This window comes from Sinohyriopsis cumingii, chromosome 14, assembly GCF_028554795.1.
Source record: "Sinohyriopsis cumingii isolate HCF-2022 chromosome 14, ASM2855479v2, whole genome shotgun sequence".
In the NCBI taxonomy this organism is placed as follows: domain Eukaryota; kingdom Metazoa; phylum Mollusca; class Bivalvia; order Unionida; family Unionidae; genus Sinohyriopsis; species Sinohyriopsis cumingii.
The window spans coordinates 102,121,020-102,193,108 of record NC_142974.1 but is presented as its reverse complement, the minus strand read 5'-3'; the positions used below and the strand labels follow the sequence as shown (position 1 = coordinate 102,193,108).

The window sequence follows — 72,089 nt, the reverse complement described above, 5'->3', positions numbered from 1 at the left end:
GTCAGCTGCGGTATTTCGTGGTGTCAGCACGTTGATGTACTGAATGTGATCAGCATTATCGGCGGCGTCCTTCGCAAACATCATAGATGGGCCCGCCGATCTTGTATAATCATCTGAATACCTCGCCAACCCAATTATCGTCGTTGCAACATCAACCTCGCGTTCTATTGATTCAATTTCTCGCCCGTCAATAAGATATCTGGCGCTCTCAAATAACGCCATGATACCGTTGTTGACGAAGCCAACTCGAACACGATGGTCATCTGCGTATGGTGCATTATCGGCGGCATTTGTCACGAGTTCTCCCTCAATTTCGATAAACGCTTCACACGGCAGAAAGTATTTACTGGTATCTTGGACCTGAAGTTCAATTCGCGATCGTAGGTCGGGTTGCGCTGCATAATAAGAATAATATTGATAATCACGGACAGAATCATCCCTGCGCACTGGGGCGTCCATATCAAACGCGGGATCAGCGGTTCGCGCAAACATTTTATTATTTATCATGTTGATGTTTTCAATTGCGATTTTTTCGTCGTAGACCACTTCCCGCTATCGCGTTCATGAGCGCGTTGGTTGCCGCATCGGCGGATGGCGAAGTCGTCGCCAACGACTCTAATTTTTCTTCCACGGCGTTATTTATTACTTTACTGACATTTGCAGGCATCACTGTCGTTGATGGCATTACTGGTGGTTTCTGTTTTCTTTTTGAAAATCTCTTGGATTTCACCAATGACATTAGTTTGTCCCGCGCGGCTGAAAGCGCCTTTCCGGCAACATCTCCAATAGCGCTGATTCCCTTATCACGAATAACATCAATAGCCTTCATTCCTAATTGTTTGGCTAACGGCGCTACTTTTGGAGCCATTCTTGTAAATAACCCCGCAATGGTGCTACCGAGACCATCTCCATAGTACGCGCGGTAAACAGGCAATCGCGAGTTTACCACGTAGACGAGTACTGGTTTATCGTGGTTGTAGTGTATGATCATTCTTATTAAAAACACCAGTTTTCCAATTAGTGATTGACCCCCCCCCACCGCCGTGGAGGAAAACCGGAATAAATTTTATCAAAATTTCCTTGGGTTTTTTCCCTCGATAAAAATCCGGTTTTTTTCTGGTTTTTTCTTGATTTCTAGTCATTTTTGGTCGTTTTTTGTTGCCTACAGTCGTTTTTTTTCGATTTTTCAGCAAAAACATCGATTTTCTCTAAATGATTTCCTTGGGTTTTTACCCTCAAAAAATGGCCAAAAACAGTCAAAAAATGGCAAAAAACAGTCAAAAAATGGCCAAAAACAGTCAAAAAACGGTCAAAAACAGTCAAAAAATTAACAAAAACGATAATTTTATAATTTTATAATTTTTTTAATCATCCACGAGCTCGTCTATGAGCGTTCGATATGCATTAATGTCCATAATACCGCCTGCAAATAAACGCTTGCAAATATCAGCGGCCTCATTGATTATTTCCGTAGAGTTATTTCCGGCTCGTTTTCCTCCGATTAGTACTTCCAGCCGTGATATATCACTGAGAACACTATTAGGACAGGTAACGCCGTAGGATTCTTTACCAACAGAGTATCCTTTTCCTTTTTTTGGTGTTATACTCTTAACTTCCTTGTGGAATGCGTCGTAATCGGATTTACTACGATGTGGTAATGCATCTTTATGTTTACTTGCTAAATACACTATTCTTGCCCAGTCCTTTAACGACTTTATATTTTTCTCGTAACCGCTATTGATATGCTTCTTATCTCGTATGTTCTTAGCAAAATTGTTGGCAGTAAAATTAATTAATTCTTCCCTGTTGCTGAAGCCTCTAATTTGATCTATTGTGCTCTTCTTGAGTACAATACGGGGTATATTCCCCTCTTTTTCTTCCGGTATTTCTTCTTCTGGTATTTCTTCTTCTGGTATTTCTTCTTCTGGTTCTTTCGCAGTAGCGCCTAGTTCTTCCTCGTCGGCCATTGTAACATAAGGTTCTTGTGGTTCGGTTATAGCGAGTGGTGGTGGCCTCCGTGTTGTAGCAGCCGCTATTTTTGCAGGGAGTGTTTCTAAAGACCTTTTTGTTTGTTCGGTCTGAGCTGCTATCTTTTCAAGCGCACCAAGAACGGGTACAGTTGCCGCCGTAACATCTTTGGTCGCTTTAGTTACCGGGGCAAACAGTTGTTCGCTTCCAACAGTAAAATCAGTTTGCATTTGTTGCCGCGTTTGAAGTTGTTCTCGGACCCTGTCTCGTAACGGTATGAACTTTTTAAGCGCTGCTAGTCGCTCTCTGGCTAGCCGAGTAGTAAGTGATTCGCCTACCATTATTGCAATTGCGAAGCAATTTCTAATTTCTCGCCGGAGTTTTCGTCTATAATCCTTCTAATGTTTTTGATTTTACTAGAAATCTCCCGGCGTCGTTCATAAACACGTCCGAGTTTTTTTCGTATTATTTCAACGGCAGTAAATAGTCCAATGAATGCATTTGCGTCATTGTGGTACAAGTTTTCATTAATCATATGTTGTAATCGTTTTATAAAAAAGTACTCGCGGGCCAGGGTAAAACGCCCCCGTTTCGACTGTTCGTTAATAATTTCATAATCGGATAATATTTTTTCACTGTCGAGACCATCAGATAATTCAATTCCTTGATTTTTTAATTTTGAAATCTCGGCTAATATATTATTGATGTCTTCGATATTCATTATTCTTATAAAACATCTTGTTTTTAAATAAAAAAAATGAAAACCCCGTGTATCAATTCCGAGGTGTTCATACTTTGTTTTCTTCCGGAACAGACAATTTATTGTCAGCGCCGGTGGCCTTGTCAGCGCCTATGGCGCTGGTGACTTCGTATCTACATATGAAAATCGAATTCTATACCCGGTCTTTTTTGAGATTGCTGTTTGATATACTCGTTCTGCAACAAATCGTATTGAGGTGATACAAATGTCAAAATATTTTCCTGCTTCATTCATCGACTGAAATATTTTTTCCTCGTGAGTTGTTGTATCAAATGACCTTACGGGTTTTGCTTTCTTTGGGTATTTACCGGTTTGGCCTTTTTTACTATTTTCACTCTGAGAGACAGTTTGCAGGTTTGTAAGAGAATTATCAGTCTTATTACTATTAATATGATCAATCACAAGTCCATTCTCGATTAATCCGTGGAAACATTCATAGATGATTCTGTGACAGAGATATTTTTTCCCTCCAGCAGTAAACATCAAATACCCGTGATTATTTACGGTGCCAACTGGTTTCTTCAGTCTACGATTTCTAACAATGCCGTCGCGAGACGCCTCGTAATTGACGAGCACAGGATGCGGCTGAAATTCTTGGTCCATTTGTATAATAATACTACTTGTCTAATTTATTATTTGGTTTAATTATAAATCTTTCAACGTAGTCTTGAGGGGTTTTGATGACGAAGTCTGCGGTGGGGTCAATGACGGCGTTTTTAATTCGCTTGTCATAATAGCGTTTTAGTTCCCTGTATCGCTTTCCGCCACAATTAATACACAACTGCGATTTTCCTCTTACACCGACGTGGCAAACCAAGCACGGGAGGGGGCCAAGAGAACCATTACGAACGCTTTGTAAATGATATCCGCAGAATTCACCTCTACATGATTTATTGCACGGGGTTATCGACCCAATCATCAACCATTTGCAGTGATTCATTATACTATATTCTTTCATTTAAATACTTGTTTTAATTATATGGATGAGTTCGAGAGATTAGCAGCAATTAAGCCCCGGAAAAATATTAAGTTCAATCTCGATAGAGTCCTCAAGGACACACCAAAAGCGTTAATAAACGATAAAACCCTGTTGAATAAAATACGCGATTGTATCAATGAATTCAAGCGTGATGGTGCATTTCATAGTTGGTCAACATTTCGAATTGATGGTGTTGTTGATGCTACCATGAACGACAACCGCGCAGCAACGATAATATCACAACTTGACGGTAAAAGATATTTCTTCAGAGTAAAATTTATTGTCCGGGTGGAATCAGGCGATTGGATCATGCGTGATAAATTTGAACCAGTTCTCAGCGACAAGAAAACAGTCATTGTCAGCCGCGACTCCAAGCCGGGGTTGTTAACCGGAATTGACAGACCATACTATGAACGAGCGTATCCTGAAACAGCAGTTGTTTATGGAATATACCCGTTAAATAAGAAACCTGATATCGGAAAACTGAAACCGATGAAACAGTCAACCGGGATAAATTGTGTAGCAGAACGAATAATAGAGCATTTTACAAATGCGTGTCGAGGAAACAAATTGACTGATTTACGACGTAGCAAAATCAACCAGTGGGAACTAACCGTAAAAGAGCGTGGAGCAACCATCAGCGACATAGCGAGATTAGAAACATTGCTGAGATTTCCAATAACCGTTACAACGATAACCGGTGAAGTATTATACGAATCGAAGTATAAATCGAAGGGAGCCCCAATCAAAATTATTGATCATAACGAACACGCATGGACGCCCGTGATCACAATATTTCCACGGGATAGAACAGTAAAGTATATACCCGAAGAATTCCTGGGAGAACAATTCTCCCGGGATGGTTTTCTCGCGGAGAGGAAACTATTTGATGCTATTGCCTACTTGTGTAAAAACGACCCTGTATCAGTGTGGTTACTTCGCAGCGCTGAAAACGATGCGGATACCTTTGATCAGTTTGTAAGACCAAACGGCGAATTATATCGCACTGAAGCATTTCACAACAGGATGAAAAAAACCGCCATAGAATTTGAGGAGCATGATGAACAACTGCTAACAAATTGTTTTACGATTCCATCGGTTGTAGCTCATGTTGCAGCAAGGAAAAATGCGTGGAGACCAACGCGCAAGGAATTTTTACCAGATGTACAATCCAGTTGTTTGGAATACTATCACGGTGGACTATGGAACACTGAATACAACCGCGACGCTATGATCTCGGTTGATATGGTTGCCTGTTATCCAGCGAGTTTTCTCGGGTATGGATCCGCCGCTGAGTATTTCAAACGATTTGGACACCCCAGACATGAAATGACTCGTGTTGCTATTAATGGACCACTGCCTGATTTTGATTTAACCGGATTCGCTCGCATAGTATCATTTGAATTCGCGGCAGGACTCCATCGCTGTTGCTATATTTGGATCGGTAGACACATGTCTGAAAAGAAGTGGCTGCCAATAGCGCTGCTACGGTATATGATTGATTGTAGCATGCTAGTTTCGTTGATTGTCAGTGACGCGATTATATCATACCGGGCACAGACTGAAGTCTGGTTACCAGAACCGGAGCGTCTAGATAGCATAATTGACGAATCCAGAAAAAACATTGATGCCGACGAGGAATATATCATCGAATGGTCCAGGAGGATATTTAACCAACGAAACCGCGAGGCAAAAGATCTCGGTAGAAGAATAATTGGTAAGTTCACACAAGGTGGAAAAAACCACGACTACAAACGATATTGCTCACGGCTGATTATAGATGACGCAGAATATGATTTCGTAATCAAGGACACAGTGGCAAAAAATAGATACGTGAACTGCAAAACAGCTTTCTTGTCCAATGGAACGAGGTTGGGTACAGTTGTTACCTACAGCGATGGAGACAGCCCGGCATACCCGCATTTGAGGGCGTCTATGCTGGGTTATGCCGCTATCAATTTATTCTCGATGATAAATAGATTCCCCGATACCGCGGTTAGAGTAGCCGTTGATTCGTTTTATGTTGACGTAGCGTATAAGGGAAACGTAGCCGAGTTTACTAGTCCGGACGAGAGTTGGGGTACATGGAGAATTAAAAATGAAATACGACGCGATTATTCCCCGTCAGCAGATGTCACCGTTGAGAACAATTACCTACGCGGTAATAATTTATCAGAATGGTCTAATGCACCATCGTGTTCTGATCCAATTTGTAGACACAAAACAGTTTATTTAAGCGGCTGTGGCGGGTCAGGAAAGACGACTCGGGCAATTGAATTATTTCGAACGCGGGCAAGTATAATCGTGCTTACACCGACCCATAGACTAGCGCGAGAGATAAAACAACGAAATGTTGACGCCGTTACTTATCACAGCTTTTTTCGATACAGCGGCGGTGAGTGGACTCCTGATCGAATGGGTGAAAAATTTATTCCTGGGGTTATCATTTGGGATGAGATATGTACTGTTTCGTTAGATACTTTACAAATGTTTCTTGAGTGGTTGCTGCGCGCGAATACAGCAGTAATCATGTGTGGGGACCATGGCCAACCACCACCATTTGTCGGCGAGGGTCCACATGATTGGTTAAGGGGTTTTGTGGACTATTATGAAGAAACCGATACTGATTACCGAGCACTTGATGAACAACTGCGCGAGGTTAAAAAACTAATCAGATTACAGCCGGATAGAGTTCAGTGTGAAATAATCCGCGAGGTAATTCCGGAAACGCCGTTGAATGAATTCTGGGAAACATGGAGACCAAACGATTTGATTGTAGCGAGTAGAAAGATAGTCAGAGACACACTTCAGCGGAGGTTGTTTGCGTTGCATAAGGAAAAGTTTCCAACGCGCCCAGTGCCGTTGTGTTATAGACCCGCTGACACACGGCGGCAGAACATTGAAGTTGAAATTCCAGCCCCGACAGCGTCGGGGACAAAAAAACAAATTCTCGTGCTGAATGATATCGTGCTCGTTGATATCGGTGTCGTCGAGGACGCGCTACGTGCTGATAAATCCCCGTGGACGCTAGGATACGCAACAACAATACATTCCTCGCAGGGACTAACCATCACGGACACAATTGTTTGGATAGTTGATAATCGCATCGAATGGTCGAATCTAGTCTATCTTGCAGTGTCCCGAGTACGAAGGATAAATCAGCTTCGAAGAATTGTTGTTGACGAAGAAACAAAGGATAAACAAAACACTCGCGAGACGAAAGGTGAAATGATTCGCATTTTCGCACCAAAGACCAGTACTGATTACAGATAATTGCCCTCTCAGATCGTGACATTTTGAAGATAAGGCCATAGTGTGCCATATGTCACTTTTGTGTTTTTGTTGTCACTGAAGTACATTTCAAGTAGATGGTTCTTAAGTCAAACAAAGTAATAAACTACTATCACGTGACGCGATATTTAAATTGTACATGCATTGCAGACGTCAACAAAACGACCTACGGATTACAGTTTTGTTGACTATGTAGACATGACAAATGTGCATACTTCGGTGCCATATTGTAGGAACATGTTATTATGACAACACATAACCGTTCCGGTGGCCGAGTGGCTAGAGCGTCCGCCTCGGATACGGGAAGTCGTGGGTTCGATCCCAGGCCGAGTCATACCAAAGACTTACAAAAATGGTACTAACAGCTGCCTCGCTTGGTGCTCAGCATTAAGAAGTTATTGTTAGGACTGGTCGGACTGGTATCAGGAAAATGTGACTGGGTGGGACATCATGCTACATCACTATAAACTGTCACTCTGCAGACATCGTAGCGATATGACTGAACAATTATTAAAGCTGCGTTAAAAATCCAAATCACACACACACACACACACACACACACACACACACACACATACACACACACACACACATACCAATTTGTTATCATATCTAAATACTCATGTTTTGATGACGTAAATTACGTACTTTTGATGACAAATGCAATACACATAAATTGTTAGACCGATAGTGGCCTAATACTTCCATTCAAGTCTATATTATTTCTATAATCCTTGGTCAGCTTATTATGTATGTATGTAATTATGTATACATGTAGGTAGGTAGGTATGGGCTTGAACGTCATGCTAGCGCAATAATTGGTATATCTAGGTCAATATTAAGAAACGTACAAATCGGTAATTCTTCAAAGACCCACAATTAAAAATAGATGATTCATTTGTTTGCAGTATGAAATACCACATAAAATGAAAGGGTGCTTGTTTTAATGTAATTTTTGTTGTTGTTGTTGCGCATTGTACCAGTATAGTGAGTGGTGTCGTTGTATATTTCAGACTTCCCCTACAAATGCTGCCAAAGCAAAAAAGCGTTAGTTACTGCACATTAGTTACTGCGATAGTATAGGCTTGGGGTTGGCCAAACACATTAGTTACTGTACGATAATATAGGCATGGGGTTGGCCAAACACATCAGTATAGTATAGGCGTGGGGCTGGCCAAACACATTAGTTACTGTACGATAGTATAGACCTAGGGTTGGCCAATTACATTAGTTAATTATACAGTAGTATAGGTGGAGGTTGGCAACGAACTGATATTGACTAAAATCTTTTCTTCTGAAAATTTCTATTAACTTCATGGAGATATGTCTAATGCTATTTTCGACTTGAGTTTTGAAACCAGGAATGAAAAAGAATCTTACTGGATACACCGCCTTAGAACATGGAAACCAAGCGGTTTAAAGCAATATGACTAGAAAAAGACAACCATACACAAATAAAATTATCTTATTCAGCCGACACATTTTCGTTTAAATAATTTTCTAAATTTGCTTTATAACCTATAATTACTACTATAACCGTGAAATATCCGGGATATAATGTGCGCTTACATTAATTTGCATGAAAAAACATATTTTTTATGGCTCATCGATTTCTAGGTCAATAAATATATCTTCCAGCATCCGCAACTAGTTGAAATAAACCTGTTGAAACAGAAAAAATTTAAAGATTTAATTCCTGTAGAAACAACCATGTAAAGTTTTGTATTTGCCTTTGGAAAAGAATCATTAGGAGTCGAATGCTCTCAGGTTGGTCAGATACTAGTTATGCACTGTTCGTTGTCAGTTTATTGCATATATATATATATATATATATATATATATATATATATATATATATATATATATATATATATATATATAGTGACAAGGGATAATCCTCGACATTAAATTTCCACAAATTTGCATGTCATCGTGAAACGCAAAATTAAGTAGAAAGCTCTTGAGCGACTGACGTGAGAGCACTTAAACTGTGCAGACGGGTTTTATAACTGATTTTCAGACATAATGCTAACTTCAAGCCGTTTCGAATATTTGTAAGCAGAAACGGCTCCAAAATGAAATCAATAAACTCTCTGCCAAGGGCAGAAGTTACACTTCAAACTTGCACATTCCCCGGCTCAAGCACGTTATTGATATGAAGACAAGTGCCAGACGACCCTATCGAAGAAAAATTAACCAATAATTAATTAGACAGCTTGTCTAGATATAGTCTTCTTTATATGTTGTCATGGAGGCGTTGATATACTTTTATTTCTAGTAACTAGAGCCATAATATTTTATTGAAAGTCTTGGTGGCTAATGCAACTGATGACAGAATACGAATTGATGTAAACTAATTATCAAAGATGTAAATTACGTCCATGAATTGGCATACAAAATTTTGAAAATTGGAATAAAAGCGGAGACTGATATTGGATAGATGAACCAACTAAAGACGTGTTAATGTATTGGAAATATTAACGCCTAAGAAATATTTTTTTCAACAAAAAAAATACGTGACATAATGTTTTCATTCTTGTAAGTAAATTGAGGAATTCTGTTAAAACTCTCTAAAATAAATGTCCATCTTGTATGTAATATACATTCAGTAATGTAACATGTTTTATTATGAACCCTTCACCTGATTACACTTTAATGGCGATATTCAATTTACTAGCCATGTTGACTATTATAATTATCAAGACGTGCTATACATGAAAAAGTACTTCATAACATTACTTGCGTTGCGTTTGCTAAAGTACTTCATAATGTGATTTGTGATTTTTTTAGGTTACAGTTCTTCGGAACATAACTTGTGAATTAATAGTTTAGAAGTTTCAACTTGAAACAAAACAAAACAAATCAAAACAAATAAAAAAGAAACATGCAAGGAGAACTTTTATCAAAAACATAATTCTCAGATGCCCCTTTCATCAAACATATCATTCTTAGATGCCCCTGACTGAACACTCTTCTTTACATTCATTACTCCTGATGTACATTCAAAGGATAAAACTGTCGGAAATACAAATAATTAAAAAACAAAGTCGAACTATTTTATTGGATTCATAAAAACTGTTGGAAAATTGCAAATTCACTTGTAACAGTATGGTTATGCCTTCCTGAGATCAAGGAGACGACACTCCAATCAATCTTGCTCTTTTAAAGATTTTTTTCAGTTTGCTACAAAAGATACGATTGGCTAGTATATTTTTTAAATACATATTTGGAATATTTACTGGCCAAGGGACCCAGAGCAGGATGGGTGAAGAGCGAGGGAGTTAAACCAAGCCTATCTATCTGAGGTTACCCAAATATTTGAGGATATTTTAAAGATGTCTAGTTACATCTTCAGACCTAAGGAACCTAAACGTTTTCTACAGCTGCAGGTTTCAGCTGTGTACTAAATCCAAAGCTAGAAATATAACGTTTCTTATATCCATATAGTGACCTAGCGATTAGAAATTTGAAAGGGATATTATCCGACTTCCATCTCATTGATACCTTCCGCAAATTACATTCTTCGTTAACAATGTACGCATGTTACAAAGTTACTAACGAACCATCCCTTACTAGCGACTAGGATAGACCATATTTATGCATCAAAGAAGGTAGAAAAATCCTTTTGTATTTTAAATTTCTCCACGTCAGGCTACGATGCCGTTGGTACAGCAGCAATTCCTTCCTAAACCATACCACCTTACAAACTCTTATCACCGAACTGTGCAAGAGAGAATTCCGTTATTATGATTTTACTCTGGAATTTTGAGATAAGCTACAATTTAAAATTAAAGAAGAACTAATTAGATATTCGTGGGAACTTTGAAACATTGCATACTCATAAATAAAACTGTTGAAGAAAGAGCATTACTTTTAGAGGTATAAATGTGACACAGGCAATAGACCGAAATGTTTAGAAAAACCTCACGAATTATCTTTCAGAATGAAGGAAATGCAAAAAGAACATTATCAGGGATCAATCATTAGAAGCAAAGCCAAAATTTAGATAATAATTACAAATCCTACCAAATTCTTTGTTCTAAAGGGAAAAAAAACCATGGCGACAAAAAGTGTATCAATGAAACTGAATACAACAATATTCCATACATGTCCAGTTTTTAAATATTGCTATGTTTCAAGATATTTTGCTCAGAAATAGGCACGAATGAACTCGTTCATGAACATTATTCAAGATGATGATAAACTCCTCACAGGGCCCATCATAAAAGATGATATTTGGAAATCTATTTACAACATGGAAAACAATAAATCACCAAGATCTGACGGAATGTCTAACGAGTTTTACACAGACTCTTGGACGTTTTCGGTGATGCACTGGAACTTTACAACATGATATTTTGGAGTGAATACCTTATTCGATTCTCAAAAAACCCAAACTCGCCCATATACTCTTATCTGTAAAAACCATCAATATTCGACAAATGTAGAATACTGGGGACCTGTCTCCCTCTTTAATCTAGATTATGAAATCATCACCAAAGGACTAAGCAATGTGATAGCAAAAATTAGCCACATAGATCAAACAGGTAGAGTCAAAGGTATTTTTGAGAAAGATCACTTAATTCAAAACATTTGCAACTACGCAGAACAAAATGAATTATCGTGTTCCTTTTCTGCCTTGATCAAGAACATGATTAGGATAGTGTTTCATTCTGAATTTATCAAAAAGAGTTTCTGTATTTTATCCTTTCGTCCGTATTTGTTAATTATCAACCATTCCCAATTTTAAGAGGAGTTCGACAAGGTTGTAGTCTCTCTTCCCTGCCATATATTATAGTGTAAGAACCCTTTGCGGTCAGAATCCTGGCTGAGAGTGATGTAATAGGCAAACAGGTTGAACGAGCAAACGAAATCTGCCAGATCTCGCTCTGATATTACAGATTTCTATTGTACAAACGAATTCATTGTATGATACTTATTTTGATCAAAAACAGATAAAAAAACACCAAAACAAAAAGAAATCAGGAGCTAGCATGAATTTTAGTAAATCAAACGGAATGTTTATTTTTAAAAGACTTCACAAACTAACTTTTGGCGAAATGCCTTCCTAGATCATATTTCAGTTATACCTGAAGAAATTTGTTTTAGAACCAAAGATAAATAATTATATGATACTGATTGATTTTGCTTGTGGAATAATCTACACAATCAATTTATCGACCTAATCACCAAGGATGTCTTGTTCCAAGTCTCACGTGATATTTTACCTGTATATTATAAGATGTTCCTGACAAGAATTTCTCAGTCAAATTCATGCACTTTATGAGATGAAATCGAAACTATTGACCATTTATTTTTTTGAATGCAAATTAATATATACGTTGCAATATACTGCGATCAAAATAGATCAAGAAACTTTCAGGAAATTCGTTTGATATAGTCTACACTTTATTGACATTTGGCATTCTTTCTATAGAGGCTTCTTTCTCGGAACATGAGTTCGAGAATCTTTGTCTCTTTTAGCAGCGGGGTATAAATATGTAATCTGGTTCAGACACGTTCGAGCCTATTATCGTAATGGAATAGTAACTGCGAATAACTTATTATCCTTTTTTCCCCTTCAGACCAAAACGTTGAATCAGAGTAAACTTATAATCTCACTGAATTCCTCGATGGTCTTTTGCTGGTATAGTCTTCTCTTTATATAACTCTGAATTAGTTATAGACCTTGATTCCTGATGGATTTTCAATTTTGTTTTTGCAAAATTGTACCTAAACACCTGTCACCCATATTGAAATAATAGTGCTTGGTAGATTTACTTCCCTGGCGATCAACTCGCCTTAATCTCACCATCCGAGCCCGTACCATAACCAAAACCTAGGGTAAATAAGAATTCTAAAGCAACTAAACTCGACATCTGAAGAGCATAAAACAATCATTAATTGGGGTTTAATGTTTACCTAACACCCGTTTGCAAGAAATCCTCTCTCCGTTTAATGCCTGTATCGGATTGTACATCTAATTAGTTATGAATAAATAATTATTTAAATACTACCTTTGTTAACGAAACTCGACATTTCCTATTGGTTATTCTACTTCGGCTGACAGGGATGTTGTACACTGAGTAAAGCACAGATGCTAATTTAATAAACCGAGCTTTGAGCCAATTAAAGGCTTGCCCCTTTATTCTGTGTGCTAGACACCACACGTACAACTTTATAATTGTGTGTATTCATTTATGAAGTTCTATGCCTCACATTTCTAATTTGTTATACACACCCATATTGAACACCATGTTATTACATTTCTAATTTGTTATACACACCCATATTGAACACCATGTTATTACATTTCTAATTTGTTATACACACCCATATTGAACACCATGTTATTACATTTTTTCAAATGTATGTATTCCTAAATTCATCTGTGAAAATATTGTACATACCACTTGTCCAATTCGTTATTCTTTTCTGCTCTTCCTCTGAAACTGTCATGCACACCATATTCAATAATTTTTTTGCCTCCTTTTAAAATGCGTGTATTCTTACATTCATCTGTGAAAGTAGTGTCAATGCACTTATACACTACTTTATGATCTGTTCTTTTACTTAAACCGCACTTACTTATTTATATTCATTTGTGAAGTTGTAGATCTCACGCTGCTAATTTGTCGTACACCCCCACATTAAACACCATTGTAACTCCGTTAAATTTTTGTATTTATATATTCAGAAATACTGTATATCCAACATTTTCTGGTGTATAAGGCACAAATACATCATATTTTGTTGTTAGACTTTACAGATAAATTGTAGTCACAATGTTTCTAAGTGCACGCCTAAGAATGTGATAATTGTGATACATGTAAATATTTAATAAACATCAATGAAAAATTAGAAAAGAAACATACAAGAAACATATAATGGTACAAAAGTAGATCATGATCGATTATGGATTAGCTATAAAACTTTCATAATCATCCGTCAATGATGAATTTAAATGTCAACAACTATTTATAGAGCAGTTAGGGGTACACAGAACGTGTAATGATATAATATCACCGCTCCGGTGGCCTAGTGGTATGAGCGTCCGCCTCGGATGAGGGAGGTCGTGGGTTCGATCCACGGCCGAGTCATACCAAAGACTTACAAAAATGGTACTAACAGCTACCTCGCTTGGCGCTCAGTATTAAGAGGTTAGTGTTAGGACCGGTCGGCCTGGTGTCAAGATAATATGACTGGAACATCATGCTTCATGTCTGTGGCAGGATGCACCAGTGCTAGACATCACTATAAACTGCCACACTGCAGACATCGGAGCGATATGACGGAAATATTGTAAAAGCTATGTTAGAAATCCAAATCACACACACACACACACACACACACACACACACACACACACACACATACAAGCATACACACTGACCGGCATATCGATCCGCCCATATAAAATGATAAAATGTTTAGCTCGGATGAGGGAGGTCGTGGGTTCGATCCCCGCCGAGTCATACCAAATACTTACAAAAATGGTACTAACAGCTACGGTCGGCCTGCTGTCAGGTTAATGTGACTGGGTGGGACATTATGCTACATGTCTGCGGCATGATGCCCCAGTGCTAGACATCACTATAAACTGCCGCACTGCAGACATCGTAGCAATATGACTGAAAAATTGTTAAAGCTACGTTAAAAAATACAAATGACACACATACGCATTTGTATGGGAAAATATAAACGAGTTTTTCGGATGGAAATGCTGCACGACCTTGGGAGTGCAGTATATTCATTTAACAAAACGAGTTCATATTTTCCCATACAAATGCAGTAACCATTTTATTATATGCTCATTTTTTTGTATTTTACCCATGGTTTAATTATATAAACAAAAATACACTTCAAGAAACAAAGTAACTGAATTTAAGCCGTATTCGAAACTAAATACACAAACGCAGATTCATCATTACACAAAAACAACATTATTAATGCGTACATAACTCCGCGTGCTAGACATAACTTTTGATAGAAAATGGCGTTTTGGTCTACTTAAAAGTGAATTGGAGTCATATTGCTAATGAATGTGCATTGAAACAACTTTTCCACTTGATCTGGAATGAATAGATGTGGTTTTTGGTCGACTGTACGATATTTCGTGATTAAGGATTGGATTTTTCAATGCCATTTATACATGATGTGCATCGTATTTCAGCAGCGAATGAGCAATGTGTTGACATCTGCAAGTGTGTTTATATTCTGTCATTGACTGTTTGAAATCTTAATGTGGGAAATAGATGAAGTCTTTTAATTGCAATTATCGAAACGTCGTTATGGAATTTAATGTTTATTTCATTTTGAGTGCAGTAAGGAGGATGTAATTGCACTTGGAATATAGTCGAAATTCCAATACAATTTCGAAATGTGTAATCAAGCTTGAGAACCAATGGCATGGCTCATGTAATTCGGCTTTGCAGAACTAAGAAGGTATATTTTGAGGAAATTCAGGATGTAAAACTGTAAGTATATTTTTTGCCATTCTTATTACCAGCTAAAGAAGACAGTTTATGCCGTATCACTTGCATGTTATTTGTAGGGATCCAGCAATTTTATGAATCTGGCATCTATCGCTAGCCTAAATCCGAAATATTGTATCGTCATGCGAGTGTGTCTGCTACATATGAGGGCATATAACACCGACTGAGTAACATCATTTTAGTGATGTGTGCTTAGTCGTGAGGAAATAGTGGCTCGTGTGTGTAGGCAAGGCGATGGGTGCCGTCTACCCGCGGACCTGGATTCGAATCTCCGGAATTAAAAATTCTCTACCCTGTATGATATATAAAAGATGTGTCCGCATCATTATCACCAAACAGTAAGAATTATTGTAAGAAAGTAGTTTTCAGCAAAGTATTTATATTATTATGTCATATTCGCACTATGTCTGTATATGAACTATATAACATGGCAGCCGGTCTCTTTGAATATACGTTTAGCAGTATAGTACAGAACACGCAGGCATTGCATCTTGTGAATCCAGATTTGATCTTGCGAAGTGTAAGTGGACACCTGTCAAAATTTAGTGGTTGTATTAAATAAAGCTTTTCTGTTACGTTTAAAAATATCTATGCCAATAGGTGATCATTTATATTCCAGAATCTACCTCTTAACAGGACGTATTGAATGGTTCGATTTACTGAATACATGAAAACATCTGCTTGAAAGTGGTATGCATGATTGCAAGAGTTTGTAGTTTGTAGCCCAGCACAAGTACAATATGTTTGTTAATACTTTTGCAGCAACAATAACAAAATACATTCATCAAGGCGAGTGAGTACAATTAACAGTCAAAATAATCTGCGGTGATCTTGTTATCGTCTCGAAGGGTGGACGAAGGGTCTGTACAACACGGAGAAGGAAACTTCTTCCTGCGTCCTAGCAACAGCAGACATATTCAGTACGAAAGCCTCATGTACAGATCACAAACCTATAATGGAATCCACTCATCAAAATATTTTTATACGAGAACGCCCACACGAACGCCATCTACAACATTAGAGCTTAATGAAGTCAATTCAAGATGTTGGCGTGTTTCCAATGGTACAATTTGGTATCAATTAAATTTATGGAGTTTTAGCACAACTTTGACTTTGTCTAAATCAATTACAATCAGCGTCAGTGTGCTGATAAACCGTCAATTGGACATGACAGGAATCACATGCATCAGTTCGAAGCTATTAACGTATTGATTTCTGATTCTTTCTTCGAGGTCTGTCTCACAATTATGGCTATATTCTGCTTGAAAGCATATAAAAAATAAGCTCTAATGTTCTTTTGAACAGAAAATAAATAAACAGCAGTGGCAGCTCGTGGAGTTGGAAATCGGAGGATTGCCCCCGGGAATTAGGCGAAGTGTGTGTGTGTGTGTGTGTGGAGCCGTCGGAATTCTTGTTTTAGCTGAATTTTTTCAGCTATATTTCACCACACTTTAGCGTTACGGGGACAATTTTTAACGAAACTTATATTTGGGGTTGGGGTGGCAAGTGACATAAAAAATATTATCTGTGGCAAAGTAGGGCTTCAATACAGAACATTGCCCTAGGGCTCCTCAAAATTCTAACACCGCCACTGTAGAAAAAGATATTTGATGAATTGATTATTTTTGGACACATAAGTGACACCCAAGAAAATGCTCAAAGAAAATAAAAACTTACATGTGCCTAATAACGGTGATTTTTATAATAGAGACAACGTCATTATCCGACAAGAAGCCTAAAGTTTAGAGCGTAAGGAAAATATGAAAAATAGTATAGGATTTGTATGGAGAGTTCAGGATTGGGAAAATTGGGGGCCGGGAGAATTAAAAAAGAAATATACTTGTATGTATTCTTGGATAGTTTTAAGTGTATTTACCATCGCTTCCGGGTCAACCTCATCGCAAGTTTTGCGTTTCTGAGGGGCATAATTCAGTTAATTCTTTCTTAAATCCATATCAAATTTTATCGCTATATTTGTAAAGAGGATTGCTAACGTCATTTGAAAATATAATCGAAGATTTATAGTTATATTTTTTATTGAATTTAATAATTTCTTGAAATGACCATATCAAAACACAGATGTTCCTTAACAAATATTTTAAAACGTAGTCTTACAATTGGAAAGAAACATCGATGTCTACATTTTATCATTTGCATTTTCAGCGTATATCTGAAAGGAGGTAAGATTGTTCATTTCAAGTTCCATGGATTTTCATTCGGTCAGTGAATAGCTTTTAGCAACCAATCAGTCTTAAAGTGTCACGTGGGGATTAGGCGGGGATGTCATGACTTGCGTGTGAGTTTGAATTAAGTGAGGAAAAGTTGCAGTCACCCTCATTCTGCCGTTCAGACCTGTCTGAGATCAGTGCCGTGAGAACTGTTCTGCGTGAGGTGGATGCTACCAGGTCCTACTGCGCTCTAGCTGATGCAGTTCGTTGCCCACAGAGCTGTTGCCATCTGCCTTCATAGCCGGAGGTGCAGTAACTTGGTTGAGCATATCTGCACTTCCGCTTGCTTCACCAAAGAGGACTTTCCATAGGGAACCAGATGAACTGGCAGCAGTTCCAATTAGTACCGTATGCTATTCTATACGGTAGCAGTCATAGCCTGACTGACCTGGATTTTCTACCTTAAAACCGTCAATAACTAGGGATTACAATACTCTATCTTAATCCACCGTTATGGACGGCTTTTACATCAATAAACATAATTTAGAAAGGGTGATTTAAAGCTAGTAGTTCACGCACGCATAACGGTATTTTAGGGGGGAAAGAAAATTTTCTTTGTAATGTATGTTTGCATGATTTACATGTAATTCAGTACTTTTTGCAGCTTTTAGTTCATGCATTTCTTTGTTCTTGTAACCCACTGTTTACTCATGTTTTGTTAGGTTCTTTTATGTAATACCCTCTGCTTCGGGACCTCCGGAGTGACTATTACTACCTCGTGTGAGCCTGAGAGCATTGGCATCGCTCCATTCTGTCCACACCTCCATCACGAACTGAGATAACGTATACCAGCACTGGATAAATTAATACTGTCCGAAGACTGCCAAGATCTTTAATGGTTAGTCCGAGTTTCCTCTGATCCTTGCGCCATTTTTTTGATATTTGGAGATTTATGTTGGGGTGTAGGGTCAGAGTTCATTCTCTATCGAAAAGTTGGAATTCGCCGACATAGATAGGTGTCGGCATGGGGTAGCCGCTTACTAGCTGGCCCAGCATACTTGACCTTTCATCGAGATATATCTGCACGAAATCGATAGGAATATCATTTATTTTCTCAGAAATTGCGATCATAGCATTAGTTATGTCTTTAATCTGCAGACAGACGAGACGAAAGTACATTTTTTTCTTCTTCTGAAATTTGAACTGAATCTGTCCATTTGCATTCCAAGTCACGTGACTACACAACTCTCGCAACCTACATGTCAGTGACAACAGGGGGTGATACAGTCAGTTGATATCAAGAATAAACTATAGCGTTGCTGTAGGAAAACAAATCGAAAATATAAATTAAAGTCACGTAATTTTATTTAAAATTAAAAAATAAATAAAAAAATTCTCAAAATATTTATTGTGAAAACAATGACCGAAAATCTGTAAATGTTGTCGCAGTTTGAAGAAAACCAGATTCGCTACACAGAGATCACATGTCAATGTGGTAGTTACAAGACACCAACAAAAACATCGCTGACACGTGTTCGGTACTTTAAAATGGTTTTCTCCGCCCTGCTACGATACCGACATGTTTCTGGTCGTTGTTTTTAGAAGAAATATGTTGAGAATCAAGTGTGCATTATATTTATTTACAAACATTAAGTGACATATATAATATGTCCAAATTCTATGTGCAACAAGTTGGGAAATTTGTTGATTTTTTTTTGTTGTCGATATCACGTGACTATATGACCTCTGATGTTATTGATATGTAGGTTGCGAGAGGTGTATAGTCATGTGACTCGGAATGCAAATAGCCAGATCCAGATCAAATTTCAGCAACGACGTACTTTCGTATCGTCTGTCAGTGGATTATAGACATGACGAATGCTATGCTTACGATTTCTGAGAAAATAAATCATATTCCTATCGATTTAATGCAGTTATATCTCGATGAAAGGTCGTTAAAGTTTGTTGGGCTGGCTAGTAAGCGGCTACCCCATGGCGACACCAAAAGGTGTCGGCGAATTCCAACTTTTCGATAGAGAATGGACTCTGACCCTACACGCCAACATGAATGTCCAAATATCAAAAATGGAGTGGTAAGGGTCAGATGAAACTCGGACTATTTAATGGTCTGAAAGTCGAAGTTGTATGACTTTTAATGATCAGGTCGTGATTTAAATACCTTTTCATTGCATGAATGTCGGGGTTATTTTACTATTTCATGGCCTGGCATACATGGTATTATTCCTCGTTATGGCGTGTTGTCGGGGTATTAGTGCTTTATATTCTTCTAACGAATTTTCTAACCTTTAATAAAACCTTACATGACAAATGTACACCTAAAAAATCTCCATACATTTTCATCTCTTGCGAGAGTTACTCAAGTTGCAGATTCAGTCGACACTCCACAAAATTAGTCTATAGGAAAAAAGATGTAACATATAATCGCTTCATTAAAAAATATTAATTTTTTATTTGATGAGTGAGTTTAAGTTTAAACAAAAGTCGGAACAATACTTAATGCACAAAACTTTATGCTCATAGCATGTACAATGTTGCAAAAAAAAAAATTGGAAGGCACGTGGACACATTCTTCATAACTATTTCGGGGCGATCTTATTTGTTAGCGCTTGCGAGTAAGTCGTTGTACAAGTACAAATTGAAATAGACGGAACGTATTGATTGAATAAGGAAATTGAACAGTTCATTTGAAATATTACATTTTAATTTTCGTGTGGCACAATCAACAATCTACGGGAGTCCCGAATGCAAATTAGTGATTTCCGTGACTGAATGTTGAAAGCTAACATTTCCGGATCCTACAATCATTATGATTAGCGACAGATTCATTAAAATTACATGCAGAAACTGAGATTAAACAGGTACTGCTAAGGTGTGTACTGTATTTTATTATATATTCATAATAAGTTATTGAAAAATATCAGTGGGAGAAAAAAATATGATTGCGACACGGTGGCGATATCACTTTTATCGCTTAGTGGATATATAACTTTGTGCAACCACTTTCTTTTCCCATTTATAAAAAATATCCGCCCTTATGTATGTTATTAAAATCTGTAATTTAATAATTATGACTGTTTTTTCTTCTTCTTTTTCTTCTTCTTCTTCTTTTGTCTTTCTCTCTCTCTCCCTCTCTCTCTCTCTCTCTCTCTCTCTCTCTCTCTCCGTTCCGGTGGCCTAGTGGTTAGAGCGTCCGGCTCAGATACGGGAGGTCGTGAGTTGGAACCCCCCATGGGTCATACCTAAGATTTTTATAAAAATTGTACTAACAGCTGCCTCGCTAGGTGCTCAGCATTTAAAGGTTAGTGTTAGGATTGGTCGGCCTGGTGTCAGGATAATGTAACTGGGTGGGACATCATGTTACATGTCTGCGACGTAATGCCTCAGTGCTAGAAATGACTGTAAACTGCTACACGGTAGACATCGTAGCGATACAACTGGTAAAGTGTCAAAGCTACGTAAAAAATACAGATATCTCTCTCTCTCTCTCTCTCACACACACACACACACTATCTCTGTCTGTCTGTCTCTCCCTCTTTCTCTCTTTCTCTTTCAGGTGAGCATATCTTAAAAATGTAAAGGCTGTATATACATTTATTTAATCAATAAGGAGGCGCCATAAAATAATGTCAAAATTTGAACTCCAGACAACAAGAAGTAGTTTCTCTCTCTCTCTCTCTCTCTCTCTCTCTCTCTCTCTCTCTCACACACACACACACAACAAATTGGTTTTTCACACAAATCCTGCAAATGATTAGTGACCTGAACTGTTACCATGAGATGCTCTGTCAACCACACAGTGTCACATTCACGCTTTACAACAAACGGGCACGTTCCTTTTTAATTAAAAAACGCGTGGTTAAATATAGTAGCAAGCCGCTTTTTGTTGCCCCCGAACATCTTTTGTGTCCGTCCGTCTTTGTTGCCCCCGAACATCTTTTGTGTCCGCTCTTACTAGTTCAGTCTCTCTACCCATGTCATTACCAGCATATTTTTTCAGACGATATGACTACCGTCCAGCAAGCCCAAGTTAGCTCACAAGGCAGAAATCGGCGACGCGCTCGGCCGTCAGGTTCAAAACTGGGTGGTTGACAATAAGGTCCCGCCACTAACTATACAATGACTTACTTTTTTGTCTATTTTGTCAACATAAAGTGGGGTAAATCCTTCTATCTACAAATACAATTTTGATTTTATTTTACCCAACATCTTATTTTAGACTAACCCCACCCCGTATTCCATTAAAATATTACCTTAGATCACAAATGATAATATTTAAGTATCATGGAATTTTGACTGTCTGCTGCGCAACTCAAAAAAACACAGAACCCCATCCCCCCCGGTAAATATTTCACTATTTCTGTGGGCAAATTTTAAAACTATCATTAAGATATTGAAAAGTCTTTTAACGAAATCACAAACCACATACAAGTCGACGGACACCATGCACACACAACTAATCATTTTAATGAGTTTTTAACACTATATAAACATAACTCTACCTGAATCAGTCTAGTTTATATATAATAGTGATTCCAAATACATTATAGCCAAATGTTGCGCATCTCAGAAGGATTTGCTTATATTTACTAAACAACCAACTGTAAAGAAATTAGGCCTTCTCCCGAGTGTGGGCAACACATTAAAGTCTGAAATTAGATTATTCCCCGCACCGAGATTGACGAATGATTCAGTCAGACAGATTATTGTCAAAATCAGTATAGATATATGTTCTTTGGATTACAGCCCAAAGAACTCAACGGAATTATTTCAGTCACATATCGCTCTAAGAATTCTATGGGGTTGAATTGAAACACGTATGCAATCAGTGGAGGTATCAACCCACACTATTGGCCGCAGGAAATTGGAATGAATTATCCGTGGGACAATATAAATACATTAACCAGAGGAAAACTGCCCTAGGACCGACAAATAAGGGCTAGAAGATGCCATTTACTCATTTTAATTTTAACCAATTTCACCGACGCTTATTTTTAAGTGTCATATTATGCCAATTAGAACAAATGTACATTATTAAAAACTTTGTCCCTTTTACATCTTTGACTACAGCATCCTTTCTTGTGGTTGGCCTGGGTATGCACGCATCGAAGTTGGTACATCTGAGCGAAATAGTTAACAGCAGTATTCGTGATTGTTGTCATTCTATTGCGAACACGCATCAAATATCGAATAAGTGCGATGGGGGGGGGGTGGGGGTGTGCGCGTCAAATACGGTTTTTTCAAAATTCGCTACAAAAGCAGGGGAAACGCAGAAACCGCCGCTATCGAGCTCTTGTTAGGTAGCTCGTTACTATAAGACAACATCATATGGCAGGTGTTCTCTGGAGGTAGTCCTCGTGCTCATAGGGCAAACATATTGTTGCTCAGACGGTCACCACACGGCTCGGTATGAATATCTTAAACGTGGTACGATTTTGAAGAGCTCCGCAAAAGTCTCGTCCCTTATGTGAGTAATCAGCTCCTGTTTTCTAGCCTCATCAATAACGATGAAAGAGTGTGTCTTCTACGTGGAAGACCTTATATGGTTTTTACAGTTACAGTTCAGGAAGAGATTGAATTATTCTTCATAGACGGTACCTTGAATACGTGGTCAAGGATTGTACTGAGTTGGGCATCGATCAAAATGAGAATGTCGTCATTCTTTTTTGCATTCATGGCAAGATGTTGGGGAATGAAAGCCCCGGCTATTCACACAGACCAGCAATGCAATTTTGAGGCCAACTGCAATGACAGGGTTGGTGATAATCAATAACAAGCCAATTCCTGCTTCAGAGGCACCCCCCCCCCTCCCCGCCACAAGATTCATACCAGCAAACATATTGTCAGCGCTCTTGTCCTTTATCATCTTGTGGAGGGCGCGCCGCTGTTAGGGTTTCGAGATCATTTTAAGTGTCGGGGGGCTGGAGTATAACAACATTGTTACAAGTCCACTATTATGAGCGTGACATGAAAGTTAGCATGCTGTCCCGGTCAGTGAGAAATGAAGTGCAACAGAACATGTCTTTTTCAAGGATTACATGTTGTTTTGTTTATTCTAGGTGTGACATTACATACATAGAATCAAATATTTTTTCCCAATGGCATTTCGCAAGTAGCAAGCCAGGAGCTATGAACGCAGTACTTGTGTGTTTTGTTCCGACATTGAAAGCGGATTGGCACAGTCTGCTCTGATTGTTAGTACTCAGTACATATTAACTTTGTCTCCTCATTCCACTCCATTTTTAACAAGGGCGTGTCAGCCTAAATGGATGTTATTTTTGGTCGATGTCAGGGACTTGTTTTTGCAAACTGCCAAAATACTCCGTCGTCTATCTCTGGTAGTCTGTATTATTGATTGATGTTCGTTGCTAATGTCTAATTGCCTCCACCTATTACTTGTTAATGCCATTGCTTAAAGCTACGTGATTTCTGATTGCAAAAGCCAAAGATCGTCTTTGTGGCTGATAATCCCATTGACGTTGAAGCCCTCGCACCCAGTGGTATATTCACTGGAAACATAGACACAAAGCAAGTTGCAAGGGTTTCTGTGAGCTGTTAGCCGGGATGTAATTTTTTGCTATTAGATATTATGTACTTTAAAGGCCCCTTTGTGATGGTCACGTTTTACCACCGCGCCAACCGTGGAGTTTAATGTAGTCAAAATCGGCGCTTGAGACGGCGATAGTACCATCGATATTTGGTAAGTCTTGCGTGTAATCCCAACAATAGCAACCAGATGCATTTATTGCCGTAGCTCAACCAATTAACGTGATTATGTCGGCGCTGGCCGTGCTTACAAAGACAACCTCGTTGCCAGTGTTGCAGATTCGGGGGAATACGGGGAAAAGGCCCTGATGCGACTGCATCGTGGACCACTAAAGAAGGCAAAACTAAATACTTATAAAGTGATTGTGGTCTTGCGAGCACTAGCGATTAGTTCAAGATTGGTAGTGCAGTCGAACATATTAACTAGCTTTCTTTATTCGTCTAAAATGTGTACTGAGAGCTCATGGATGCCGCCTTCACGTAGTCTGCGATTGTCTCAGTATTGACTCACTAGTCATAGGAATTATTTGTAATTAGGTACTGTTTTGTTACATCAAGAATATTCTCGAATGTGTTTATTTGATCAAGGTGGTGAATGCTGATGAATGTAAGGATTAGTTACTAGTAATGTTCCCCCTGATACGATAACCATCTCATTATCTAACCCATGCATGCGAGCTAACGGCAACGGGAGCTCGAGAGTATAGTCGGGAAGTGTGGGATGATCTTGATGCCGACCCACCCATTCGCCGCGTTGTAGTCCGCAGTCATTTAAGGAACTGCAACATATACTACGTTTAGAGCGTATGTGGATAAAAATACCCATCCTGAATGGTGAAGAGTTTCGGCTCGTTGCGATCAAACGCATTTGATTGTTACCGAGCACAGACGAAATGTATAACCATCCTGATTCGTACGAAATCTCCACAGCGTATGAGCTTACACGAGTCTGTACGTACCATCTGCTCTAAGGACACTGTCCCAACTTAAGGATTAGTCAAGACAACGCACATTGTCAAAACTAACACTTGTGCGAGTACTAGAGAGGATAGATTCGAATAGCTAATCGAAATACTTCCGCAGCAGTGTCTTCAACGAGAGAGAGAGAGAGAGAGAGAGAGAGAGAGAGAGAGAGAGAGAGGCAGGCAGATAGAGACAGAGACAGAGGGAATGAGCGTGTATTTGTCACTCAATGTCGAGGTACAATATACTATGGACAAGTGGTTTTCTGGAAATGCAGACGGATGGATGATGTTTTGGCAAAATCATTTGAAGTTTACCATTTGGTACACTATCATTGATTATGTCGATAGCGTACGCATGCAGTAGTTGTTCGTCCGTCTTTTTGTTAGGATCGGCGGAGCTGACAGACAGGATGAAAAGCTTTTATCGGTTTAATGCCTACTGACATGTTTAATCGATTATAACCCACACGCAGTGCCCTATGCCAGACCAAATTGGGTGGAATGGGATCGAAAACAAGAAAGCTTCTGCAACGAGTTTAAAGGGGCCAGAAATTCAGACTGGCGGCAGCAGTGCAACGCAAACCTTGGCCTGGGTACGATATATAAGTACAATATCAGCAGCCGCTCATAGGACTGGTATGAGACTAAAAAGTATCTGAGTCTGACCATTCAAGGAAACACAAGTAGTCTACTGGCCATAGGAGGATGAGGTCAAAAACAAGTGTGTGTATTTCATGTTGGACAATTGCAAGGCTTTAACGGCGAACATTATAGTGACCTCCACCTGTGATTTCGAGCACAACCGAACTCATGATACATCCGAACCCTGTGAGAATCGAAGCGATTTTGATTTCCTCCTCGCAAAACATGGTTCGCAATTTATTTGTCAGAATGGATGGTGTCCTTAGGAAGAACGCGATCAATCGTCTCCTGGCTTATCCTTTCTCATTCCTCATTCGTTAGGCCCACGTCAGTTTCCACATGGGTTAGCATTTCCATTCCTATTTTGATGTGGTCCTGTAGTTCTTCATGTTTCACGATGTTTTTCAAAACAGAACCTCGGATCATTGTATGTTTAAAGTGTCTTGTCAATGCCACCGAGTTCTCGACAAGTTAGATAACCAGTTTTTGCCTATACGTTGAGCATTTAGATCACTCCTTGAGCCGTAAAGAGCTTTATATGCTTCAACAGACAATAGTCCCCCTCCCCAATTACACCATCCGCCGCTGTAGTGCAAATAGGGCTATTAGTTTACTTGAACGTTTCGTTGTTAGCGGTAATCGGTTTTTACCCCGCTTTACTGAGGGGTGGGGGTCGTCTTTCTTTGCCAAAAAACATCAACAAGGACCTAATTCTTACCTTTCATTTTATGGCAGAGATCCACACACGCTACGATCGCAACCTATTCACACTCTTATTTACTTGTCAGCAACTTTGGCTGGCTATAATAAGCAACAGGTATTCGCTTATGTCGAGTCTTGATTCGTGTCCCGGTATTGATCGATGCGCAGCGGCGAGCTGTCTGTGTCAGTGTACGGAAGTCGCGCCTAGTTCCGTAACGCCTTTTTATCTGGCTGTGATAGAGGTCACACATCAGGTGTTTCCTCAGATCCAGGATGCTTACCTTTTGGTTGGTCGTTTTGAAAAAGACAGCAACAAGTTTTTTCGCAACTAAAACGCTAGATCGGTAAGCAACTGTCACATCCTGTTTTCTTCGCCTTTTGGCTTGTCCAGGTACACTTCTTGAGGTTTTCCATGGTCGCCCCAAGGACACAGTAGTTTTTGATGAGCTTAAAGAAGTCTTTTTTAAACTCATAGGACGTCGTGGTTTTCAAGTTTGTATGTGATCCTTAGGTCACTAAATGACGCAAACACGTCCACTAGCAGAATCAAATGGGTGTTGATGCAAGTAAATGCTTTCCACGCGCACAGTGTACGCTCATAGTTCTTTTCGGTTATGCCTGCTGGACTGAGCTGGCTGTAGAAGTCATATATCGGTGAAAGTTACGCTTCCTTCAAATATATATTAGCTGTCCATATATTCCTATGGGTAGATGCCCTTTTTGGTTCGGCCATTCTCGTGCTCCGTGTAATGTACTGTGACGCGAGATGATGCATAAGCCATGTTATTGGGCTAGCTAATAGAAGTTGCTGTTTATAAACTGGAGGCTTTCAATAAAGTGCAACTGCCCCTGTGATAACGCCATGTAAGTTTCCACTTTGTTTCCCTTGGGTTTGATTTTCTTCTTCGAGGTTGTTCCAATGGCGTCCTTGATAATGTGACCCTCGTAGCCTAGGAGATTATGCAGCGTAACTTGCACTTTCATTTTCTCTGGGTAGATGCTCAGTCCTTGTTTACATGCTATTGAGCGAGGCCGCGATACTTGTAATATCTCCCCCTTCCCCAGCTCTCCGAGACAGATGGAAACTCCTACGGTCGTCACCGTCCATTATTATTGATAGTATGTTCCGGCAGATTTCTCGAATCTCCACCATCTCACCATCTAATGACAAATAAATAGCTTCAATATTCGTTCCAAACGTTTCTCGAAGCCTTTTAAAATATTTGCAAGCAAAATAGCACGAAGAAAGAAGGAGATAATATTCAGCATCGGCTGGAAATACCCTCATTTTGCGAAGTTTGGATTCTTCCAGTGGTCAGTGGGTAGCACATCGGTCTGTTTGATTCCTGTTGTCTCTGTTTTGTTTTGTTTGTCTTTTATCATTTTGCTGTGTTGCAACTTTTTAAACATAACTCGAATGATGTTTGCTCTTTAAATTAATTGGTCATATGGAAGTTTAATTCCCAGGTTTGAGTATACCGTTACGGACTTGCTGATAGTAGGTCCTACTGTTTGCAAGATTAAAATCAGTTCACGCAAGGATGGGTGGGGTGGTTGTCAAAATTCACACAGCTGCAACATTATAACTGTTCCCTTTGAATTTACAAATAGATATCCATATGGTTAGCTCACCTGGAAAATTCTGTAAAAATGAAAATAAGGAGAAGAACTTACGGTTTCAAGAATCAAATGCAAAAATAATCTAAGAATAATGCACGAATTTAATTGCAAAAGTCCTAGTAATAAAGGTTCTAATACTTTCAAGTTCGAATCCTGATGGAATTTCCAAGATGAATGACGATGACGTATGCTGTAGTCATTACTGTGCTTATCTACAGTTCCTTGTAGAAATACAAATAATGGCACTCCGGTGTTGGAAATCAAAATTAAACTTGTAAGCAATGTCTTTCCAAAATTTCTGTGTGAGCACCCCTCAACATATTTCCAGAGAATAAAGAATTAATCCTTTTGAAATCCAAATGATCTGAAAATAATTAACTCAAAATCTGGCAACAACAAAGAAAATAACTTGATACAAAGTGTAAAAGCCCCAAAAAACTGAGACAGATGTCTTTAAAACAAAGGCTGTATTGTATCATCAGACGCAGTTTCAAAATTCTCCCAAGTTGCGAAATCAGAGGGGTGGTGACGTGATCATGTTTGTATCACATACACAGAATATGGCTTTGATTAGACCAGTAATATTTCTCTATAAAGCAAAAATAAACAAAAGTTGTTTGCATCATAAACCCAAAGCCCCAATCATGACCTTGACAAAAATAATCATTTTAAAATAAAATAGAACTGTGTTTACTAATTTTGAATCAAGGTCAGCATCTAGGCCAACACCTGGTGATTATGAAAAGAATGATTCAGGTCAACCAATTTTCTGGAAAAATATCATCTCTAGTGAATAAATTTGCATTACAATAGCATGTGAGAATTTTTTTTTAAACTGACAAACAAACAATTAAATTATAATAAATATATATTGAATCACATATACGTAACAGTTAATAAATCAAATTTTTTAAAATAATTTTTCATTATGCTTGGATTTATATGAAAGACTGCATATTGCAAAACGCGAGGAATCTTTGAAAACCGGAAATATAAAGCAATCAGATAAAATTACATTTAAATCGCTTCTCTCCATTCTAATATATTGAAAGTTTAGGCACCTATGCTTCTGTGACAAGGGCAATGGGGTGAAAGTTATGAGTACCGTCTATTCACTCAAACTTGAAAAGTTCAAATAAAATAATACATTTCAATCGCTTCTCTCCATCCTGATATTATCAAAATATCGTTGATTTAATGATGAAAATTGACAGATTTTTAATTCCATAAAAATCTCGCTCGTGTCTATTCGCATACAAAGTGTGAGTGTAAAATTCAAAATACAGATATTAAAAATGAAATAATTTCTCAGACCTCATTTGGTAACAAAGCTTTTTGGAATGTGTATGCATTTTATATGTATAACGCGCACACAAATCTTAGGCCCTCAAGCTTCTATAAAAAGCGGCAATGGTGTGAAAATTATTAGTACAGTGCATTCATTTCGAGGTTAAAACGCAACCAGATATCATATTGAGGTAAATACTTTGTTTTGTCAATTTTGTAAGCATGCATTAAAAAGTTATCTTGAACTGGATTGGACGATTTCCGTAAACTTTATAGATTCGAAAACTGAATGCTCTATATTTTTTTGTTTCTTTTCATCATCATTTGGAATATATCTTGCCGAATAATGGGAGGGTACGTAGGAGGCAATCGGATTCAAGTCGGCTACAACAGAACGTGGAAGTGTGATACACTATTTGGGCAAGGTAAAAATATCAGATATCATGGAAATGCGGAGGCCATATATGGTAAATATATCCTAAAAGATCCAATCTCCATTCTCAATCTTTCTGTTTTTTTAAATAAAAAAAATGGTTGTCTTCGGCAGATTTAGAAACAGTCCATTATATTCGTCATACAACTCGACAATCTTTGGTAACGGAGTGTCTGAAAACCAAACAATACTAAAAGTCTATGGCTTGGAATTAAAAGCGAAGAATTTTATAGCTATGTAATACTCTTTTAGATTGGATCAGAATAGTACTGATGGAAAAAAGCAACATCAAAAGCAACATGTGAAAGATGAATACGATCAGCCGATAGAAACTACAACCTTCATCTCTTGAATCTGGGATACAAATGAATCGTTATACAAGTTTTGTGTTTCAACTGTACATTCGGTCTGATTAACTTTCCGAATAATTGTTTTACGTGGGTAGTGTGAATTGTTTACAAACAATTATATTTTTTTTAGCTGCAATTAAGTTTGAAATATTTATTCCCCTTCTAAGTCACACAATCCTAAAGCGTAAACCTAATGAGAGTTGAGAATTGTCTTGTACAATGATGTTGCCGTGGTGTTACCGTATACGTTTCTGTTCATTTTGCATAAAGTCGCCACATTAAACAGTCCAGTTAAGCGACGACTATTTGGCAATACAATTTTCTGCTATCTGACATAAAAAGGAATACATCATTCATGTCATTTATATACTCTAGTGGATCGATGAAATATGCATGGTATGTAATGAAACATCAAAGGGCCGAGTAATTAAGTAAATCTGTAGGTCGATAACTTATTTTAATTGCTTTCCGTAGGTGCTTTGTCCGTTAATTGACTTCCTGCTGTAATTCAAATGCAGAACAAAGCATCGTGACTTAAAACCGTTTGCATTTGCAACTGTCGTGACATATTTATCTCACATTTCATATTGGAATAAATTACGACTTTGTATGCCTCATCACTCCAACATGGATTGGGTACAGTGTCTAAAGTCAAGAATTAGCGAATTTGTAGTTGTAAGCCTACTCCAAACACGGAGGTTGACTACCCATCGACAAATGAATCAGGCTACACGCCTTTTAAAATTTTTTATTCGGATGTTGTCATTGACTTAATAACAAACTATTATAGTATTTTTGTGACTATGGGAAGAGAGAGAGAGAGAGAGAGAGAGAGAGAGAGAGAGAGAGAGAGAGAGAGAGAATGGTCCGAAAAATGATACCAAAGATGGTGGCCACATGCGCGAATTAAGAAGTTACACATAAAAATCTAGCATAGATATGAGAATTTGAGTAGTTCAAACCAGAAATACAATGCATTATTTATCCGATGCTTCACTTTCTTGTTCTGAAAATGAACCGTTTGGTTGGATTTTATGTGATTTTCCTATCTCTTCCGTTTTCCGGATGTCACGCGACCATTATTGGTCTTCGCGTATTCATTTGCAGCAGTCAGGGCTCACGGCATTATGGAGGTTCTCGTGTTATTTCTGAAAGCTTGTAATCGTGCAAAATGGAAGAGTTCTTTTTTGTTTTTACTATATAGATGATCTGTTAAACGGTCAAACTTAACATTTTATCCAAAACAACTGACATTCAAGATATAAATTAATGGTTTAACGTTTAACATAGTTTACCCATCGTTCATAACATTTTTCACTATTATGCAAATGTTGGTAAACATTTTGTACTTATTACCTAATCCCAGATTTTCAAGTATTAACAAAGAAAGAGTATAATTTGTGTCCTACACGTTCATCTAAGAAGCGACATTCGGGAAAGAGTCCCCGAGGTGGCTGAGTGATCTAAAGCGTTCACCTTAATCGAAAATCGCCATCTCACTTCTGTCGGCGTAGGTTCGAATCTTGGGCTCTGCCAGTGTGGATATGTGAGGAAGCAAGCTAGTAGCTTCACGTGGGTCGGTGGCTCTTATCCGGGTTCTTCAAACACCAGTTATATTGGTCTCCATGTATAGCATATCATGCGCTGCAAAATGGTGTTAAACACCAACACAAGAACAATCAGCATCTATGGCTATATTTCATTCAAGGGCAAGAAGGCTTGGACGTGAATGTTGCATGAGTTTCATTAACTGATTTAGCTTAAAATTTTTTTAAACCCAGCTGCAAATCCACTAACCAAAGTAGGTCCCAGCGATTATCCTTTTGCAAAAGATGGTCGTTATTTCCTTGATTTCTGTTTATGACTAAATGAAGATTAAAATAAGATCATCGGTAATGGGCGGATTACATGTACAAGGTTGTGATACAAATGTCCCTCGGTCTTCCACCCTATATTATAAAAAGCTAAATCTGCCATATATGTCTCTCTTTTTTTAGATATGATCCTATACTTCCTTGTGTTCTAGAGTGAAAACATCATGGTTGAAAGGACATAGTGACGTTTTGCTACACTAGAACATAAATGTATATTTAGCAATTTTGGAAAAGATAATGAGTGTTTCTTTTGTTGATTTGGGGGCATTACATAGATGTAAAACATCACAAACAGAGTTGATATTACCATAGAATAGTTATATTTTAAAAAACATATTCGGATTTAGAGTCAGATATTTAAGGATTGTGCCTGAAGGAAAAAAAATGTAAGATGTACAATACATGTTTAAAATAGTCTAGTATTTTGATAGGACGGAAATAACATATTATTATTGACTAACGAAATCTTCTCCGATCAGCGATGGTTTCAAAATCTCATAATGCAACCATGAAAATATATTGTCATGAAATATCTTGAACACAAGATTATAAATCAAATTAAAAATCTATAAAGTTGGAATTTTAATATTTTCAGAGAAAATGGAGGTAAAATTACTCAAATTTAAACTGAGCATCGTTGGTTCTGTACATCGCCAAATGCCGGATGGCTTCTTATTTTCAAGAAGCTTTCAGTCAAGACAGTTTCCTCCCTGCGAAGCCGAAGATCAAACTCAACAACAAAAGAAGTTTTTCCTGCGCACGCCAAGTTTTCTGCCCGTAAAGCATATATTTTGTTACTGTAGTTGCACACTGCATACAAAATAACTTAAATTGGCAATGACAGAGGGTAACCCAATGATAGAGGAAGCCTCAGTATCATGTTCTGTAAAAATGATGATGGAGTATACATCTGTACAGCCTACAAGTTGTTTCACCTATCGTCGTTGATAATTTAAATGATTTGGTGCAGGGTGTGGTAGTTTCTGAATTTATAATGATCACGTGATCACGCTTCGTCATCCTTGTGTATCTGTAAAGAACTCTGGTTGCTTGAGTCTGCTTGTGTGTGATTTGGATTTTTAATGTAGCTTTGATAATTGTTGAGTCATATCGCCACGATGTCTGCAGTGTGAGAGTTTATAGTGATGTCTAACACTGGGACATCAAGCCACAGACATATAGCATGACGTCCGACTCAGTCATATTATCATGACACCAGGCCGAACAGTCCTAACAATAGCCTCTTAATGCCGTGCGCCTAGCGAGGCAGCTGTTAGTACCATTTTTATAAATTTTTGGTATGACTCAGCCGTGGTTCGAACCCGCGACCTCCCGCATCCGAGGTGGACGTTCTAACCACTAGGCCACCGGAGCGGTCCTGATTGCTTGAAACAAGCATTTTAAGTCATTATTACCAATAAATTACCACTCCCCCGATACCTATCGGATTAACCGATTAACTATGAAGATAGATAGGTATTAATATTAGGAAATAAATACATTTCTTGTCAAAAATCGTCCATTTTGGCAAGCTTTAATGTAGTGGTGTTTGTGCTAGCCGGCGTTGAGAACATTGATGCGGCTAAGCAGTCTTTGGAAGGCGGCACTTAAGGAAGCAACAAGTCCGCAGGGAATTAGATATTATTGGCGGTTTTCACCAGGTGCAATTTTCTATTGAATTATGCTAGTGGACGGAAGCTGAATGGCAAGCATACACGTGTAATACAAAATAAACACTGGAATAAAATATCATCTGGCATTTACTGTTGCACTGGGGAATAAAATATTCATATCTAGCAGAATTCGACCAACGGCAAAAGTTGAAGAAACAGCTGCATTGAGTTATTTGCTGTGACATTCACCTACTCAATATCGTGGTTAATAAGAGGGAAACATATCGACTGATCCGACCCTTGGTTGCAGTCTATGCTGTGAATCTATCATATTGGTCCTGATACTGTTTGTGCTATATTGCGGTACTGCATTACAGACAATGGTAAGTGTATTTTGTTTAGTATTTTCCATATTTTACAGTCCCTGTATCATTTTGATTATTTAAATGATTGTTTCCTAAGTAAAGACTAATGATAAACCAAACACAAATAAATAAATAAATAAAAAATAAAAAAATATATAAACAAAACATAACACGAATATTTTTCACCTTATCCCAAAACATTGCCATAACATGATTTAAATATGCAGTGTCTTACACAATTTCAATGAAATTATTATACATTTAAAACGACTTTACCCTATCATTGTTTAATGTTGTCATTTATTTAATGTTCCTATCAGACAGAGGCTTTTGGTTTATTTGACAATTTTATTGACGCAAGCAAACAAATAAAATCAACAATGCAAAACTGAAACTAATTCGAAACCATGACATTAAGCGTACCAAAACATTTTCAGTTTGCATGATCTCAGCTTGTCCATTTCAAACATGAGATTGACTCAACTTTGACTTGCCGAGTTATCAACGCACTAGAATATAACTCAAGATATCCAAGAGCTGCCTTGTTGTTGGGACTTAGCTAAAAGTAACAGATGCGCGAGAATCGTAACCTTGTTCAATATAACTAGTATTAGGTGAAGTTGTCGATGTAATAAATGATCTTTAAAATCTATTTCATAAAATTGTTAGTGCCGAATTGTATAAAACAAAGGAACTGTTCGATTAAATACTACTTTTTGGTCCATGATATAAATTATTTCGTCTTATTTTCTGGTTATCGTTTTAACTTATCCTCTGGCAAACCTTTGTAAGTCTACCTGTTTATATCAACTTATATTTACGCCATACATCCTTTTTATTTATAAGCATTGGTTGTTATGGTTCTAACAGCAATCTCAGCACCTTATCGACTACCAAAAGACCTGGCCGGGTATCGAACCCGTGCATTTGGATTACGAATCCTACGCTGTACCAGCTGAACAACCATGGCTCATTTTCCACTCTCTAGTATGTATTTGGGACATTTGTTTTCTTTTATAGCGATAAAAGAATGGTCCACTATATTTTTAGGGATGTGAAGACAACATAGCAGTTAAAAGCATCATTGTTTCATGCTAGATAATAAAATGCGGCCCTTTTGACTAATTGCTTTCCTGGAGATAAGCCTTTTATCTTTAAGACTGCAAATGCAAGACAACAATATCGGTCAATATTCGATTACGAATCTTGTAAAAATCTGTTAATATTAGCATTTTTATAGTTCATTTCTCAATAAAAAAAAATCTTTAAAAAAATCTGCTGTTGTTATTTAGCACAGTCGTTACTGTGTTGGGAGTTTCCCCACCCGGGGCCACCACTAAGAGGAGGATAACTAATCTTACCATTGATAATTCTAATTGCTGACCATTCTTTATGAATCTAGGCTATCTTCCACATGGTTCACCATGCTATTAGGTGTTTCATCGCTATCAGTTCGGTTATCCATACATTACACAATTTTCTAATTTTAAACATTTTATCTGGAATGAGAGAAGATTTCTATGGTAAAAAATAACTATGTTAAATTGGTGCGTGAAATGTCTATGCTCGAAGCTGGCTGGCATCACAAACTCTTATCGTTCAATTTCACTATTGCAACTTTATAATTTGAACACAAAAACTGTCATATTTTGATCAAACATGATGTGAAGCTGAGCATTTCTTTTTTTAGGAACGTAAATAGGACCAAAAGGTATTGGCAAATGTAAGGGATACTGAAATATGACATAGATATTGGCAAATATAAGGGATACTGAAATATGACAAGAGGTATTATGACATAGGTATTGGAAACTGTAAGGAATAGCGAAATATGACAAAAGGTATTGGCAAATGTAAGGGATACTGAAATATGACATATGTATTGGCAAATATAAGGGATATTGAAATATGACAAAAGGTAATATGACATAGGTATTGGAAACTGTAAGGAATAGCGAAATATGACAAAAGGTATTGGCAAATGTAAGGGATACTGAAATATGACATATGTATTGGCAAATATAAGGGATACTGAAATATGACAAAAGGTAATATGACAGGTATTGGAAACTGTAAGGAATAGCGAAATATGACAAAAGGTATTGGCAAATGTAAGGGATACTGAAATATGACATATGTATTGGCAAATATAAGGGATACTGAAATATGACAAAAGGTAATATGACATAGGTATTGGAAACTGTAAGGAATAGCGAAATATGACAAAAGGTATTGGCAAACGTAAGGAATACTGAAATATGACATATGTATTGGCAAATATAAGGGATACTGAAATACGACAAAAGGTAATATGACATAGGTATTGGCAAATGTAAGGAATACTGAAATATGACAAAAGGTAATATGACATATGTATTGACAAATATAAGGGATACTGAAATACGACAAAAGGTAATATGACATAGGTATTGGCAACTGTGAGGAATAGCGAAATATGACAAAAGGTATTGGCAAATGTAAGGGATACTGAAATATGACAAAAGGAATGGTTAAATGTAAAGGATACTGAACTATGACAGAGGTATTGGCTAATATAATACTGAAATATGACAAAAGGTATAGGTACTATAGTGTCTATTTCTAAACTAAAGTGCACTAATTGCTTATACTATACATCTTAAGTAGTAATTTATTTTGCATACAGGAATATTCATTCATTAGTTTTTCACCTGACATAGCAGTTCGCTCAGCTGGTACCACGTCTGTGATAATCATATAATAGTATATCCCAATGTAAGGCACTAACTTGTTTGTTTTGTAGATGCTGGATGGAAAAGGATGTCAGACACATTGTTTGGCAATGATTGACCATAATGATTAAATTTCGAAGGTACAGAGCAGCATACTGGCATTATAAAACAAAAATATTTAAGAGAAATATCGCAGATAATATGTTTAATTTGTCTGTAAATAAACATGTTCTTCAAATGTTTTGCGCAACTGCATGCATTTGTCACATATTCCTTAGCAAATCCATTTCCGACAAGAGTTGCTCTTCGCTCATGGTGTCATATACAGTTTTAGGTATAACATAACAATGGATATTTAATCAAATCCCTAGCCAGCAATATTTACCAATGAGCTGCTAAAATTCTACGGCGTGAACTATTAATTACAAATAATCGATGTGTTCTCATTTTTCTTATCATAGCCCACATCAATTTAATGTTTTGTGTTTAAATTTGTGCGATTTACGAATAATTAAAAAGGGTACAGAATATGTGAAGTCAGTGTAAAATCAATTTCGAAAAACGGACTCTTCCAACTGTTTGTACTACTGTCTTTCACAGCCCGACATTTTGCTTTTATTTACATCTAGATTGCGTATAATAACGTACCTTCATGTATTGATGATATACAAACTCTATTAACTTTCAATTTTTTCCCCAGTTTAGTACTAAAATTAAACTAACTCAGTGGTTCTCAAACTTTTTTACGGGTCACTTGAACACTGCTGAGGGGTCTCGGCGAACCACTTAATGATCTTTTCTGACGTTGATTGCACCGATAGATAACTATCGCAACCACGGTTTGAGAACCTCTGGGTTATCCGACGGTAAGGTAAAAAGTTAATACCTGTAGACACAAAATTGTCACTTCTTATTTAATAATGAGTAATCTAAGAGTTCAATGTATCCTGTCATTGAGCGACTGAGATGAATGACCCGATGCATCTAGACTAAATAAATCTTTCATAAAATTCGACGTAACTCTATGAATTTTCTAAACTTCGTATTCCACCCCCTAAACAAAACTAAAATAACATGTAGTGAACGACTGTATCCTAGTAATACTTACCTTGCGTCTGCTATTAAAGTTATTCGAATATGTCCCCATTTATTCTTGCCCTGTTTCTGGTATTAAAGTTACTGAAATATGTTTGAACTAATCCTTGCCCTGAGTCTGATATTAAATGTATTCCAGTGTGTCCCCAGTAATACTTGTCCTGAGTCTGGTGTTAAAGTTATTCGACTATGTCCCAATTAATACTTGCCGTGCGTTTGGTATTAAAGTTACTCGAGTGTGTTCCCAGCAATACTTGCCCTGCGTTTGGTATTAAAGTTATTCCATGTTAAGAACGTCATTATTGATATATATGAATTTCGAAAGATTTGTAGAAGTTTGATGATAAAAGCTTCTAGACACATAATACGTTAAAATGCCACTGAATTAAATATTGCAATTCAAGGAAATAAAAATGTCCATGTCATTGTAATTCATGCTAATGCATCCAAGGAGTGACGTACTGAAATTTTATGTTACTAGTATTTCTTATATCGCAAACATTTCTTTCACCTCGTTTTAAACTTGACGAGCAAATGAGGATATATATATATATATATATATATATATATATATATATATATATATATATATATATATATATATATATATATATATACATGATGAGAGTCTAAGTAGGTGCATATAATAGACTGTGTGGTCTATCGTATGTGAGACCTTTTTCTAAATATAATGTATGTAAGTAAAAATACACAACGTAGCATTAAATTTTTGGTTCTGAAAATGTACTCCGAATGACAACTAACATTTGGAGCTTCTCGACGCGTATATAATCAACCTTATTTGTGATGGCTTGCGAAGTGTCAATTCATCTTCAGGTCTGTGATACTTATTAATGATCTGATCAGATGTAGTTCTCGATTAGGACAGATAGATAGCCAAGACATCATGAAAAATATATTCTGCAAGATGAAATATGTACAATAGACACAGTTACATGTATCGTTCATGGCAAGTCATATTTTGAGTTACTTGACTGTGTAGCTTTTTAGCTGTTTTGTGTTGTTGTTGTTGTTGTTGTGGGGTTTAACGCCATTTTTCAGCACACGATAGGCTATATATGGCGGCCAGTATTAATGGTGGAGGAAGAACCCGGGAAAACCCCAGAAAGAACCACCGACCCACGAGAAGCTACTGGCATGCTTTCTCACATACCTACATTGGCTGAATCTGAGACTCGAACCGGCGCAGACAGAGGTGAGATGGCAGTGATCCGTAACGGAGCTGTTTTGTGTCAGATCGATCAATATACACCTATTCAACGACGTTTGAAAACGCAAAGATCATGGGAAAAAAATCAGCCAAATCGAAGTTTCTTGGTATTCTTGAAAAGTTCTCAACACAATGGTTATATATAAATCACGTGATTTATCGTCTGCAAATTCAAAGGCTCATTTAGTAGAGTGTCTTTTATTACACACAGACTCGTACAATTAGCCTTTCCTATGCGTTAATACTTTCATTTACAGTATCTGGCGAACGTTAATTTTTTTAAAAAAATATTTGACCACCTTCTAGTGAACGTGTCCTTTCATTCAGAAATACCGCCTCGGATGCGGAGGTCGTGGGTTCGATCCCTGGACGAGTCATACCAAAGACTTACAAAAATGGTACTAAACAGCTGCCTCGCTTGGCGCTCAGTATTAAGAAGTTAGTGTTAGGCCTGGTCGGCCTGGTGTCAGGATAATGTGACTGGGTGGGACATCATGCTACATGTCTGCGGCATGATGTCTCAGTGCTAGACAACACTATAAACTGCCACACTGCAGACATCGTAGCGATATGACTGAAAAATTGTTAAACCTACGTTAAAATCAAAGTCACACACACTCCAATGACGTACGCATTAATATGACTCAAATGCAGATTAGTTATCACGCGTATATAACAAAAAATATTCTCAAAGCTAGATTCGTTATTTTTATATTTAAAAGTATAATTGCTTGCTTGTGGTTTACGGATCGGCAGATGCATATCTAAGGAGATAAAGATGCAGAGAAATACTGTATCAAACATCCCCTCAGAAATAAATCATACACGAAAACAGGCTCAAATGCAAAGCACTGCACAGTCACGTAGTAAACGTTTTGTTGTGACAAATAATAGTGTTTTCTTTGGCGTGTTTTAGTTTTATTTGTATATAATTTGGTTACATACAATGATTTTTGTTTATGCATGTCATCTAAAGACATTATCATGCACTTGTCAAGTAGGCTTGATTATGAAAGATTTTATGGTTGTGTATCCTGAATAAAGGTTAAATAAAGCGATGTACATCACATTCTATTTTATAATATTTATCTAGGTTTGGTACAAACCAACCCGCCCCCCCCCCATCACATGACCATCCAATATTACGTTTCTTGACTTCTCATCCCTCTCCGCTCAAACAGAGAAACACTGAATATCACCTGCACATGTTTAAAGTCCTTGATCATTCTCCCACTCCTGGCCTTCACAAAATACAACAATGCACTAACATGTCCGTTCTAAATGTTGTACGTTGGTTTCTCTGGGTTTCCTGAGTTAGGAAATTACTTGACTTACTAGTCACAAAAAATATTCCGCAGTCTATACTTTTAATCTATAGTTTTATATTCCACAGCCTATAACTGTATAGTCATGAAGAGATATTCCCCAATCTATAGTTTTATAGTCATGAAAAGATATTATCCAACCTATATTTTTATAGTCATGGAAAGATATTCCCCAACCTATAGTTTCATAAGCATGAAGAGATATTCCCCAATCTATAGTGGTATAGTCAGGAAAAGATATTCCCCAATCTATAGTTTTATAGTCATGAAAAGATATTCCTCAACCATCAGTTTTATAGTCATGAAAAGATATTCCCCAACCTATAGTGGTATAGTCAGGAAAAGATATTCTCCAGTCTATAGTTTTATAGTCATGAAAAGATATTCCCCAATCTATAGTTTTATAGTCATGAAAAGATATTCCCCAACCTATAGTGGTATAGTCATGAAAAGATATTCCCCAACCTATAGTTTTATAGTCATGAAAAGATATTCCCCAACCTATAGTTTTATAGTCATGAAAAGATATTCCCCAGTCTATAGTTTTATAGTCATGAAAAGATATTCCCCAACCTATAGTGGTATAGTCATGAAAAGATATTCCCCAACCTATAGTTTTATAGTCATGAAAAGATATTCCCAACCTATAGTTTTATAGTCACAAAACGATGTTCCCCAGTCTATAGTTTTATAGTCATGAAAATATATGGGGAATATCTTTTCATGACTATAAAACTATAGACTGGGGAATATCTAATCATGACTATAAACCTAGAGACTGGGGAATATCTTTTCATGACTATAGACTGGGGAATATCTTTTCGTGACAATAAAATATAGACTGGGGAATATCGTTTCTTGACTATAAAACTATAGACTAAAACTATAGGCTGATGAATATCTTTCTGTGACTATAAACATGTTGACTGGAGAATATCTTTTCATGACTATGAAATTATAGACTAAAACTTTAGCCTGGGGAATATCGTTTCTTGAGTATAAACCTATAGACTGGGGAACATCGTTTTGTGATTATAAAACCATAGGTTGGGGAATATCTTTTCATGACTATTAAACTATAGACTGGGGAATTTCGTTTCGTGACTATAAAACTATCGAATTGGGAATATCTAATCATGACTATAAACCTAGAGACTGGGGAATATCTTTTCATGACTATAGACTGGGGAATATCTTTTCGTGACTATAAAATATAGACTGGGGAATATCGTTTCTTGACTGTAAAACTATAGACTGGGGAATATCTTTTCATGACTATAAAACTATAGACTAAAATTATAGGCTGATGAATATCTTTCCGTGACTATAAACATGTTGAATGGGGAATATCTTTTCATGACTATAAAATTATAGACTAAAACTTTAGGCTGGGGGATATCGTTTCATGACTATAAACCTATAGACTGGGGAACATCGTTTTGTGACTATAAAACTATAGGTTGGGGAATATTTTTTCATGACTATGAAATTATAGACTGATGAATATCCTTTCGTGACTATAAACCTCTAGACTGGGGAATAGCTTTTCATGACTATAAAACTATAGACTGAGAATATCTTTTGATGACTATATAAACTGTTGAATTGGGGAATATCTTTTCCTGACTGTAAAAACACTAGGTTGGGGAGTATATTTCTCGCTCGTTGTATTGATATTTATGCAATCTTCCTCTAGCTATTAAAATTGGCGTGGTTTTGTTTGCTTGTTCTTTTTCTCTCTATGCAGTTAATTGAAGGTATCAGCATACTTTCTGCTGGTAAATGTTAGCTGCGTCAGGTTGGACAAATGTATCTCGGTGGTGTTTCAGTTATGTTTTAGTTTATAAATGAATTTACCCTGTACTATGGATTAATTTGCCCTGGACTATGAATTAATTTGCCCTGGACTACGGATTAATTTGCCCTGGACTACGGATTAATTTGCCCTGGACTATGGATTAATTTGCCCTGGACTATGAATTAATTTGCCCTGGACTACGGATTAATTTGCCCTGGACTATGGATTAATTTGCCCTGGACTATGAATTAATTTGCCCTGGACTACGGATTAATTTGCCCTGGACTATGAATTAATTTGCCCTGGACTACGGATTAATTTGCCCTGGACTATGGATTAATTTGCCCTGGACTATGAATTAATTTGCCCTGGACTACGGATTAATTTGCCCTGGACTATGAATTAATTTGCCCTGGACTATGAATTAATTTGCCCTTTACTATGGATTGAAGCCTAAAAACAGAATATACACGATGAAACCTTTCTCAATTTAATAATGGTGAAAACAACAAGATTAAATATATACATGAACAAAAATTGAGGTTTGTAAAAATGTGATTAACAATACATTTTTGTCTTAAAAAGGATGCCTCTTTTCAAAATTGAATTGTTACAATTTATCCATAATCAAGAACATCTGGTTCAAACACGGAGAGGAATATATAAGAAATTTTTAATTTCAGTTTTTTATTATTAGATCTTATAACCATATTGATTTAAAACGGAATTTATGTCAATCTGTATAGTGATCTCTCTCTCTCTCTCTCTCTCTGTATGTATGTATGTTCTCAGGTACTAAATCAGTTTGAAACAAAGTGTTCAAAACAACTGTAGTTATGCACAGATAAAGACAAAATATATTATTCACGGGAAGACAACCTTACCGGTTGACTGTGGTGCAATTGCCATCAATGGTCTAGAGTTTTACGTAATAGTTAAAAAATTGATTCTTGTTTGTTTCGTCCTCATAAGTTTGGAAATGAGATAGTTGAAAAATATTTCAATGATTTATAATCAGCGCACTCATCACTATCTTAGTTTAATTGCAGAACAAAATAATATAACTTTTGCTGAAAATGACAGCATGTTCACCTATCAGAGACTTTGCGACTTTGGGTAATGGCGGTAAAAGTTTAAACCTTCATTAAAACCAAGGATTAATTGCTGTTCAATGGATGGAAACTTTGAATTGGGATATGTCGGCATCCATTATTAAACCAGGCATGTACAACTTCCTCATGGGCACGGGTCTGATAACTCTTCAAAGCCACGACGTATGATGACAAATTAATACAAAATCCAATGGCGGGCCGTAGGTTGCACATGCAGGTATTATACATATATTATAGTTGGTGTCTATTGAGGAATGTCATCAGTCTGATAATAAACCATGCTTTCACAACAATGGCCTTAAGTGGATATACTACCGTTTAATAACCTAACAAAAGATTTATATTAAAGGTTGAAACAAGGAAATTTAAAATAAAGACAGCATAAGCTTAGCCATTAAAAATAAAATCAGCCTACACTTAGGAATTAAAACTAAAGACAGCCTGAACCTAGCAATCGAAACTAAAGGCAGCCCAAAGCTAGCAGTTAAAACTATTGACGGCCTAAACCTAGCAGTTAAAATAATTACAACCTAAACAAAACAACTAAAATAAAGACAGACTAAATGATACAATACAGAGACTGCCCAAACCAGGCAAGATATAAAAGCAGTATAGATCAGGCGATTCCAGATAAAGATAGCATAAACCACGCGATTCAAAATAAAGACAGTTTAAACTAGTGAATTAAAAATAAATTGATACTGTTACAGTTAACGACTTCGCTGTTTTCACGCTGAACTTCTCACGGGCTAAGTATTTTCTTTCCATTAGTTAATTTTTTATTTTATTCCCCTCTTCCAACTCTCCTAGTTTAGATAAAATAGTAACATTGTATTTTTGTTTACGGCTGGCATCTAAATATAATAAATCATTGTTCTGCGTTGAAAATTGAGCATCTGCTGAAAGTCAGCGTCCTATATTAATAAATGTTTTGTTAGGTTCGATGTAACATTCGCACCTTATGCTACATTTGGAAGTGTCCTTATTTTCCATCGACCGGCTATATATGTATACATTATGTGAATAATATGGCCTTTGTTTTCCTCCTTATTTAATTAAGTCGGCTTCAGAAAAAGCAAATTCGATCATCTTTCAGCAAATCAGATTATCTGCTCTGCGAGACGTGAAGAAGACCACCATCAAATAATCTTCCCATACAGAAATCACCATAGTAATATTATGGTGCGAAAATGAATTTTTTATTATTTGAGTACTGAAACATTAAGGCGATGGCAAGACTATGTTGAAGTATTTTAAATGTCAGTTACATCTGATAATGGCTTTCAATAGAACCATCGATTATTTAAGAATAAATACTTGCTTAAACCGACATTTTAAATTATGTTTCCATTTTGCTTGGATGGCAAGTTACGTTTTCACTGAACATCCAGCAGGTATTAGTGATTGAAATGCAGCCATACTAATATGAATTCCTCATAAAAAAAAGTCCAAGATGAAAAATTTTCAAATTATATTTATTCTCCTGATTTCTTTTACAGCTATATGTTAGAAAAATCCCTATATTGTCTGATGTACTTTAGAAAAGACAATGTAAAATCTACACGTGTCGATATTTTTTTTGGAAATTAAAGCAATGTAAAATCTATACGTATCGATAATTGTTTGGAAATTAAAGCAAGTAAACAAAATCGTGATTTTAACAACTTTTGCTCTTGACAATTTTCATATACTCAGAGCTTCAGACTCCGATGAAAAAAGTACATCCGCTTTTTAATTTTAATTAAGTCCAGAAAAACTTCATGATTCTTATGTTTTTATATTACTTGCGCGATAAGTAATTTTTACCATTTGTCTTTGCAGAGCAACGTTTCAAGGAAACAATTAAAAGGCAAGACATCTCTCTCTCTCTCTCTCTCTCTCTCTCATGACACGGTACTCAGAAGAAAGAAAGTATTAAAATTTCGTAAAATAATTTTCTGTCTACTAAGCTATTACCTCTGTGCTAACTGTACTGATATATGTGATCACTAGTAGCCGAATGAGAATTTGAGGACTTCTGCTGTATTTCAACACTGGACTGTAAACCTTAACTGCAGTATTTCAGCACTGGACTCTGCACCTTAATTGTAATATTTGAACACTGAACTCCATACCTGAACCATAACATTTAAACACTGGACGTTACACTTTTGCTGTACTTTTTAAAGACTGGACTCTAAACCTTCATTGCAATATTAAAAACAGGACTCTACACTTTAATTGTAATATGAAACACTGGACTCTACACCTTTAATTATAATATTAAACACCGGACTCTACACCTTAATTGTAATATTAAACACCGGACTCTATAATATTTATGAAATTGTTCATGGCGAGATGAAAAATTTAGCATGTACATTTTTTTCTCGTAGTTATGGTAACGAAATTTGCTTTCTTCATCAATCTCATTATTTTTTATTTTACCTCATGGTATCCTGTAATGCATTTTCATTTCTATAAGGTCTATTCACTAGAACCTGACTCCATATTTACCATTAGAAAAAAAGCTCATGGATAATTGTTATCTCTTATCTTAATACATGTTTATTTCTTTTTTACGAATAATACAGACAAGTGAGATTTTGCTGTCGTGACATCTTTCCGTCGTTTGAATTTTTTATCGTACGAGGAGTTCTTAACACGATCTGAATACTGGTGCACTGTGCAACAGCGTTCTTTATTAGTAAACAGTAAATGAGTGCATTCATACCGAGTACTCCTCCTGCACCTCTACTCGATTTTCTTAGTTTTAGTGCTGAATTTTTAAACGCCATTGTGTACTCACACTTTTGAATGATGTTCATTTATATACTGGAAAATCACACAACCACAAAAAGTCGGCTTTCGAAAAGTCTACCCCTCAGAGAAATCCTTGAAAGCTGGATTCAGCCAAACTTTACACATACCTCCAAAAGGCCGCTTTCGAAAAATCTAACCCTCAGAGAATTCTTTGATAACTGGATTCAGACAAAAATCAGATAACCGCTAAAAGGGGTATTTCACATCATCTGTTCCTCAGAGAAATATTTCATAATTGGATTCAGCCAAATATAATTTTGGGCTAAATATGGATAATGTGGTAAATCTTAGATGCTATGTCTCTTAAGATGTCTGTCAAAACTGTGGATTTAAGCGCCGGTGTGTTACCATGGAATACATGGACACATAGAGGACCGTTGTACGGACGGTTGTTTGAATACTGTTAAATAGTTTTTGGCAACGCTTTGAAGCCAGACAAATGCCCAGTGACACTAGCAGAGTCATACACATAAGTGGACGACTGGACCTTTTCCATAAAAAATAATTGATATAAAACTCTCTTGACAGACCACTTTGTCAAGCGATTTGTGGCCTCTGCTAGCTTTCTCCGATCCAGACTTCACTATTTTCCTTTAAGTCGGGTTCAAAAAAATCAACCCATGTTCCGTCACATATGAGAAGCACATTCAAATCTCTATGTCATTTGAACAAATGGTCAACAAATAAGGGATCCATCATGCACAAACAAGACAGAGACAGTTATGGGCGAAATGGTCTAAGCTTCAATACGCGGACTTATAGGTGAGGGAATGAAAATGTCACTGATGAGATTTTGTTAAACCAAGTCGCTGTATAACTAAAATATAACATTTCTTTAAACAAAATAAAGAACTTTGACACTTTGGGGTCCGAAAGCAGCAAGGTTCACGCTTTGTGGTCCGCAAACATTAACATTCACACTTTCCTGTCCATAAACATTATCTTACACATTCTGAGGCTGGATGACATTAACATTCCCACTCTCAAGCCCAAAGACATTAACATTCACACTCTAAAGTCCAAAGACATTAACATTCACACTCTTAAGTCCATATATATTACCATTCCCACTCTTAAGTCCAAAAACATTAACATTCAGACTCTTAAGTCCAGAGACATTAACATTTACACTCTAAATTACAAAGACATTAACATTTACACTCTAAAGTACAAATATATCAACTTTCACACTTTAAAGTCCAAAGACATTAACATTTACACTCTTAAGTCCAAATACATTAACATTTACACTCTAAAGTACAAAGATATTAACTTTCACACTTTAAAGTCCAAAGACATTAACAATCGCACTCTTAAGTACAAAGACATTAATATTCCCACTCTTAAGTCCAAAGACATTAACATTCCCACTCTTAAGTCCAAAGACCTTAACATTCCCACTCTTAAGTCCAAAGACTTTACCATTCCCACTCTTAAGTCCAAAGACATTAACATTTACACTCTAAAGTACAAAGATATTAACTTTGACACTTTAAAGTCCAAAGACATTAACATTTACACTCTAAAGTACAAAGCTATTACCATTCCCACTCTTAAGTCAAAAGACATTAACATTCACATTCTAAAGTACAAAGATATTAACTTTCACACTCTTAAGTCCAAAGACTTTACCATTCCCACTTTTAAGTCCAAAGACTTTACCATTCCCACCCTTAAGTCCAAAGACATTACCATTCCCACTCTTAAGTCCAAAGACATTACCATTCCCACTCTTAAGTCCAAAGACATTACCATTCCCACTCTTAAGTCCAAAGACATTACCATTCCCACTCTTAAGTCCAAAGACTTTACCATTCCCACTCTTAAGTCCAAAGATTTTACCATTCCCACCCTTAAGTCCAAAGACTTTACCATTCTCACTCTTAAGTCCAAAGACATTAACATTCACACTCTAAAGTCCAAAGACATTACCATTCTCACTCTTAAGTCCAAAGACATTAACATTCACACTCTTAAGTACAAAGACTTTACCAATCCCACTCTTAAGTCCAAAGATTTTAACATTTACACTCTAAAATACAAAGATATTAACTTTGACACTTTAATGTCCAACGACATTAACATTTACACTCTAAAGTACAAAGCTATTACCATTCCCACTCTTAAGTCCACAGACATTAACATTCACACTCTTAAGTACAAAGACTTTACCATTCCCACTCTTAAGTCCAAAGACATTAACATTTACACTCTAAAATACAGAGATATTAACTTTGACACTTTAATGTCCAACGACATTAACATTTACACTCTAAAGTACAAAGCTATTACCATTCCCACTCTTAAGTCCAAAGACATTAACATTCACACTCTAAAATCCAAAGACATTAACATTCACACTCTTAAGTCCAAAAACTTTACCATTCCCACTCTTAAGTCCAAATACATTAACATTCACACTCTAAAGTACAAAGATTTTAACTTTCACACTCTTAAGGCCAAAGACATTACCATTCCCACTCTTAAGTCCAAAGACATTAACATTCCCACTCTTAAGTCCAAAGACTTTACCATTCCCACTCTTAAGTCCAAAGACATTAGCATTTACACTCTAAAATACAAAGATATTAACTTTGACACTTTAATGTCCAACGACATTAACATTTACACTCTAAAGTACAAAGCTATTACCATTCCCACGCTTAAGTCCAAATACATTAACATTCACACTCTAAAGTCCAAAGACATTAACATTCACACTCTAAAGTCCAAAGATATTAACATTTACACTCTAAAGTACAAAGATATTAACATTCCACTCTAAAGTCCAAATACATTAACATTCACACTCTAAAGTACAAAGATATTAACTTTCACACTTTAAAGTCCAAAACATTACTTTTCAAACTCTGAAGTCCGAAGACATTAACTTTAACGCACTGAAGTCCAAAGACGTTAACTTGCCCACTCTGAATTTCGAAGATATTAAATTTCACACAATGAAGTCTGAAGACACTAACATTCACACTTTGCTAATTGGCATATTTTATATATTTCGTATAAGATTTGACGGGGAAAAAAGAACGTAATAAAGTCATAATAGTTGACTTAAATTATGCTTTATCTGTTTCTAATCACAACCAACCGCTTCACAGTCCCATCTGAATGTCACCATGCATTAGTGGTCACACACACACATACAAACACACACACATACGTTCTTTTAACGGATGGTTTCTTAAAATATTTGTATTCATCAGCATACAAAATATAAATGTATATCAAGCAAACATGCTCACAGAGACAACTTTCTACACGTCCCTTAGGGACGTTTTCAGGCAGGTTTGACTGTATGCTATCTCCGTTTAAAAAACTTTAGGTCACCATGGATGCAAAGGAGTCATTTATTTTTGACGAGCTGTTCTGTCTTAGACAAAATTTAACTTTCCTCGTAACTGTGACATAAAATATTTGGCAGGACAGAGCATTTATGAAATTCCGAGTTGATGATTAATTTAAAACATGTTTACACCAAACAAAGTTGTTTCTTATCATACAATGGTGATCAGTGTTACAGTGTACAAGGACCATTATTACGCATCGGTCGATTTTCTATTTATTATGGAGTTGTTTCGATGACAGGTGTAGTGGTATTTAAATTCTATTCATTTCATCCAATTCCAGCTTTGGTATTGGCAGGTCAACAGAGACCGGATGTCATGGTTAATCTGCCCGTATTGTGTGCGACTGTGAATTATTTGCCTTAACACATACGAATGTCAATAAAAAATAATCGATATCACCATTTTTTGACATTATCATCAATCTGTTTGCTTCGGTCTGAAGTTAATTGCTGATAACTCGACCCGTTTATTGATTTGCACAATCACTAAGCTTAAACTTATGCCCTACTACTTAAAAATCCTAGAATTCGTTTTTTTAAAATGCGTATTGTTTTAATAAAATGATAAAAGCTAGAACTATGTGCTGTACCCGCTTTATCTTTATTCTGTTTGTCCATTCTGAATGTCCCCAGCTGAAAGATTCTAAAGCTTGACCTCTATAAGCCAGAAGTCGAGGCTTCAAGTCATTTTATAGAGAAATATCTTTATAACCACGCCACGATTTATTTGTTTTCTTAAAATGGATTTCAGTGTTTCACAAGAAGACAATGAACCCTTGCTTTTTGTTAAGCTGCATTGTTGCAGGAAATTTTTGTTAGATTGGCTCAGAAGGCAACCATGTATAAAGCAGAAACCTTAAAACCTTGTAAAATCGCAAAGAGCAAGCAGGGAAAATATTAATTTGATCTATACTGAAAAAGCACTTAATACGCACGTATTAATGAAACAATCCAACTGGAGTCAATCGTAACTATACACTAAATCCTTTTCTCTTATGGGATACATTTGCTCAGAATAAGTTTTTCTTTTTAAACTACATGTTGACAACAATCAAGTTCAAAGTGTAGATGCTAAGCTTTGTAGTTTTAGTTTGAGGTCCATTTTGTATCCATGGGGATGTGTGACTACTACTGCCCGAAGCTTGTATTGGTGCAAAATGAGAGCAATACTAAGTCTACGCTACCGGTCATTAGTACCACGTTCTTTTCAATGTATTCAAACATTTCTGACGATTCATTACACAGGTGGATCTAAGCTTAGGAATTGTTTTTTAGAGTATTAAAAGAAACGATTGACAGTCGCCTTTCCGCCCCCCCCCCCACATCAGCCTGGGATGAATTCACTGTCGACTAACCATGAAAAGATCGTCGTCATTATTCCTAGTGGAGTCGAAACTTTCACCTTATCTCATGAGAAACTGTAAAACTAGATGTATATGTCGAGGTCATCAAGATGGATAGATTTAGGTCATTCATTGAAATAAATGAATTATTAGGAAAGTCTTTACAAATGGAAAGTACAAAACATGCATACTTACATCAAAGATGCAATTTCCAAATGATCAAGAAGAATTTGTCAGTGTAAGCTACGGTTGACTTGACCTATTGTAATATACAGAATTTGTCATTGTAAACTACGGTTGACTTGACCTATTGTAATATATAGAGTTTGTCAGTGTAAACTACGGTTGACTCGACCTATTGTAATATACAGAATTTGTCAGTGTAAACTACGGTTGACTTGACCTATTGTAATATATAGAGTTTGTCAGTGTAAACTACGGTTGACTTGACCTATTGTAATATATAGAGTTTGTCAGTGTAAACTACGGTTGACTTGACCTATTGTAATATATAGAGTTTGTCAGTGTAAACTACGGTTGACTTGACCTATTGTAATATATAGAGTTTGTCAGTGTAAACTACGGTTGACTCGACCTATTGTAATATACAGAATTTGTCAGTGTAAACAACGGTCAACTTGACCTATTGTAATATACAGAAATATTTACACTAATACATCTACAGCATCTGCTGATGAACTAAATATATTGTGTCGCTAATTTTTGCGCAAATGATGCCACTCATAGTTTATAGCACATTGCTTGATATGTTTGCTGTGGCATATTGCTTGATAGATTACTGTGTTATATTGCTTGATAGTTTACTGTGGCATATTGCTTGATAATTAACTGTAGCATATTGATTGATAGTTTACTGTGGAATATTGCTTGATAGTTTACTGTAGCATATTGCTTGATAGATTACTGTGTTATATTGATTGATAGTTTACTGTGGAATATTGCTTGATAGTTTACTGTGGCATATTGCTTGACATTTCGCTGTGTTATATTGTTTGTGTTATATTGTTTAATAGTTTACTGTGGCATATTGTTTTATAGTTTACAGTAGCAGATTACTTGATAGTTCGCTGTGTTATATTGCTTGATAGTTAACTGTGGCATATTGTTTTATAGTTTACAGTAGCATATTTACTTGATAGTTCGCTATGTTATATTGCTTGATAGTTAACTGTGGCATATTGTTTTATAGCCTACAGTAGCATATTACTTCATAGTTTACTGTGAAATATTGCTTGACAGTTCACCGACGAATATTTCATAATGCTTGATAGTTTATTGTGGCATATTGAACTGTAGATAATTGTGGCATATTACTTCATTGCTTACTGTAGCAAATTGTTTGATAGGTTACTGTCGTATATCACTTGTTAAGTCACTGCAGAATATGGCATACTGCTTGATAGTTCAACGATATTTCCAAATTATCAAACATTTAACCGTGCTGACTTACACTGTTTTGCTACAAAGGAACAAGTTTGCATAAATGTGGTGTCGGTGTGGAAGACAAAGTCACATATTGCGATCAGTCTCTACTGTAATCAACCAGTGAATCTTAATTGGTCATGATTGCTGCCCGTATAGTCTTACGTTGGTCTTGATTGCTACAGGTAGTCTTACTTTGGTCTTGATTGTTATAGGTGGAGTACATATCAGCAACAATCGATACAGAATGAAGAGAAGCCAGCAGATCTCAGTAGAGACAACAGCTTCTATATGCAAAATATTTGTGTACATTGCTTTCTGCCTTAAAGTATCAATGTTTCAATCTACTTTGAAAGTTAATTTTAAATGCCAAACTAGCTACAATAATGATAGTATTCCGTTTTCTCTTTTTTGGACCATAACATCAGAGATGACACGTGTTTTAATGAAAATTGTCTTTTTAGTCATAGATGGTAGCGTTCATCGTGGCATTGTATGTTAGGAGTAAATAACAAACAGCAGGAACCTCTATAATCTAGCTACAATTAGTCCAGAGAGAAAGCATCTCGATATTGAAATAAGCGGAGAAATACACAATTTTTGTTCAACAGAGAATACGAAGAAAAATAAGAAGTTTATGACGATGTGGCAGAGTCAATGATATCATTTAAATTGTTTAACATCGTCAATCATTGTTATCATTATCCGTCGATTGACTTGGCACAAGGCCGGCTGTTGACAAGATCTTGCCGTTACCTCAGGCTGGAGAGAGGTTCTTTGTGTAGACCGGAATAACATATGACGCCAGCATCCTTGTATCGTCCAAAGTAGTACGAATCAATACAAACCATTAGTTTCAGACCCTCAGGAAATAAATGAATGTTTCCAGGTATCTAGGTAGTGCTAGTATCGTGCAGCAAACGAATTATTGGCACTTCGCACTTTTAGTTTACCAAATATTTTCTGATTTGGGCAGGAGAAAGAAATATATGTTGTGTGCAAACACAGCTTTTAGCAGATGCATACACGTTTAGCTATAAATTCCAAATTTCAACACAGATGATTCGTTCCTTTCTTTATCTCGCATCAAGAATTATTTGCCTCATTGCTAAATTTAAACTGTAGGAATACACTTCTGTTTGCACTGCCTTACCACACGCACAGCATGTAATATGGTAATCCCTTAATATCACAAATCTTAATGGAAACATGTTTTATTAATAAAAAGAATAGAATACGATATTGTAACGTGTTGACGTCTTAGTGCCAAATGTCTTTATTATTGTACCAGGCTTCTCTGGAATTCAAAGGGTTCATTACCAATAGATGCATAAACACTCCGAATGAAAATAAAATCGTAATGTTGATCGGAAGCTCCCCTACCTGGCGCGACATACGAATATGTCACAACGGTCTGGTTGCTCGCGTGCTATGAGCAACACAATAAATCATACAGACAATAATTAATATAATTTTTAAAACTGGCCGAAATGTAAACGAAACCTTTGAAGCAACATGCAGCCCTTATGCAGAATTTGTGAATTTCTTTTTCTCTTTGATATTTGCCAGATATGAGCCAGTCTGGATTCATCTTAGTTGCATTTCTTCCGTGAACACACACACACACACACACACACACACACACACTTCTCTCATGAACACACACACGCGCGCGCGTATGTTTAAGTAAACGGGGTTGGGATGGGATAACTAGGAGCTACAGATATCCCATGTTTTATCCATTCAAGTACAATTTTGTACAAGAAACCTGTGCAAATAAGCATATAATATCCCTGAGCTACCATTATCCCTGTGCAGACGATCATAACTCCACAAAAAAAAAACACAACATGAACACAGGCACAGAACGATATCATTCACAGTCCTTTAATATTTAATACAATACAGCCTCAAGATTATTTTCTGTTTTGACGTTTCTTTCTGAAATTGACCGCTTATATATCCCAGTAATCGAATTCTATTGGCTGAATACATTCAAATTTTGATTGGCTGATGCATTATAAATGGTGTAAAATGATTAGCTGGAATCTGTTTGGCTATTAGCAATATATCAGTCTTAATCCCTCTCTAGCAATCAATTATAGATGGACCGGCTTGTATTGTGAAATTTAACTTAAAACAATATCTCTGTGACCAAACCCATTAAAATGTGGGGTTTTTTTTATTGTTGCTACCTGGTCGTGTTCATATTAAGATATTAAGGATTATGAAGGAGCAGATAAAACATCGATAGCTGATTGGGAGTCACCCGTTTCTGAGTTGAGAACACTTTTTATTGATTTTAAGAATTGTATTATTCGGAACGTTTCATCTATTTGCCAAAATATGTGGAATAAAAAATGCATAAACAAGGGTCAGGGCATCACACCCATTATTAACGAGTGGCATTCTTTGTATTGATAAAAGCAGAGAGATGGCGTGATACTATGTCACGTGAAGGGCATATGTAGTGAAAGGAGAACCTCGACCGTGCTGACAGTGGAATAAATTCTTGACAAGCGTATCGACTTTCACCCCGTTAGACAATCTTTTACATTTTTTTTAAATTAAGGTTGCTTTCGTTTGGTTTTTACAGCGCAACAACACAAATTAGTTATTTAGTGCTGTTATAATTGTTAAACAAAAAATGAACTGGGACAGGGCACCTGGAAAGGATGGTATACCAGAGTAGGTGTACAATTCTCTCAGTGAACAGACTCTGGAGGCATTCCACGATGTAACCCTCTATAAGAATAAAGGCACACGTGCGGACAGCAGTAACTACAGAGGCATCTCCTTGCTCTCCATAGCTGGCAAAATACTTACTCGCATCATTCTCAACAGGCTTATTGCGGACGATAACCTCCCCGAGTCTGAATGTGGTTTTCGCCCGACCGCAGCACCGTTGATATGATTTTCGCAGTTAGACAAGTCCAAGAGAACTGCCTTGAGCAGAACATGAATATGTATGCCGTCTTCTTGGACCTGACAAAGGCTTTCAATACAGTCAACAGAGACGCACTGTGCGTATACTCAAGAAGTTTGGGTGTCTTCAACGGTTTCCCAACCTCATTCCCCTTCCGCGATGACATGACTGGAGAGATTCTCTCAGACGGTGAATCCTATGAGAAATTCCGAATATCTAACGATGTCAAACAGGGATGTGTACTTGCTCCGGTACTTTTCAATCTCTTCTTCACACAGGTACTGCTCCATGCCATCCACGACCTTGACCTTGGTATCTACATTAGATATCACCTGGATGGATTAGTGTTTGATCTCCGTCGCCTAGCTGCAAAAACCAAGACGCTAGAAAGACTCAACACTGAAGCACTCTTTGCCGATGACTGTGCCCTCATGGTTAATGAAGAGACTCACCTACAGGCAATCGTGGATAGGTTCTCTGAAGCCTCCAACCTATTTGGACTCACAATTAGCCTAGGAAAGACAGAAGTCCTCTTCCAGCCCGCCCCAAATACCATCCCATCACAGCCCTGCATCACAATTGGCGACACGCAGCTGAAGAACGTGGACAATTTCAAATACCTTGGCAGCACAATATCCAGTGATGGCTCCCTGGACAAAGAGATCACTGCGATGATCTAAAAGTCAGTCAAGCACTCAGACGAATCCGAACTACGGTCTTGCAGCACAAGGACATACACCTGTCAACAAATATGAAAGTGTACAATGCAGTTGTCCTCACGTATCTGTTGTATGGCTGTGGAACGTTGACTGTCTACGGAAGACATATCAGTCAGTGGAAGGACCGAATCACCAACCAGGAAGTCCTTCATAGAGCCAACACAACAAGCATCGAAACCAAACTAATTCAGGCTCAGCTTCGTTGGACTGGCCATGTCATCCGCATGGATCAAAACAGAATCTCAAAGCAACTGTTCTTTGGCGCGCTATCACAGGGAAAACGAAAGCAAGGCCGCCCTCGCAAGAGGTACAAAGACAATATCAAGAGGCACATCAAATGGACAGACCTTCAACCCCACCAGATCGAGCTCGCAGCCTGGGACAGAAACCACTGACGAGCCTTGACCAGAAAAGCCTGTTCCACCTTCGAGGTTGACCGCCGCCAGGGTCTTGTTGAAGCTTGTGAGAGACGTCACATATCTGTATCCCAGCCTCCCCCAATCACCGGTATCCCATGCCCCACCTGCAACCGCGTGTGTGCATCGGAATTCGGACTCCGGAGCCACATGCGCGTCCAAGGTCGATGAGATCGCACAACTTGTCTTCCTCGGCTCGAGAGACTACCAAGAAATTGTCTCTTTGCTAGGATAAATTACGGTAGTTTATGCTTTTATGATTTAGAATAAAAATGACCGCTATTATTTAGAAAATATTGTAGCCCTGAGAATGCATATATTTAGACGCTATTGACACATTTGATAAAATCAATCATTTAACACTTTATAAACATTACTCGGAAATTTAATACCAGTATATATAGTTCATATCCTACTTAACTACTATGGCAAACCGTTTTACTATGATCGATAGGGAAGTGCACTATCCACTTTCTTCCATGTAACCAAGAGAGCTAGACGGGGAGCTGTTCTTTCTTATTTAATATATATATATATATATATATATATATATATATATATATATATATATATATATATATATATATATTTTTTTTTTTTTTCTGTTGTATATTCTTGGCAACTTTTTAATACACACACACACACACACACACACACACACACACACATATATATTAAAAAGTTGACAACAATATACAACAGAAAAACTTCATATTGAAATCTCTGTGGAACTATAATATTCGTCTTCATTTTTTTATCATAAAAAGATGGAACAAATTACTCGTTAAATTAAATATTTTTCATAATTTTATTCCTAAAAAAACACGCATTCCGTATTTATAGGTTACTGCATTTGTATGGGAAAATATGAACGAGTTTTGGGATGGAATACTCCACGACCTTGGGAGTGCAGTAGATCCTTCCGACAAAACGAGTTCATATTTTCCCATACAAATGCAGCAACATTTCTATTATATGTTCATTTTTTATTCTATCTAAGGTTTAATTATATAAACAAAATGCACTACAAGAAACAACGTAAATGAATGAATGCCGTATTCCAAACTAAATACACAAGCGCATTTTGTCATTACACAATGACATCATTATTAATGCGCCCATAACTCCGTCCAAATAAATTTCTTGAACTTAGTCGCGCGCTCGACATAACTTTCGAAAGAAAATGGCGTGTCTAGTTAAAATTGAAATTTGCAGTCATATTGTGAATGAATGCGTATTGCAACAACTTTTCCATTTGATCTGGAATGACTATATTTTGGTATTTTGTTTCGATTCGACGAAAGTTTGTGATTTTGGACTGGATTCATCTGTGCAAGTCATACATGAAATACATCGGATTGAAGTGGCGCGGGAGAAGCTTGTTTACGTCTGCAAATGTGTTTCTGTTTCTGTCATTGAATGTTTGAAATCATAATGTGGGAAAAATATGAAGTCTTTCAACTGCAATTATCAAAAAGACGCTATGGAATTTAATGCTTATTTCATTTTGAGTGCAGTAACGAGGATGCAAATTGCACTTATCATCGAAATTACAGCACAATTTCGAATGTGTAATCCAGATTGAAAACCTATGACATGGCTCATGTAATTCGGATTTGCAGAATTAAGAAAATACATTTAGAGGAAATTCAGGATGTAAAACTGTAAGTGTTTTTTATTTTGCCATTCTTATCACCAGCTAAAGAAGACAGTATATGCCTTGTCACTTGTATGTTATTTGTAAGGACCTTATCTTCCGTCTTTTATATAATGTAGCTAGCCTAAATCCGTAACATTGTATCAACGCGGAATGTGCCAAAACAGTTGGATTTTTTTGCAGTCTACGAAACATGTTTTAGTTCATTTAGAAGCAAATTTAAACAATCACAACGTAAAGAGCCTCATACGCGAGTGTACATGATTGTGTACAAATCAAAAGTGCTGGCGTCTGCGTCCATTGTTTGTTTACAATAGAAAGTAGTTCGTTTATGCACGTGAATGCTATGTGTATTGTCGCGCGCGTTCAGTATCGGGGAATACTGAACGATTCTGACAATGTAAAGTTAACGGGGAAATAAATGAGCATATAATAAATTAGTTTCCCCATTATACATAAGATACCTAAGACTCTTTATGTTTAAAATACATATACATGTTAATTTAGATGTGTACACCATGCCAGTGGCGTAGCAAGAAATTCTGCCCCCCCCCCCCCCAAGCAAGACTTAATTCTGGGATCCCCTACCAATACAAATAAGCTGTTTGATGGAAATGTTAGACCTCCACTAGGTTTGGGAGTCCCTGCTGTTGCAACGGTTGCTTGGGTGGTTACTATATCAGTGGACCACTCAGTCTGAAATAAAGAGAATCCTTACTTTGCCTTAACCTACCTTCAACCACTACCACCCACCACCTCAGCAACTCCTTTGCTACATTATCAGACCTTAGTCATGTATGGACCTGTATTTGTGCCACTGTCATTTTCAAAGAATTGGGAAAAGTAGATCAATTACTCAGGTAAATGTGTTAATAAAGTAATCTTCATTATATTACAATACACACTTTTTTTAAATTTGGAAATACAATACGTACCATCTCTTTCTCTCTCTATGTATGTATGTATGTATGTATGTATGTATGTATATATATATATATATATATATATATATATATATATATATATATATATATATATATTCAAATTTATCAAATTATTTATATCCGTTTTCTCAAGTCAGTAGATAAAGCTCATTTACCCTTGTGCTCTGACAACGTTTGGAAGCAGAAAACCGTGTTGTGATCCATATATTAGACGAGTTTCACATTAACAGATAATCATGCTAACGCTGTGTGTCGCATTATCTCGTCAACCGAAAGCGAGGCTTAAGGCGTGTGTCGGTGTTCTTATGAAAGTAGTTTGAGTATCATTGACTAATAATTATGAGACATAAATTGTTCTAAGCTGAGAGAAGTTTTTTCAAAGAAAGGCTGAATGAATAAAGTAATAGAAGCAGTATGATAAATAGATTGTTATTGTCCAGTAGTATGCTCTTGATTCCATTCCCGAGGTCAATTGCAAGGACTGGAGCATGCGTGAAAGACATAATCAAAATGCAGTAAACCAGATTGTTTTACACGTACCAAAATAAGAAAAACTTAAAAATGCATGAGCTATAGCGAGACTTATCTGGAAGCAAAAGTTGATAATTACACCGTAAATTATTTTCTAAAAAATGAATCTTTTTCATAAGCTGCATTATTATTTAGTTCTGAAGATGTTTGGGGAAGACCCCCCCCCCCCCAGCAACAACAACAAGTGTGTTTACCACGAGATATTGGGATTGTATTGCTTGATTGGAGTGACCACACAAACCTTTCATTCTCATTTTGGAGAAAAAGATCGGTATTTAAAAAAATGAATTGGAAAATTAGCAGAAGTAATAAAAACAATTAGAAATCCAGATGCCTGTAAACTTCACAATATTTCCATGTAAATCATTCCCCATTTTGTAATATTTATAAGCAGCATCGACTTTTTGCGAATGAAATCTCAGTCGAACTAACTGAATAAATAAATAAATAAATAAATAAATAAATCTGATACAATACAGTGCACGCAAACGGAATCTCGTCATGTTTTAGTTATACGAGATTTCTTCAGGTGTCAATAATTTACCTTACCTGTCTCGAGGTATGTTCCTAATACTGAGCGCATACTTCAAAGTACCGAGTACACGATGCCCTGTTATTTTAACGTATCAGTCTCTTTCTGTTCTGTGGTCTGTATTCAAAATAAAATACTGTACAGATAGCCTGACATACAAACGGCTTCGTGTGTATTTGTAGAACAAACGTACATCCAAATGTGCCGACCTACATTTAATTTCTTTTCATTTACTCAGAGTTTAAGAAGACCTTTGATATGTTTGATAAGGACCAAAATGGAAAGATATCAGGTTCAGAACTGAGCCAGGCATTCCGGCTGCAGGGACAGTATCTGTCGGATAAAGAAATCAGCCAGATAATTCGGGAGGTTGACAAAGATGGTAAGCGCATTCGAGAAACATTTAGATACAACTAAGTTACACTACTGAGTAGGATATATGATAGATGTGCACGGCAAAGTGCTTAACATAGGCAATGTCAAAGACAAAATGAGCACGGCCAAAGACTGACAAAACCTATTGCAGAGCGTCGACAAATTATAGACCCACGACATTGCCCAGCAGGGCAAACGATTGACCCACGCTGCCGATGAGGGGGAAAATAATGAAACCCGACACTGCTGAGGAGGGCAAATGATTTAAGACAGACTATGTTCAGCTATTAATCAACTTCAAAAAAGCAGAGATTTTCTGGCAAAAGTTGGCGTGCATACCTCATCAGCTAAATTACTGAAATACTTAACGTTCGGAACAATAGGTATTTTTATAATGTCAGAATTCAAGCATCACTCTTGATATTTTGCAAGTACTAAGGTCAGACTAGACTATTTGTATGAACAGGATGTTCAAACTGCCACAACTCATTTAGATAAGCCTTCTCCATCGAGAAACACGTCATTCGAGAGAGGGTGCAGTTTTAGTTGCTTTCCTTAAGATTCTTCGCGGTATTGACGTTAGAGCCTTCGTTGTGAAAGATAAAGATTTCTCGAATGCTAATCAGATGTCTTGTATGACTATATACACTATATATAACTGTATTAGTTTTCTATTAAGTGAGATCTGAAGAATTCGAATATCTAATAAGGGCCGACGGGGGGCGGGGGGGGGGGGGCTGAATCTAATGACTTTCTGGTATCTGGGCTTATATAAACTCGCGACATTTAAGCATCACATTGAATTCAATATTCTAGGGTTAAGTATAGCTTTTGAAATACTATGTCATAATATGATGACAATGGTCTGAGCTACATATTAGAACGTATTAGGTGAATTAAGGATACATCACTCGGCTGTGTTTGAATATGTAGCTTTGCGTATTTTTGATGCTAAACTTTATCTTCAAAGAAATGAAAATGAACGTATCATTGTGTTATTCGGATAAAATACTTACTTTTCTCTGTATCAAGGGAATGGGCAAATCGACTTTGAGGAGTTCGTGAGCCTTATGACGTGTAAGTGTAAAGAGATCAGTAAGGAGGAGGCGGAGATGCGAGAAGCTTTCAAGGTCTTCGACAAGAATGGGGACGGCAAGATCAGCTGTAAAGAACTCAGATCTGTCCTTCAGTCCCTCGGCGAGAAGATGACAGAGGCTGAATTCCGGGATCTCATGAGAGAGGCAGATCTGGATGGAGATGGATCAATTAGTTATGAAGGTTGGTATTTCGAAAACTTAAAGATATGAAACTCCTCTAACCAGTCAAAGGTTTAAATGAGCGGAGCGTATCCCAGTTTCTATGTCTTTATTAATCAAAGAATGAAAAGTTTCTCATATCCGTCTCGTGAAAACGACATAGCCAGAATTCCTAGACTGCGTGAGACGTGTCAATCTGGACGGAGAGGGGTTGATAAGCTGTTTTCAGGGCTGACAAGAGGGAGATGGGGGCAACCCGGGATATATCCCCGGGGCCCGGGCCGAACAACACTTTATAATTTATAAAAGAAAAATTTGTTTGAACAAGAACTAGGAGAGGCTAGTTGTTTTTTTACCCCAGTGCCCGTGATCGCTCTTTTCGGCCCTGCCTGTTTTGCTTATGTTAAAGGCTAATTTTTGTCTTGCGATGATGCATTCATTCATTGGTACATATCCTTCATTCTACACGAGACTAGTATTGTATATTGGTCAATTAGTTATAAGGCTTGCATCATAAAACGCGGAAGTTACAAATTACGTTTAGGTCTTTGCACGGATATTAAAGCCGGAACTTAATCCGATTTCCTTGGTCTGATACAACTCAGAGTACAAGACTACTCTGTGCGGTTGGCAGGAAGACATAAAAGGCGAGTTCGGTGATTGTAGTATGAAAGTGAAAAGTATTTTGGGAGGTAAAGATGGAATGAAGCTGACTTTCTCCGATTTTCGTTGGCATGACTCAGCTAAAGGTTGGAGATACTGCCACTCTAAAAGGCAAGGCAGATCTTGATAAGAATATATCAATTCTTTACGAAGGCGGTACTACTAGCGGTCAAGTTTGTTTAAAGCTTCCGCCTTCTAAACACGAAGCTTTACCCCTGTTTCTGTGGCGTAAATCTACTAAAATGCAAGATGACTAATTTCTACAGCTAGAGGTTGATAAACGCCAAGTATATGGGCTTGGAAGAAGCTGGATGGATAGTTTACTCTTTAAGGCTTCTATAAGAATTTTACCTTATTAGATAAATACGATGAAGCCGAAGAAGAATACAACTTTTTCATCATAGATTGAGGAATGAGGTTTAGGTCCTATTAACATGTATATTTTCGGGACCCACGCGAGACAACTTCATATAAATATAATGAATCGTCTTCAACCGTTCCCTCACCGTCTTTAAGGCTCAGATGTAATAAACGCCTGTTCGCATCAAACAGCAAAGAGATTTAAAAGATGATGTCCTTTTTGTCATGCAGGATTTTACAAAATTTAGGACATTACGTTTTCAAAGAAATGAAGAGATTTAACTTTCAATTTCAAATTTATGATGCCACTAAGAATCTGGCGCGCCGGTCAATCATGTTTACAGTTTGTTTGAACCCAGATGGCAAATTGCGGTTGCACTGGATGTTCAGATGAAAATGAGAACAGAAATACTGGTTAACATTCTGATAATATATGGAACTTATTGAGCCATTTCATGAAACATAGATAGATAGATAGATAGATAGATAGACAGACAGACAGACAGGTAGGTAGGTAGGTGGGTAGGTATGCAGGCAGGCAGGCAGGCAGACAGATAGACAGACAGACAGATAGAAAGATTGATCTACAGACATGTAGATAGAGAGATTCTCAATACATTTGCCATGGTGGTATTTGAAAAGCAAAAGGACATGCCAGTACAGCTTTAATACAGAGTTGTCTTACGTATAATCATTAATGGAAGCGCTAAACCTCACGAACAGTTTATAACATGGAATATCTTATGATATAAAATAGCATGATGCAGTGAGTTACTAAATACCGTATTTTAAAACAATATAGATGGTTCTGAGTTAACAAAGAAATTAACATATTCTTGTAGTATATTCTAAATTAAACAGCCTACAAGCAAAGGTTTTCACAAAGCTGTAATATCAAAGGAATGCCGAAACAGTAGCTTCCTTCTCACTACACAAATTACTAACAAAAGCTATGTATGTTAATTATTTCTTATTTTCATTTTTATTAGCTCTAATGGTCATAGACCAGAAGAACCTATGGAATGGTCTGTCGTCTGTCCGTCCGTTGGAGGATTGCTGTGAAACTCATAGCACACACAACTTAAACACACAATGAAATTAGTACCGCACGGATGTCCAATATACCCGCCACTCATCTTGGAAGGATGGCCACATCAACATGGGCAATTGTCATTAGGTCTAATCGGTCTTAAATGAAAATGGTGCCATCTGACGTACATTATGGCAACTACGGCAGCCATCTCGAAAATCTTGCTAACCAGAACAGTTCTTATGATGTCTGCCTGGTTATAAATGGAAATGGCGCAGATATGATTCTAATATGGCAGTCACGGCGGCCATCTTGAATATCTTGTTATCTATAAATACTCCTAAATGGATCTTTATACCAACACGTGATTTTCACAAAAAACGACTTCTTATATCAAGTTGGTTTTAAATAAAACGGGTGCCGATCTGAGAACCAGTAGGCTGCCACAATGGTCATCTTGAACATTTTATTATCGCTGCTTGTATATGACTGGTCATATCGACATTGTGTTTTTACCAAATGACTTCTTATTATGTCTAGTTAGTCCTAAATTGAAATCGTGAGAATCAAATATCCAGTATGGACATTATTGCAGCCATCTTGAATTTTGTTTTACTGTAACTCTTCCAAAACGGAGAGTTATATCAACATTGGGTTTTCCCTGGTCCTAAATTAAAATCACGCTAATCTGACGTGTTGAAAACCTTGTTATCCCTACTCCTCTTAAAAGAAACGGCATTTTGACATGGAGCTTCCATCAGAAGAGTTCTTAAGATGCCTTGTCTTTAATTAAAGTCATGCAAACTGACCCTAATTATGGTCACGACGATGGCCTTATTGAAAATATTGTCATATTTGCTTCTTCCAAATAGATGGCTATATCAAGATATGGTTTTCACTGATAGACTTCTTATGATAAGAAGCTGGTCTAAAATGAGAATAGTACTAAATTGTACATCTAATATGTCTGTCACGACAGCTGTCTTGAAAATCTTGCTGACACTCTTCTCCCTAATTTAATGGTCATACTGTCAGGTGTTTTCATAAAAAAATGATTCTAGTAATGCCTGCTTGGTCCAAATGGAAATGGTACCAGTGTGACATCCAATATGGCAACCAAAGCAGCTAATTTAAAAATTGTGTTATCGCTGAAGAATATCTGCAGCTAAAATGAAGAAATGGTTTTAGTTGAATTCCTGGTAATTCTGTTTAGCTAGTAGAGCGACAGTCCCTTTAGTGAACTCATATTTACATATGTTCACCATTATTTCAGAATTTTCCAAGGTGTTGGCCTACAAATTATCCTAAAAAGTTAAAAGGACGGAGGCGGCTAATGAAGATGTTTTTACAGATTTCAAGTTTATTCTACTATGCATCGACATCATAGCGAGATATCAGAGGAACCTCAACCCCAATCTGCAATGTTTATATTTTGATGTATTTTTTATCAATATTGTTCAAAAGTGACAGTGCATGTATTAGTTACGCCGTGAAAGCTGATTTCAACATTCTTTTTGTGACGTGTGCAAAACGTGAAGCTTTAGCTGGCTATTTTGATATTTCATGTATTTTTTTCCACTCTTCTTCTCAGAATTATTGTTTACATGCATGGTATTGGATCGTTTCTTGTTGACTCCACTTAGAACCATATATACACGCAATGCTTTCAGAAATATTTAACAAAATCTATTACACTTTATTACTAGGCTTGTAAGTTATATGCTATATTTTTAGTAGATTTAATTAGCAAATGTGTACATAATACAAATGACAGCCTTGAAAAGTATAAAATGTAAATGACACAATGTATGTTACTAGAAGCCCGCATTATAATGCCTATAAAAATCGTAGTTTGCAAACCTGAATAATCAGTACGATATCGATTCCGCTCTTGTGGCGGCCATCACATAGGCATATGTAGCTCTTTGCACAGCCAGTGGCGTAGCTACGTTAAAAATCCAAATGACACACAAGCGCGCACTTTGCACAGTGAATCAATTTAAATGCAACGAAGTTGCATTTAGGATTTAATATGCCAATGGCGTTCCCGAGGGATTCAGAGATAATTGTTTCATACAAAAGTTCAATTATTAGTGGATGTGTAAAGTTAATGTGATTTTATTCGGTAGAAGGTTTGTTAATTTAAAGTTGTAGTGATTAAAACCATGTTTGCAACCATTCTTAGATTCTTGCTAGTCAGCCTCTGAAGAAAAAAAATGATTATGCATTATCAAGTCAAATCATAATTTCTACTTGTTCTACGATTATTCTTCTAAAATGGAATATTCGAGCGTTACTTTTATTCAGCCTTTTTGCTTTTAAATATATATTTGATTGTCTTGATAAATAAAATAATGAAAAGACGTATTGAAACGGTGTTAGTATTTTGTATTCGTATCATTTTCTGTCATAGAATACCAATAATAAAAATGTTATAAATGAATCGAAGGGCCTTATTGATGCCCGGACACATTATTTTTTCCCAGCATTGCAACTTAAGGATGAGGTGGAAAGTAATGATGTTGACTGGTGAAGAAAGCAACCGAAATTGAAGGCTCTATAGTTCCAGCCAGTAAAGACATCCGTACAGGATGGGCAAGGCTGTGATAAGTATCCAAGTAATCAAAAAACATCTGTACATCATGTACAAGGCTATTACATAGTATTCAAGTGATCAAAAGGCACCTGTACAGCACGGACAAGGCTATGACAAGTATCCAAATGATCAAAAGGCATCTGCACAGCATGAACAAGGCTATGACAAGTATCCGAATGATCAAAAGGCATTTGTACAGCATGGACACGGCTATGACAAGTATCCAAATGATCCAAACGCATCTGTACAACATGGACAAGGCTATGCCAAGTATCCTAATGATCAAAAGGCATTTGTACAGCATGGACACGGCTATGACAGGTATCCAAATGATCCAAACGCATCTGTACAACATGGGCAAGGCTATGCCAAGTATCCTAATGATCAAAAGGCATTTGTATAGCATGGACAAAGCTATAACAAGTATCCAAATGATCAAAAGGCATCTGTACAGCATGGACAGGGTTATGACAAGTATCCAAATGGTCCAATGGAAAACGTACGTCGAGTTCACTATAAAAATGGTACAGCGTAAGGGGGCGCCGACGAGATACTGACGACAACAAAAAACGAATTACTGATAGCATGGAGTGTTAATAAAATGCATTACACATGACAGATATGACGACTATAACTTGATATATACTTATAATAATGCATGAAATCTCATGAAATGTTTAGTCGTATCCTTACTTACGTGTTAACATGAAAATCCATCGAAATTAACACCGTTCTGTTTTGATAGGGCACTAACTTCATAAATACGTAATATGCAAAATAAAGTTCTGAGAAACTCATGCTCACGGAGATATTTTAGTTCAAGGTTGTCGTATCTACCCTGAGATTTGTGCCGCCATTAGTTAGACATAACAGATACTGAATATATCTACGTTTTTTGAGTAGATATAGTAGATATACGAGAATATTTCACGAGTGATGTGCAAACACTGCATTACCACGACAACATAGCATGTTTCCACGTCACGAGTGAAATATTTACAATATTTTTTTCCCAAAAAAAACATATTTTGCTTTAATTTTTAAAACGAAAAACCCGTCGATTCAACTGGATTTCCTCCAGTCTGTGCCAATTCGGTTAACAGCTTAATCGATAAGAAGTTCACTAATTTTACAATAATTTTAGCACAGCGACGTTTTGCAAGTTTAGTTTGTACAGATCATACTTCAAATTATGGTTATCTTTGTCAAACTAATGACTGTATTAGTATGAAAGTTAAGAGATATTTACTTTTTGTAATACATTTCATGCGCGGATTGATACGGTGGGGTGGAGAAATTTAGACTCATCACAGAGCAGATGTATATGAGTGTTATGACTCTATAGTCTTAATGTAAGTAACAGAAAAGAGAGAAAACCAACATGTTTTGTAATTCAACATATAATTTCTGAATCCTTAGAATACAGTATTAAAATTAAAATTAGAACCTTAGAACCTACGATATTGTCAATTAAACCCCACATAGTCTATTAATGTTCTATCAAAAGTCCAAGTGAATAAGGTTCTAACTAAATTCCAGTGGTATTCCAAATAAGATCCAATGCTGAATGTGTTGATTTGCCTGTAATCTCGAATATGTTAATATGCCAGTGGTTTAGAGTGTGGAGATGTGCCAAGTCTTTTAACGTTTTACAATAATATAATCCAAGAGTCCTTGTCTGAATTTACTATAATTCCAAGTTAACATTTCTGTCCAAGAGTATTACTTTTGATGAGCATTTTGTATTTACAGTAAATATGCTGTGAATAAATAATTCCAACCAAATAAAATATTGATTACAATACAAATGATTCTGCTTCAGATGTTATAACAAGAAAGAGTATTTTCTCAGGTAAACAACATTATATAAAAAGATAAGACACGCAAATATATCTAGGATGAGGATCAAAAGCCCATTTCTACAAAATTATATGTTGTCAACAAGATAAAATTTGTTACTAAAATTATAATAACGGATATGGTAAATATCAGGTAGACCAGGTTATTCCTTGAGGGAATTCCATGTCGCAGACTCAGAGACTAAGGTAAACATGTTTACGTTAATAATGATCTGAATATTTAGTCCACATTCAGAAACAAAATTTTAGTTATGCATTATGTTGTTTACCAAAACGAATGGCCCTAGTAAGGTACACAAAGAACTGTATTTTGAACAAGTTCAGTTACAAATTACAATTATACATAGCACATGATGATAAAGAAAACTTAACAAACAATATACATAACACAGACAGACTTCAGGGCTTAACATCTTTAAACAAGAGATTTTCATTATTGGAAGTTCGTTCTTTATCTTGCTTATTTCTACACTGAAACTGGAACTTTCGTGTGGCCTTGACATGGTATCAGTCTGGTTCAGTGGCAGACGATGATCTAAATTTACATTGTCCCTTAATGTCGGTTTGCAATCAACGCTTGATTAATCCCTCGTTTTCAAACAGGACTATGATGCGAGTTAAATTTGCTACCTACAAATTGTATTAATCACGCCTATTTTCTTTCTGAAAAAAAGGGTGAACCAATTGTCGTAGAGTATTACAGCATATAATATTGTGCGGGTGACATACAACAATATGTCACGTAAGTTCAATCACCGATAGTTTGTATGATTCATGCATAAAACTAATTATAAAAATATAGTATTTTACGCACTTTTTATGTGCAGTTTGCAGCACGTACTTTTGAGCATTTCTTGATGATAACGAATCGATTTCATAACTATACAGTAGAGAATCCACAGCTCACACATTTTAATATCTTTTCACTGTCATTCTGATGGAGAGAGAGAGAGAGAGAGAGAGAGAGAGATAACAAAAATTAATTAGGCCTAAATATGGAAATACAGGTAGAATAACATACATAAGGGCAGATACATTTCTTAAACGGGAAAAGAAAATAGTTCCAACCGAGATATCGCCACTGCGGTAATTAAAGTGGTATCGCCATTTTGGCCGTATAACATTTCTCCCACTGCTATATTTCAATATCTTACTACGATATTTTAACTGTGTCTCTGTGATCACTGCAGCATTATATACAACACAATATGAATAGTGTTATATAGAACACAATTAGAATATTGTTCAAATGAAGTATTTTCGTAAATTCGACATTTAGCCACACTAAAACTCAAGGTATATGCAAACAAAGACTTAATTTTGTGACGATTTTCGAACTGTGCTTAAGTAAAAAGACTATGCTAAAATTTCTGAAAATAGATAAGTCAGGCTTTATCTGGCAAGAAAGTTGAAAACATCGGCTAATATTTAAACCTGTGCACAAGGAATGTCTGATTAGAAAGTAAATAGTTTATTATATCCGATACAGACTTGTGAGTAATCACTGCGTAGTACATTGTAAATAAACCATCCTTGTGACGTCAGTCTATACTGGTTATTGGTGGTTTTCTCAACATAGAATTAATACCTGCTTTGGTTGGGCAGAGCTCGCTGTAAGATATTTTGCCTTACAGGGCTTTTCGTTGGTCAGCAAGCCATCCAGAAGTGGACAGCTTCCCGACACAATTCGTTGTATTGTCTAATGTAGGTCGATAGTGAAAGTGATAATTCGGTATATTCAAGCAATTTATTTCGTAGAAAAAAATATATTCGGATATGGTGTAGGGATTATTTAAAACATATCGGATACCTACTATATGTAATAAAACAAAATGCAAATGGACATTACCGTTAACAGAAAATTTGTTAAAAGCATTAACAAAAATATTTGAGAGAAAATACTGAATCAATAATTATGATAAAGACTTTGTATTACAGCTATTTTGTATTGACTGAAGTACTAAACCGAAGCTATCAAATTATGTCAAGGGAAATAACCATTTTTAGTAAACCGTGAGTTAACAATTTTATTCGTATGTAGGAAACAATTTTGCCAAGTGTCAATGTGAACCAATCAAAACTGAGACATATGTTTAATATAAAATGCTAGGTACTATCATTGAACCCGTCCCAAAGGCCAAAAAAATAAAAAAAATAAAATTAACAAAGTTAAAAACTACATCTTTTGAATAAAGAAGTGTCAGTGTGTATGACTAACTTTTTAAAGGTAGCTTTAACAATTTGAGTCACGTCACTATTACGTCTGCAGTTTGTTGTGATGTATAGCACTGGGGAATCGTGCCGCAGATATGTGGCACCATGTCTCACCCAGTCACATTATCCCGACACCAGGCCAACCAGTCCTAACACTAACCCCTTAACGCTGAGCACAAAGAGAGACAGCTGTTGGCGCCATTTTTATAAGTCTGTTATGACTCGAACAGGGTTCGAACCCGCGACCTCCCGCATCCAACGTGGATGCTCTAAATACTTAAGCAAAGGGAGTGGTCTTTAAACAAAGTAAACTACTATACTGTATCACTGCATTGTGTATGTACAGATTAAAACAAGTTACAAGAAAACATGAGAAAAAATGCAGAATTCAATTATACAAGCTGCTTTCTGTGATACTAGCTGCAATGCAAGGTACTGCCAAAAGCAACAAAAAGAAAAAAGAAGACGAAGTTCATATCTGAGCATCTTTCTTATAAAAAGCATCCCCCGGCCCGATGACAGTTTCGTTATAATCCAATGACATCTGAAAGCGGAGATTGCCTGAAACAAATTATTCAAATATAACAAGTAAACATAAGTATTAAAATATAACTTAATACTGATTATTCAAATATAACTAATAAGAAAACGTATTCCAGCATAACTAATAAAAAGTATTCAAATATAACTAATAAGAAAACGTATTCCAGCATAACTAATAAAAAGTATTCAAATATAACTAATAAGAAAACGTATTCCAGCATAACTAATAAAAAGTATTCAAATATAACTAATAAAAAGTATTCAAATATAACTAATAAAAAGTATTCAAATATAACTAATAAGAAAACGTATTCCAGCATAACTAATAAAAAGTATTCAAATATAACTAATAAAAAGTATTCAAATATAACTAATAAAAAGTATTCAAATATAACTAATAAGAAAACGTATTCCAGCATAACTAATAAAAAGTATTCAAATATAACTAATAAAAAGTATTCAAATATAACTAATAAAAAGTATTCAAATATAACTAATAAAAAGTATTCAAATATAACTAATAAGAAAACGTATTCCAGCATAACTAATAAAAAGTATTCAAATATAACTAATAAAAAGTATTCAAATATAACTAATAAAAAGTATTCAAATATAACTAATAAGAAAACGTATTCCAGCATAACTAATAAAAAGTATTCAAATATAACTAATAAAAAGTATTCAAATATAACTAATAAAAAGTATTCAAATATAACTAATAAGAAAACGTATTCCAGCATAACTAATAAAAAGTATTCAAATATAACTAATAAAAAGTATTCAAATATAACTAATAAAAAGTATTCAAATATAACTAATAAAAAGTATTCAAATATAACTAATAAGAAAACGTATTCCAGCATAACTAATAAAAAGTATTCAAATATAACTAATAAGAAAACGTATTCCAGCATAACTAATAAAAAGTATTCAAATATAACTAATAAGAAAACGTATTCCAGCATAACTAATAAAAAGTATTCAAATATAACTAATAAAAAGTATTCAAATATAACTAATAAAAAGTATTCAAATATAACTAATAAGAAAACGTATTCCAGCATAACTAATAAAAAGTATTCAAATATAACTAATAAAAAGTATTCAAATATAACTAATAAAAAGTATTCAAATATAACTAATAAGAAAACGTATTCCAGCATAACTA

The 72,089-nt window shown here is 36.5% G+C and overlaps 1 protein-coding gene across 2 annotated transcripts; it reads left to right on the top strand.

The window, feature by feature from the left end:
* The first annotated feature begins 15,432 nt into the window (after nt 1-15,432).
* LOC149784504 (uncharacterized) lies at nt 15,433-66,082 on the top strand. Of its 2 annotated transcripts, none has more exons than XM_089932583.1 (5): nt 15,433-15,475; nt 45,170-45,197; nt 60,264-60,407; nt 61,433-61,678; nt 64,983-66,082. In XM_089932583.1, exons 3-5 carry the CDS (start codon nt 60,284-60,286, stop codon nt 65,015-65,017), a joined length of 405 nt encoding a protein of 134 aa, XP_089788709.1. In that variant the 5' UTR covers nt 15,433-15,475; nt 45,170-45,197; nt 60,264-60,283; the 3' UTR covers nt 65,018-66,082. The 2 variants fall into 2 exon arrangements, with proteins under 2 accessions (XP_089788709.1, XP_089788708.1); XM_089932582.1 differs by lacking the exon at nt 15,433-15,475 and adding an exon at nt 33,153-34,094.
* Nucleotides 66,083-72,089: the final 6,007 nt, after the last annotated feature.

Excerpts from the sequence above, each read along its gene's own strand:
- LOC149784504 (XM_089932582.1), top strand. Across the intron at positions 45,198-60,263 it reads TTCAAGGAAACAATTAAAAG|AGTTTAAGAAGACCTTTGAT; the intron begins GCAAGACATCTC and ends TCATTTACTCAG. Across the intron at positions 61,679-64,982 it reads TGGATCAATTAGTTATGAAG|AATTTTCCAAGGTGTTGGCC; the intron begins GTTGGTATTTCG and ends CCATTATTTCAG.